This window comes from Barbatula barbatula, assembly GCF_947034865.1.
Source record: "Barbatula barbatula genome assembly, chromosome: 3".
NCBI classification, from domain to species: Eukaryota; Metazoa; Chordata; class Actinopteri; order Cypriniformes; family Nemacheilidae; genus Barbatula; species Barbatula barbatula.
In genome coordinates this window covers 5,178,391-5,247,130 of record NC_136764.1, presented here as the reverse complement: position 1 = coordinate 5,247,130, position 68,740 = coordinate 5,178,391, and the positions used below count along the sequence as shown (strand labels likewise).

The 68,740-nt window shown below is 38.8% G+C and overlaps 11 protein-coding genes across 13 annotated transcripts in view; 4 read left to right on the top strand and 7 right to left on the bottom strand.

Moving 5' to 3' along the window:
* The window catches only part of samd7 (sterile alpha motif domain containing 7), an 8,326-nt gene extending 8,183 nt beyond the window's left edge, over window positions 1–143 (bottom strand). Inside the window, exon 1 of the mRNA XM_079452099.1 lies at window positions 1–143. This exon is cut by the window's left edge and continues 484 nt beyond it. The gene's annotated coding sequence lies outside the window, so the exon portion shown is untranslated.
* A 3,295-nt stretch (window positions 144–3,438) lies between these two features.
* LOC306891968 (apolipoprotein D-like) lies at window positions 3,439–4,655 on the bottom strand (the record flags this gene model as incomplete). Its single annotated transcript, XM_079452636.1, has 4 exons — window positions 3,439–3,677; window positions 4,024–4,112; window positions 4,207–4,325; window positions 4,536–4,655. The coding sequence occupies 4 exons, from the start codon at window positions 4,653–4,655 to the stop codon at window positions 3,439–3,441; spliced, it is 567 nt and encodes a 188-aa protein (XP_079308762.1).
* Window positions 4,656–9,295: 4,640 nt separating this feature from the next.
* Window positions 9,296–10,575, bottom strand: LOC306892669 (apolipoprotein D-like). Its single transcript, XM_079453864.1, has 4 exons — window positions 10,454–10,575; window positions 10,168–10,286; window positions 9,981–10,069; window positions 9,296–9,787 (listed from the first exon to the last, which is right to left on the bottom strand). The coding sequence occupies exons 1-4, from the start codon at window positions 10,571–10,573 to the stop codon at window positions 9,546–9,548; spliced, it is 570 nt and encodes a 189-aa protein (XP_079309990.1). The 5' UTR covers window positions 10,574–10,575; the 3' UTR covers window positions 9,296–9,545.
* Window positions 10,576–12,430: 1,855 nt separating this feature from the next.
* Window positions 12,431–14,893, bottom strand: LOC306891367 (apolipoprotein D-like; the record flags this gene model as incomplete). The annotated part of the gene is made up of 4 exons (XM_079451566.1): window positions 12,431–12,669; window positions 13,673–13,761; window positions 13,893–14,011; window positions 14,774–14,893. The coding sequence occupies 4 exons, from the start codon at window positions 14,891–14,893 to the stop codon at window positions 12,431–12,433; spliced, it is 567 nt and encodes a 188-aa protein (XP_079307692.1).
* Window positions 14,894–19,272: 4,379 nt separating this feature from the next.
* Window positions 19,273–21,133, top strand: apoda.1 (apolipoprotein Da, duplicate 1). Of its 2 annotated transcripts, none has more exons than XM_079452591.1 (5): window positions 19,273–19,330; window positions 19,779–19,910; window positions 19,996–20,117; window positions 20,232–20,317; window positions 20,408–20,810. In XM_079452591.1, exons 2-5 carry the CDS (start codon window positions 19,794–19,796, stop codon window positions 20,632–20,634), a joined length of 552 nt encoding a protein of 183 aa, XP_079308717.1. In that variant the 5' UTR covers window positions 19,273–19,330; window positions 19,779–19,793; the 3' UTR covers window positions 20,635–20,810. The 2 variants fall into 2 exon arrangements, with proteins under 2 accessions (XP_079308717.1, XP_079308718.1); XM_079452592.1 differs by having other exon boundaries at window positions 19,313–19,330; window positions 19,774–19,910; window positions 20,408–21,133.
* Window positions 21,134–21,399: 266 nt separating this feature from the next.
* On the bottom strand, window positions 21,400–33,718 carry copa (COPI coat complex subunit alpha). Its single transcript, XM_079452590.1, has 29 exons — window positions 33,454–33,718; window positions 32,858–32,971; window positions 32,703–32,776; window positions 32,513–32,593; window positions 32,340–32,416; window positions 32,055–32,164; window positions 30,188–30,297; window positions 29,800–29,899; window positions 29,399–29,617; window positions 29,171–29,321; window positions 28,995–29,061; window positions 28,802–28,877; window positions 28,633–28,715; window positions 28,307–28,532; window positions 27,657–27,795; window positions 27,415–27,577; window positions 26,681–26,827; window positions 26,404–26,593; window positions 26,228–26,323; window positions 26,044–26,132; window positions 25,838–25,961; window positions 25,671–25,760; window positions 24,591–24,697; window positions 24,361–24,510; window positions 23,903–24,226; window positions 23,710–23,820; window positions 23,453–23,614; window positions 22,988–23,182; window positions 21,400–22,346 (listed from the first exon to the last, which is right to left on the bottom strand). The coding sequence occupies exons 1-29, from the start codon at window positions 33,491–33,493 to the stop codon at window positions 22,287–22,289; spliced, it is 3,675 nt and encodes a 1,224-aa protein (XP_079308716.1). The 5' UTR covers window positions 33,494–33,718; the 3' UTR covers window positions 21,400–22,286.
* Window positions 33,719–34,283: 565 nt separating this feature from the next.
* On the bottom strand, window positions 34,284–38,249 carry pex19 (peroxisomal biogenesis factor 19). The gene is made up of 8 exons (XM_079452102.1): window positions 38,149–38,249; window positions 37,692–37,783; window positions 36,542–36,704; window positions 36,359–36,444; window positions 36,103–36,273; window positions 35,859–36,017; window positions 35,724–35,768; window positions 34,284–35,649 (listed from the first exon to the last, which is right to left on the bottom strand). Exons 1-8 carry the CDS (start codon window positions 38,198–38,200, stop codon window positions 35,563–35,565), a joined length of 855 nt encoding a protein of 284 aa, XP_079308228.1. The 5' UTR covers window positions 38,201–38,249; the 3' UTR covers window positions 34,284–35,562.
* A 559-nt stretch (window positions 38,250–38,808) lies between these two features.
* Window positions 38,809–41,804, top strand: tspan37 (tetraspanin 37). The gene is made up of 7 exons (XM_079452103.1): window positions 38,809–39,154; window positions 39,292–39,483; window positions 39,592–39,666; window positions 39,751–39,849; window positions 40,175–40,327; window positions 40,579–40,662; window positions 40,734–41,804. The coding sequence occupies exons 1-7, from the start codon at window positions 39,095–39,097 to the stop codon at window positions 40,809–40,811; spliced, it is 741 nt and encodes a 246-aa protein (XP_079308229.1). The 5' UTR covers window positions 38,809–39,094; the 3' UTR covers window positions 40,812–41,804.
* A 134-nt stretch (window positions 41,805–41,938) lies between these two features.
* Window positions 41,939–50,249, top strand: elavl1a (ELAV like RNA binding protein 1a). Of its 2 annotated transcripts, none has more exons than XM_079453351.1 (7): window positions 41,939–42,065; window positions 43,594–43,791; window positions 45,423–45,600; window positions 45,954–46,057; window positions 46,844–46,997; window positions 47,074–47,302; window positions 47,433–50,249. In XM_079453351.1, the coding sequence occupies exons 2-7, from the start codon at window positions 43,756–43,758 to the stop codon at window positions 47,755–47,757; spliced, it is 1,026 nt and encodes a 341-aa protein (XP_079309477.1). In that variant the 5' UTR covers window positions 41,939–42,065; window positions 43,594–43,755; the 3' UTR covers window positions 47,758–50,249. The 2 variants fall into 2 exon arrangements, with proteins under 2 accessions (XP_079309477.1, XP_079309478.1); XM_079453352.1 differs by having other exon boundaries at window positions 41,954–42,065; window positions 43,723–43,791.
* Window positions 50,250–50,502: 253 nt separating this feature from the next.
* Window positions 50,503–56,534, bottom strand: slc1a8b (solute carrier family 1 member 8b). The gene is made up of 11 exons (XM_079453487.1): window positions 56,228–56,534; window positions 55,058–55,137; window positions 54,580–54,795; window positions 53,880–53,922; window positions 53,578–53,788; window positions 53,360–53,459; window positions 52,342–52,575; window positions 51,865–52,059; window positions 51,638–51,772; window positions 51,445–51,562; window positions 50,503–51,360 (listed from the first exon to the last, which is right to left on the bottom strand). Exons 1-11 carry the CDS (start codon window positions 56,468–56,470, stop codon window positions 51,208–51,210), a joined length of 1,728 nt encoding a protein of 575 aa, XP_079309613.1. The 5' UTR covers window positions 56,471–56,534; the 3' UTR covers window positions 50,503–51,207.
* Window positions 56,535–61,898: 5,364 nt separating this feature from the next.
* On the top strand, window positions 61,899–67,004 carry LOC306891877 (receptor expression-enhancing protein 6). The gene is made up of 5 exons (XM_079452489.1): window positions 61,899–62,630; window positions 64,591–64,684; window positions 64,782–64,920; window positions 66,292–66,460; window positions 66,627–67,004. Exons 1-5 carry the CDS (start codon window positions 62,513–62,515, stop codon window positions 66,659–66,661), a joined length of 555 nt encoding a protein of 184 aa, XP_079308615.1. The 5' UTR covers window positions 61,899–62,512; the 3' UTR covers window positions 66,662–67,004.
* Window positions 67,005–68,740: the final 1,736 nt, after the last annotated feature.

Genomic DNA, 68,740 nt, shown 5'->3' with positions numbered 1-68,740 from the left:
GCTTAAATGATATGGCGATATCCGGTGTTTTTTGTTTGCTAAACAGAAATCATTCAAAGAGCGTTCATCGATGTGATCGGGCACCGGTCATGAATGTGTTGTTGGAGGATCATGTACTCAGACTTGTTAATCTGGCAGTTTGTGCTCAACGCCCGCTTACAGTACAGTCCACAGTTCCACAGATTAATATTTTTGAACACAGAGAGGATCAGGTGAATTAGATCAGGGGTAGGTGCGCACACAATGTGTTTTCTGGAAGGAAAACTGATTCTCGGGGAGACAAACATTCTGAGATTGATGGCGAGCGTTCGTCTCCTACTGTGATAAACTGACTGAAGCTTAAATAAGCTGTTTTACTGATGATTATCAATGTGACGACATACATTACCGCCTCATCTGCTTTATTAAGATCTGTCGGAAATGAGTAAACAAATGCATGAGAATCAGGGGTGCATGCATGACGTTGTCATGTATGCAATGGTAATTTTTATAGCACTACATAAATACGCAGGTGACCAAAGTGCTTCAAAAGAATAAAAGGAAAGTGTATATCAAAACACGTTGACCAAAAGTGATGGCTCCTCAGCTCCTAATATTGAGCAAAAAGACAAACCACCGGGGATCAGGCAATATGAGGTTAATTATACAAAACAAAAATGCGTAGAAGCACATATTGACTATAATTGTATCTGTAATTAATATTTTCTTGGTAACACTTTACATTAAGGTTCCTTTAGAAAGTATTTGTTAACGTGTTCGTTAATAAGTCATTTACAAATGCATTATAAAGCAGTTATAACTGCATTAATAAAAAGGGATTCTAACGAAATACCTTCCATATAGTGAGACATTTTTAACTCACACGGTATGAATGCTTAATTAATGTAAATACTTCACATGCATCCACTTTTTTCTTAAAAGTGCACTGGGCTGTCAATACTTCGAAATATTGGATTCACGTCAGATTGTTTCTACAATAAATAATAAATTGAAGTAATTGAATCGTTAATAAAACGTTGTAAACAAGTTTACAACAACCTTTGTGCATTAGGTGTTAAAAAGCGATCAAAAGTTTGATACATTTATCTTGGTAAGCAAGAAAAACGTGCTTTGATCTGAACGCATTCTGGAGGGCGTCGTAAGACGGTCAGACCAGGTAAGCAACGTGGTTTTAAAAGTGACATAAGATATGAAATATACAATAATAAGAAAAACTAACATAACGCCCTGCAATCTCCCGTCTCAGCCTATTTTGCAAACAACAACAAGATAATAATGAACCTGCTTTCAAGTCAAATGAATAATGAATAAATACACTTATTAAGCATTTATACCATGTGAGTTAAGCCTCACTATTTGACAGGTATTTCGTTATTTCGCCGCTTTTTATTTATGCAGTTATAACTGCTTTATAATGCATTTGTAAACGACTTATTAATCATTTATGAACACATTTATAAATGCTTCATGAAGGAAAATGTAAACTTGAACTATGAGCATTCTATATTCATCATTTATTAATCTTTAGTAAAAGAAATACAAAGATAACAGTTTGATCATACAATGGTGAAACCCTCAAACAAACATGAATAAACATCGGTCTCTTTATAAAACCCTTATAAAGCACAATATATTGTCCGTATTCATTTTAGACTGTTGTTTTATCTGTATTTTAGATTTTGAATGCATAAAATTACATTTGAGCATTAACGGAAATGTCCGTTAAATAAAGGAAAATGTTTTGGTACTTTTCTGCCGGTACTTTATCCGTTTTTTACGGGATAAACAGGACAAACAGCACCACACCGCAAACTACACAGAAACTAAGCTTACAAGAACCAACAAAGGGAATGAGTTACAAACTTTGGTATCTTAACAAGTAACAGGTGTGTGGCTAATCGATAACTAAAGAGAACTATAAAGAGACCATAGAGATAAAAAGAGAATTGACTAAACAAGCGTAACAAGGATTTTAATAACACTAACAAGAAATAAAAGGACTAAACCTAACTGTGACTTGTGACTGATTTTATAATGAAGGCCTATTTGTAAATGTTTAGGTTCAAAGAACCTGCAGTGGCATATAATTTTACAACAACCAAATGAAATAATAATAAAAATACAACTAACAATAATAATGAAATAGTATGATATATTTTTGTCTTAACTGTTGCCACAAACATATGCCCAGAATGCCTCAATCCGATCCGGGTACAGTCATTTTATCAAACTGTATTGTTACACTGAATGGCATTTGAATATTATGTTTTTTCATATTTTGGTTCCCTTCATTTAAGTGATACAAGATTAGACAAATATGTTACGCTGATGTTGCTCATTTCAGCCAATAAAGTAGAAATCGCATAACCTGCTTAGACATTGAGAGAGCAGAGTATTAAGACATGAAAACCGCTAATTTAGGAATCTGTGCACGAGTAAGCGTTTTAGGAAGGATTTCTGGCCTGCTTGTTTGTTCCCTGTATTATAAAGTCACGGTGAGGCGAAGGGATAATGAAGGGTTTAACCCCAAAACCACTCTGAACAGATTCCGCCTTCAAAGTCTGAACTATGCCAAGGGATAAAAGATGAGCTGCTCTGCAAATCCTCAATTTAACTGATAAAAAAAAGTTTTTATTGATGCCCTTATGCACCTCATAATAGAGTAGTGGCCAAATGTGATGTCTGGGGTGCTTTTAATGCCTCCGCAGATTAACCCTCATAATCTGGTCTGGGGTCCTCTTCAATTAGAAAAATAAAGTGTAAAACATACCGCATGAATCACTTCTCCGGATATTTCATGACTTTAAACGTGTTTTATCATATGTTTTATGTGATGTGATGACCCCGGTGATAAATATGATCGGGACAAAAGGATTTAATTTTTTTCTGTTTGGCACCTGAGGTCAACACAAAACACTTATTTCTGAATTTAGTTGCATCTTTAATGCAAATTATTACAGTGAATTAAATTCAACCATCCAAATATGAAGTCTTTGATTAGAAAAATGGTAAAACATTTACAATTTAATTGTTTATTTATTGGACAAACTATGCATCATAAATAAAACGTTTGAATACTGTTTAATAATTCGTTCTTATTTTATGTTAAATGAGTTGAATACCACTTTCATCCAGAGCTGTACTCTGTACATGTTAACATTGTTCATCGCTTCAAATATTATTGCAATGGACTGTTTCATTGATTATATTTTTTATTGATCTTAAATCAGGGCTAAATGCATCATTATTTACATTTTGTTAAATGTTCTTTTATACAACACATAGAGTCAAGCATTAAACTAAACAGGATTAAACTATAGGTTTACATTTCAGGCAAAGAGAATGACGGCAGGTTATTCATATTCGCACGTCACAGACCAATGACTGACCAAACATGCCTCTCACATAGACATATCTCCAGCGGTTTCTACTGAACATTTAAGGCATGCTGCCGCACAGGTTTAGTCTTTGGTCGGTCTCTGTGAATCTAGCCGTATTGATGTTGTTGGATTTGAGAATGTCCAGCAGCTCAGTGATGGTCTCTTTGGGGAGGGTGCGGGTTCTGCTCAAGATCCAAGCGAACTCAACATGAACGAGCCCAAGAGCTTCAGAACAACCGTAAACCAGGGTGTAGTTGTCATAGTCGGTAGCCAGAACCCAGTAGGGAGCGCCACGACCTGAAGGAGCGCAGTGAAAGTGTAATGACGATCAAATCAAACATTCATTGAAAAACTGAAACAAACAAGAACGGAAAACCACCAAATGTCATTTATTCACCCTCATGTTGTTCCAAACCTGTATTCATGTCAAAAGAAAACACTTATAGCTCAAGGGCACTACCATTGTGGTTTTCTTTTCCTGTATGGTAGTACCAATAGTGCCCCAGAAATGTTTGCTTACAGTCATTCTTTCAAATATCATCAAATATAACATGTTTTGAACAACTTGAGGGTGAATAAATGATGAAAGAATTTCATTTAAAGCCCTTTAAGTGTGATCGCGAGATGGTTTGTGTCAACTTACCTTCAAAGAAGCTGACTTCAAGTTTAGCGGGTTCTGATGGATCTACGATCTTGGCAGTGCCCTCGATGGAGTTGACAGTTCCATTGGCACTTAAAAGAAAAAGATCATTTGCTTTTAGCTTCGTTTCATATTTTTGCATTTGTGCCTTATGACTAAATATGTAAGGAACTGAAATGCACTTACAGAAGCTCTTCATTACGAACCGAGAGAGTATCGCCGCTCAGAGTGTATGTAGCCTGAGAGCATTCTCCTAACTGAAATGCGGCTGGAATTTTCATGATCTCGTACCATCTGCCCATATACTAATGAAGAAAGAACAAGAAATTATACAGCATGAAGATGAGGAGATTAAATAGTGAGTTATATGTTTTAAAAATGTCCGTTAACTAAACAAAGGCCACTGTATGCAATCCTTAACCCTATATAATGATAATGAAAAAGACACATTCTCAAATTGTCCTCACTTCTCTACTACCATTCCTCATAAATAATAATAATAATAATAATTTCACCTCCGCAGGATCAAAGTTTTGCTGAACAGGAGGCTGTGGGCATTTTCCAGAGCCGATGGACTGAGCGTTGACTGCCAGGAAACACAGCAGAGTAAGAGACACGACGTGTAGAGTCTGCATTTTGACTTAATTTCACCTAAAAAAGACGAAACGTTAAGTGAAAGAAACAAAACTTCAGCAAATGTAATAGACAATCACACATCTCTTACCTGTTTGGTCTCTAGAGTAAAACCTTGGTTTGAAGCAATGGCAAAGTTGAATATTTATAGACTGTGAGTATCTATTTGTTATGTCACCAAACCCCACCCCCTCACAAACTTGGGGAAACTTGGGGGTCCGGGCATCTGCTCAAACAGATGTTGAAGGTTGAGTAAACACACTTTGGATGGAACAGGTGAAGATAGAAACACAGCACGTCTCGCACATGTAACCGTTGTGGTAGAGACTTAAATCAAAGGGTTAAAATAGACAAATTATATTTAATATATCGAGGCACTCATTAAATCTTCAATATCAAACCACAACATTCTTCACGCCTGTGCTTTATTTCATAGGTCGAAGAGGTGTAAGGAGTAGGCTACCTGAAAACCATACATAAGTAAAAGTACAGATACCTTGCACCGCAAATCAATCGATTACAAGTTACAAGTCACCAGTCCCAAAGTATTTGATTGAAATCATCCTGAATCTAGGCACTAGTCCTCAACACTTAAGAGACACGTCAGTGAAAAACAAGAAACAGTTGATTTTTGAGGAGAGCAATTGCATTTATTTCTTAAATCATAATAAGACTGAACACCTCAAAATTGCAACAAGTCATGGTCAACACCATAACCTATGTCTATTACAAACACTCAAGTTCAATGCCGTGTAAATGATGCTTTACTATAGCAAAAACCCCTTGCTGCAGAACAAGATAGGTGCCAGGCAAAATGTAATGTGTAATTGGATTAGTCATTACAACGTAGTGGAGTAAAGAGTACATATGTAGTCAAGTAGAGAGTAAAAGTTGCTAATATCTTTAATACTCAGTACAACTAACGTAGCCAAAAAGATACAGGAACAAATTACATTTACTCCAATACTTTACACCAAAGAGTCGTTCGTCTTAAAAGTGTTCTTATCAGAGATGGTAAGTAACGAAGTACAAATACTTCGTTACTGTACTTAAGTAGATTTTTTTGGTATCTGTACTTTACTTCACTATTTATTTTTCTGACAACTTTTTACTTTCACTTCTTACACTTTTAACCAAATATCTTTACTTTCTACTTCTTACATTTTCAAACCAGACTTGTTACTTAAATCTGTATTATTTTTTGTCATACGCGCCGTTTTTAAACAAGAAGCCTGTTGGTTTATCGGTTTTTAGGTGAGTCATTCCTAATCACCCATGGCCATATATTCGGGAGATGTTTGAAATTGTCGGTGTTAAAAATTCTTGTCATCACCAAGGTCAATGTTTTCCGTAATTATAGTCTATTTTCTATGTTTGCTATAAGTCTGTAATGTTATCATGAATTCATATTTTGCTAGCGTGTTAGTTAGATGTTGTTCAATGTTCACAAAAAATTTAGCCAGTACTTCAACTTTTACCAGAGTATTTTTAAACATGAGTATCTGTACTTCTACTTAAGTAAGGGATGTGTGTACTTTTGCCATCTCTGGTTCTTATACAACAACTTATATAGCCGCATGTGCACGGATAGCCCCTTATCAATGTGTTGGATAACATATCACGAACACCTTCAACATACAAAATAAAGCTACACGTGCGGCCACGGTCCAGTTTAAGATTCGATTTTTAGGAATTTGTATAAAAGTAGATGTTAAAACACTTTGAAACATGTTTACAACTTCTCTCAAAATGTAGCGCCATTTTGCCCCAGCACTGTGTAGTTTTTGTCATTACGTAAAGACCTGTTTCTTTATCTTGATTTTTGAAAGAAAACTTTGCTAGTTTTTCTTGGTCTCCAGAATCACATACAGTATGCTATAAAGTCATATATACAGATGTATATAGTACTGGAGTATTAAACGTTACTCAGGGATGCCCAAACTCAGCCCTCGAGGACAGGTGTCCTCCAGAGTTTAGCTTCGATCCTAATCAAACGCACCTGTCTGTAGCTTGATAGCAAGAAGGTCTAGGAGCGTGCTGAGGTCAATGGTGTTGAATGCAGCACCAAGAAGGAGATACAACCTCGGCCAGACGCCAAAAGCAGATCATTTGTAAGTCTGATCAAAGCAGTCTCGGTACTGTGATGTGCTGAAATCTTCATTGATGTCATTCCTCAGGAGGAAGGAACATAATTGAGTTGAGACTACTCTTTCCAGAACTTTAGATATGAAAGGTAGATTCGATATAGGTCTGTAGTTAACTAGTTCTCCAGGGTCGAGATTGGGTTTTTTGACAAGGGGCCTTATAACAGCCACTTTAGATGCTTTAGGCACATGTGTCAGGGATGAGTTAATAATGCTAAGAAGAGGATCTATAATTTTTCAGTAGATTTGTAGGTATAGGGTCTAGCATGCATGTTGTTGATTTAGATGATCCAATGATTTTAGATCATCTAGTTCATCGTGATCTACGGTAGAAACCCGCCTTATTCAGCGGTTTTCACTTCCGGTTGCATATTTATATTTCTTTATATTTCCGGTTGCATATTTTTATTTCTATATTGCATATTTAAGTTATTTCATGCCCCACACCTGTTCCCCTCTTGATTTGTCCCTTATTTAATGCCCCTCTGTCGTCTGTCCTGTGCTGGTTCATTGTGGTTGTTTGGCGAGTTCCTGTTTCTTGTCAGTCTAGTCTAGTCTAGTTTGGTTTTGTAGTACTTGTTAAGAGTTTTTTGTAAATCTTGTTTAAGTTTGGTTATTCTTAGTCCTGTCATGTCATGTTATTAGATTCCCCTGTTTTGTTATGTTACCCCTTCGTGCGTTTTTGTTTTGTTATGGTATTAAATGTCCTGTTAACCCCTTACCCGCTGTCTGGGTCTAGATCCTCTGTCCATGTCTCACCACCACCATGTATCTCACCACCTGTCCATGTCTCACCACCAACATGAATTTTGTTCATGTTTCATTTGTTTAACGTTAATTAAATTACCTTTGAGAGGTTCATGTATAATTTTGTGTTTGCTAATCCGGGGAACGGACACAGTCTCTATGTTATGATATTTGGGAGAAGGGATTATCGCATGTTGTGCATTTTGTGTATTCTGCGACGTGAAACGGCAAGCAGACCGTTGGTGATGCCATTCTGTCTGCCTTCTGACCTGGGCCCCAGTGAGTCAAGTTTCAGCATTAAGACTATGTGCCATATTTCTAGACAGGAGGAAAGCACCAGCCCAGACAAAACGTTGCAACGCGACTTTTAAACAGAAACGGTGGTGCGTTGAACAAGGTTCAAAGTTGATTTCGAGCTCAATTGTTTTACATTTAGGCATTTGGCAGACGCTTTTATCCAAAGTGACTCACACAGCATTATCCTATAGGTTTTACATAGGTATCTGCAATCCCCTGGGATCCAACCCACAACCTTGCGATGTTAACGCAATGCACATACCACTGAGCTAAAGGAAAGTTTTCTTTCTGCAACAGGTTGCCAAATGGTTCATTGAGGCACTACTTCTGGCACTTGACTGATCCGTTTACAATGTCTCTGCGTATACTTGATAAAATGCAGATTATTCTAAAATAAAGACGATTATGTGTTCATTTGTCTTCTTTTTTATGTGATGTGCAGTTGTGATAATGAAATTATAAATATTGGTTTAAACAACATAACACACAAAGAATTAATGCTAAAACTTTAAATGAATTTACGGTAGTAAATAACTAGCTAAATAGCTAAAAAATAACCATTTAAGTAATACTTTGGAGTTTTGACTTTTTTTACACCGTGTCTCTTTAATACCACGTGGGTTAATACATGATGTTGCGGAGTTTTCAAATTCCTTTTGTCGTTTTGCGACAATATAAACAAGTCAAAGTAATCGGCCTGAAACGTTGTAACATAGAAATAACATTATTATTCTCTTCTAAAACCTAAAGAAATCTTAACGGTCTTGTGCGGGTTCTTCCAAAGAATTTTCAGGAGGCATTCACAAAAAGTTCAACATTGGCTCTATATTGACTGCCAACTAATGCACTTATCACAGGTGCATACTAAAACAAGAACAACAACAAAATAAACGTGACAAAGTCAAACTGTAACAGACGACCCCATCCGCACACAGCGTCCGAGTCTCAGATGTTTCTCCAAGGAGCCCTCACCAGAACACCATTTTTGAACAAAAACTTCTGTTGTGGCATTCATTTATTCATTTGTAAAGGAGTCCGCAGCAAACCATTGAGCATACGAGTCACCTAAAGGCCATTGGTTGTATTGCGGTTAAAAGTTCTCTTTATTATATCATCTCATCTTGAAATGTGAAACACAACTATAGGTTATAAGTGTGGCTTACATTTTCTGTCTGTTTTTGGTGGAACAAATTGTTTTTGTAAATATATATATTTTTTAATAAATTTCAAATAGACTTAAACGGTTATAACTAATGACGTTTTTCTACTTCGTACACCACAGATATAAAATACAAAAAACAAGACCAAGATTAAGCGTCTAGACTTACACGAATTTAAATGTTGAAATCACCTCGAAGCCCCGACCCCAAAAAGGTGAATATCACTTTCATCCAGGACTGTACTAACATATCAACATTATTCAATGTTTCAAATGATATTGCCATGGACTGTTAAAGTGTTTACATTTTTTATTGATCTCAAATTGTTGCTGTAAGCATTATTATTATGTTATTTACGTAATAGATCGGCTCCAGGATTAAACTAAACCTTCATTTATTGATTGGATTAAACTAAAGGTGTACATTTCAGGCAAAGAGAATGCCTTAGTTTGTTCATACACGGCAGGTTTATTCATATTGTCACGTCACAGACCAATAACATGCCTCTCACATAGACATTTCTCCAGCCGTTTCTACTGAACATTTAAGGCATGCCGCTGCACAGGTCTGGTCTTTGGTCGGTCTCTGTGAATCTAGCCGTATTGATGTTGTTGGATTTGAGAATGTCCAGCAGCTCAGTGATGGTCTCTTTGGGAAGGGTGCGGGTTCTGCTCAAGATCCAAGCGAACTCAACATGAACGAGCCCAAGAGCTTCAGAACAAGCATAAACCAGGGTGTAGTTATCATAGTCGGTAGCCAGAACCCAGTAGGGAGAATCAGGAGCATCTGAAGGACCACAGTGAAAGTGTAATGACGATCAACTCAAACATTCTTAAAAAACTGAAATTTGTGTTCAGCAAAAAAACAACATATATCCACGTTGTGAACAACTTGATGATGATCAAATGATGACAGAATTTTCCTTTATGGGTGAACTGTTCCTTTAAGAGAGATCTCAAGATGGTTTGTGTCGACTTACCTTCAAAGAAGCTGACTTCAAGTTTAGCGGGTTCTGATGGATCTACGATCTTGGCAGTGCCGTCGATGAAGTTGACAGTTCCATCAGCACTAAAAAGAACAAAATAATTTGCTTTTGGCTTATATTTATTTATATCATTACATTTAAGCCTTTTGACTAAATATGTTAGATATTAAAATGCACTTACAGAAGCTCATCATTACGAACCAGGACAATACCGTCGCTCAGAGCGTATGTAGCCTGAGAGCATTCTCCTAACTGAAATGCGGCTGGAATTTTCATGATCTCGTACCATCTGCCCATATACTAATAAAGAAAGAACAAGAAATTATACAGCAAGAAGATGAATTAAAAAATGTCCGTTAACTAAACTAAGGCCCTGTATGTTATCCTTTAACCCTATATAATGATAATGAAATTGTCCTCACTTCTCTACTACCATTCCTCGTAAATAATAATAATAATAATTTCACCTTTGCAGGATCAAAGTTTTGCTGAACAGGAGGCTGTGGGCATTTTCCAGAGCCGATGGACTGAGCGTTGACTGCCAGGACACACAGCAGAGTAAGAGACACGACGTGTAGAGTCTGCATTTTGACTGAAATTTCACCAAAAGAATATTGAGAAACTTTTACTGAATGAAACAAAACTTCCGCAAATGTAATAGACAATCAGACATCTCTTACCTGTTTGGTCTCTGGTGTTAAACGTTGGATTGAAACAACGGCAAAGTTGGATATTTATACACACTATTTGTTATGTCACCAAACCCCACCCCCTCACAAACTTGGGGGAAACTTGGGGGTCCGGGCATCTGTTCAAACAGATGTTGAAGGTTGAGTAAACACACTTTGGATGGAACAGGTGAAGATAGAACCACAGGACGTCTCGCACATGTAACCATTGGGGTAGAGACTTAAATCAAAGGGTTAAAATAAACAAATTATATTTAATAAATCGAGGCACTCATTAAATCTTCAATATCAAACCACAACATTCTTCAATTATGCCTACGCATGAATTTCAGAATCTAAATGTATGTAATCGAAAGTATATAGCCTGTCATCATCCTTTTTTGTCGATTAATATTCATGAGGTGTAGAATTTATATCGAATGAGATCGTTGTGTGGGCGGAGCTGTCAGCCGCAGAAATAGAAACGGCCGTTGCTCGTCGCACAGCAGTTTGGGACAAAACCTCAGATTAACCTTTAATCGCATTTCGCAGCGTCGCGTTTGGTTAGGACGCGGTGTTATACAACTGTCCTTATATCGCCTCACGTGCACGGATAGCCCCTTATCAATGTGTTGGATAATATATCACAAACACCTTCGATATACAAAACACAGCTACATGTGTGGCCAGGGTCCAGTTTTAGATTTGATTTTCAAGAATTTGTTTACATGGAATTTTAATAAAAGCAGACGTTAAAACACTTTGAAACATGTATACAATAATTCTTAGAATACATTTTCCATAACCTCACTAAAAATGTTATGGACATTTTGCCCCAGCACTGGGTATTTTTTTTGTCATTATGTAAGATGTTTCTTTTTTTTTTTTAAGAAAAGCTACCAACGTTTTCTTGATATTTGGAATGACATAAAATATGCTTCAAAGTCATATATAGAAAATGAACTTTATATAGGCGAAAAGCTATAATGCTGTGTTCACACGAATTAAGCATTTGGTGCGAGTAAATTACGTGCAAAGACGCGCATGGACGCAAACTCGCGGCAGGCGGTGTGAATGACTCGAATCGTGCAGCGCGTTTGAGGTTGAACATTTTCAACTCGAGCTATGAAATTCACGCCAAGAGTAATAAAGAGCGTGGAACGCGATTGCTCGCGTTTGGTGTGACCACACTATTAGTCTCTAGTTTTCGCATTCTTTTTCAAACACAGCAAGAGTAATCCACATGTGGGACGTTTGTTACTAATATATATCTTACAAATTCATTAAACCTTGGTAAACGATATATCATCTGAAAGCTCTTAGTCATTTTCACAACAGTTTCGCGAAAAAAACATGTTGCGATAGTTATTCCAATAAATGTCATTCGCATGGACTATATAACCATTTTAATTGATATATTCTCCTCTGTCATGTCAGTCTAGGGTGCGCGTTTACGAGAGCACTTTGACCCACGGGCATTCGGTTTGAGAATATAATGTTTTAAAGTCGTTATTTTGGTTTGTTTTTCGCACATAACGTATTCTCGATGCTTCCCAAAAATCCTATTGAGCCACTTTTAGCGGATGAACCAATTTAATAATGTCTTTAGTACTTTTCTGGACATTGACAACAACAACAACAATAACCATGATGTCTATGAGGAGGCCTGAAAATCTCTTGGATGTCACTTAAAATGTATTTATTTGTTTTCCGAAGACGTCATGAGGTCTTAAAACATGTTGTCAAATAACACAATTTTGATCTTGAACTTTTCCTTTAAGGCATGCCGCTGCACAGGTCTGGTCTTTGGTCGGTCTCTGTGAACGTAGCCGTATTGATGTTGTTGGATTTGAGAATGTCCAGCAGCTCAGTGATGGTCTCTTTGGGGAGGGTGCGGGTTCTGCTCATGATCCAAGCGTACTCAGCATAGGTTTGCCCAAGAGCTTCAGAACAAGAGTAAACCAGGGTGTAGTTGTCATAGTCGGTAGCCAGAACCCAGTAGGGAGAACCACGACCTGAAGGACCACAGTGAAAGTGTAATGACGATCAAATCAAACATTCTATGAAAAACTGAAACAAACAAGTAGGGAAAACTTTATGTTTGCCCCAAAACTCTGTCATCATTTACTCGCCCTCATGTTGTTCATTTCTATGTTCTTTTGAACACAAAAGAAAACACTTATACTTTGTAAAAAAATCCAACTTGCAAAGTGCTTTCTCTACAAAGATAAATAAGTAACATGAATGCAGAATTTTTAGTCAAAGGAGTCAAATTATTGTTTTGCATATGCTGAAAAAAAGTTGTCTAACCATGTTTCTAACAAAGATTATTTTATTGACTCTCAAGTTTTGGGCCAAAGGCATTTTCACTAGTGCAAATGTAATTACTGATATCAAAAATAGCAATTGTTACTAGTAGAAATTCCATTCTTGATATCAAGATATAGTTTTCACTAGTAAAAATTTAACTGTTGATATAAAAAATGCATATCCTGAGAATGATTATAAGCTAATTCGGCTTGCCATACTGAACACAAACTGTGACGCAGATTCTCCATGTGCAATTTTAATAGACAAATACATTTGTTAATTTTAAACTATTCCCTATTTGTTTTCGGTCACCAAAAAATATTTGGTTCTGTTGTTCATTATGTAAACTTGAATATTTATGTCTTGACGACTTGTTTTTTTTAGTTAAATAGTTTGAGTTGTGTGGACTTCAGACCACATTTGTTTAGAAAACTCATAAATTTGGATTGGTTGCCTTATTATTTATTAGTTTTGTAAAAAAAAATACAATATAGCTCTGGGACACTACAGTTGTTTGCTTTTTCTGGCAGTACCTCGGTAATGTTTGGTTACCAACATTCTTTCAAATATCTTCTTTTGTGTTCAGCAGAACAACAACATATATCCATGTTTGGAACAACTTGATGGTGAATAAACGATGTCAGAATTTATATTTATTGGTGAACTGTCCCTTTAAGAGAGATCTCAATATGCTTTATGTGGACTTACCTTCATAGAAGCTGACTTCAAGTTTAGCGGGTTCTGATGGATCTACGATCTTGGCAGTGGCGTCGATGAAGCTAGGCGTTCCATTAGGACTTAAATTTCAACAGACACTTTAATTGGATACATTGACCTAAACTTTGACAAAGATTTGGCTTATATATTATATATTATTGCATTTGTGCCTTATGACTAACTAGGTTATTCAAATCAATACTCCACTTACAGAAGCTGCTCATTACGAACCAGGACAATACCGCCGCTCAGAGCGTATGTGGCCTGAGAGCATTCTCCTGACTGAAATGAGTTTGGAATTTTCGTGATCCCGTACCATCTGCCCATATACTAATGAAGAAAAACAAGACATTATGAAGATGAGGAGATAAAATAGTGATTTATATGTTTTAAAAATGTCCGTTAACTAAACTAAACTATTGCCACTGTGTGCAATCCTTTAACCCTATATAATTATTATACATGAACTTGTATAGTTTATCTTTAGACAAACACGTAGACTGTTGTTGTTCTCTATATGATTATTTGATTGCCTTTTTAATTGTTATTTTCTAAATTGATTATACCGCACTGGTTTAATATAATACTAAATTAAAGGGACAGTTCACCCAAAAAGGACGATTTTCTCATCCTTAACTCGCCCTTAAGTTGTTACAAGCCTGTATATATTTTATCGTTCTTCGGACACAAAAGAAGATATTTTAATGAATTTTAAGAATGTTTGTAACTACAGTTCTGGGGCACTATTGGCCACAGCAGGAAGAAAATCTACTATGGTAGTCACTGGCGTCCTAAAGCTGTTAAGTTACAAACATTCTTTCAAATATCTTCTTTTGTGTTCGACAGGTTTGCAACAACACGAAGGCGAGTAAATGACGACCAAACTTTTATTTTTGGGTGAACTGTTCCTTTAAAACTTTTGTGCCTTTCGTCCATAAAGTGGTTAATTGTGACTAGTTCTTTAAAGTCACATCAATGCTTCAATTTGATTGTATAATGAATGCATTAAAAAGACACATTTTCCCAAATTGTCCTCACTTCTCTACTACCATTCCTCATAAATAATAATAATAATAATAATAATAATTTCACCTTTGCAGGATCAAAGTTTTGCTGAACAGGAGGCTGTGGGCATTTTCCAGAGCCGATGGACTGAGCGTTGACTGCCAGGACACACAGCAGAGTAAGAGACACGACGTGTAGAGTCTGCATTTTGACTATATTTCACCTAAAAAAGACGAAACGTTTAGTGAATGAAACAAAACTTCAGCAAATGTAATCGACAATCACACATCTCTTACCTGTTTGGTCTCTGGTGTAAAACCTTGGTTTGAGACAACGGCAAAGTTGGATATTTATAGACTGCGACATATAATTGTTATGTCACCAAACCCCACCCCCTCACAAACTTGGGGGAAACTTGGGGGTCCGGGCATCTGCTCAAACAGATGTTGAAGGTTGAGTAAACACACTTTGGATGGAACAGGTGAAGATAGAACCACAGCACGTCTCGCACATGTAACCGTTGGGGTAGAGACTTAAATCAAAGGGTTAAAATAAACAAATTATATTTAATATATCAAGGCACTGGTTTACTTATTAAACAACATTCATCCCGCCTGTGCTCACTTATCTTAAAGCCGTTGTTATACAACAACTGTCCTTTTATGGGCCATTCTACAGAATTGGTGATGTGTTATGTATGCAGATTGTGTAACATCAAATGTACACATTTCTAGTAATTGTGCAGTTAATTTTCATATTGTAATGTCAGAAAATTTTGGAAAATTTGTCCTCTCCCAAAATTTGTTACTACCAAAACTCAAATATATAATATATATATAAATAATAATATATAATTGAATATCAATGATTATATTTACATATTAAGATTCAGTTTACTTTTTAAATATATGTTTTGCTATTTAAAAAAATCCTCTTGTAAATCAATTACACTTACAATTTTAACAATATTATTAAAGAGAATTACTAATTAAATTAAGTGTAAATGATCAGATTTGTTGTATTTTTACTGTAAAAATTTAAAAATGTATCATACCCAAGTTAAGTTTAATTAAGTTTTTATCATAACATCTTAGCTGGTAATTGTAAATACTTTATTTTTGACAAAACATCCCATGTTTCGGTCGTGACACACACATTTTCAGTAGTGATGGTACTGATGGTTGCGTTCACAATATTTAATTTGCACAGCAGACTTTCAACATGTTATGGTTATGCAAATAACTAACTGCGCAGCCAGCACATATAGCAGACACACATCTGACAGTAAATATCCAATTTAAAACCCACAGCTCACATACTAATTCACTACTAAAACAAACTTAAATACTAGTGAAGGAACTGTATGGAGTTTTGATTATTTCTCCAAATAAAAGAGTCCCTTTTTGTCACTGCCGAAACCATTTTTGTCACCACTGAAACAATGAGACCCAGTCATACATTTCAGTCGTGACTGTTTTGGTAGTGACAATTTTTGAATACGTTGAGACGCTCACAGATGCTAATGCAAGCACAGTTCTGAACACATCCCACATAAAACATCTGATGGAATAATGGCCAAAAACGTTTGCTTAGTTGCAGAAAAAAACGTCTCGGTTATGTCTGTAACCGGAGGGAACGAGACGTTGTGTCCGACCACATCCGTCGGTTCGACACAACGCCGAGACACCGACAGAAAGGGAACTGACGTCCCTTAAAGTTACACACAGATTTTCAGACTTTTAAACACATTTACTTTAAAATGATAAGAACGGTTTACTTACCTCGCTATTAGAGAGAAGGACGCTGAAATAGTTATTGTTCAAAAGAATTAAGGGTGTGATATGAAAATCCGACACACATTTTTACACATAAAGTTGAATCATTAAAAATAAAATGATTTTAACTTAACTTAACTTTAAAAGAAAATCTAAAAGATATGCAATTATTTTTTTATTGTTAAGTTCATTAAACAATTGAAAGTACCCAATAAATGATGATTATATATACAGTATATGAAGCGTTCTCATATTATTGTGGATTTTGAAAGATGATAGAAGGATTAAGATTTGAATACTTATAAATGTGTTTTTTTTTGTGTGACAGCAGTTTGCATGAATTCTGTAGAATGGCCCATGTAGCCGCACGTGCATAGATCGCCCCTTATCAACGTGTTGGATAACATACACCTACAACATGCAAATACTGCTGCACGTGAGGCCACAGTACAGGGGAGATTTTCAGGAATTTCTATACATGTTGAAACACTTCAAAACATGTTTAAAATCATTTCTATTGGACATTATTTTCCATAACTTGTCCAAAAATGTTAGGGGCATTTTGCTTAAGCACAGGGTAATGTTCAGTAATGTTTGGAAACTTTGCCAGTTTTTCTTGATATTCATAGTACTGAGTGCTTTGAAGGCAAATATACAAAATGTGCTATAAAAACCTTTGTATGTAAATATACTGCCTCCCATGTTCTTCATTGCAAGTTTACACAGGACTACACTTCCCATCATCCTCACCTGCCTCGTATCAGGCATCATCCTCACCTGCCTCGTATCAGGCATCGTCCTCACCTGCCTCGTATCAGGCATCGTCCTCACCTACCTAGTATTAGACATCATCCTCACCTGCCTCGTATCAGGCATCGTCCTCACCTGCCTCGTATCAAGCATCATCCTCACCTGCCTCGTATCAGACATCATCCTCACCTGCCTCGTATCAGACATCATCCTCACCTGCCTCGTATCAGGCATCGTCCTCACCTGCCTCGTATCAGGCATCGTCCTCACCTGCCTCGTATCAAGCATCGTCCTCACCTGCCTCGTATCAGACATCATCCTCACCTGCCTCGTATCAGACATCATCCTCACCTGCCTCGTATCAGGCATCGTCCTCACCTGCCTAGTATCAAGCATCATCCTCACCTGCCTCGTATCAGGCATCGTCCTCACCTGCCTCGTATCAAGCATCATCCTCACCTGCCTCGTATCAGACATCATCCTCACCTGCCTCGTATCAGGCATCGTCCTCACCTGCCTAGTATCAGGCATCGTCCTCACCTGCCTAGTATCAGGCATCGTCCTCACCTGCCTCGTATCAGGCATCGTCCTCACCTGCCTCGTATCAGGCATCGTCCTCACCTGCCTAGTATCAGGCATCGTCCTCACCTGCCTCGTATCAGGCATCGTCCTCACCTGCCTCGTATCAAGCATCATCCTCACCTGCCTCGTATCAGGCATCGTCCTCACCTGCCTCGTATCAGGCATCGTCCTCACCTGCCTAGTATCAGGCATCGTCCTCACCTGCCTCGTATCAGACATCATCCTCACCTGCCTAGTATCAGGCATCGTCCTCACCTGCCTCGTATCAGGCATCGTCCTCACCTGCCTAGTATCAGGCATCGTCCTCACCTGCCTCGTATCAGGCATCGTCCTCACCTGCCTCGTATCAGGCATCATCCTCACCTGCCTCGTATCAGACATCATCCTCACCTGCCTCGTATCAGGCATCGTCCTCACCTGCCTAGTATCAGGCATCGTCCTCACCTGCCTCGTATCAGACATCATCCTCACCTGCCTCGTATCAGACATCATCCTCACCTGCCTCGTATCAGGCATCGTCCTCACCTGCCTCGTATCAGGCATCGTCCTCACCTGCCTAGTATCAGGCATCGTCCTCACCTGCCTAGTATCAGGCATCGTCCTCACCTGCCTCGTATCAGACATCATCCTCACCTGCCTAGTATCAGGCATCGTCCTCACCTGCCTCGTATCAGGCATCGTCCTCACCTGCCTAGTATCAGGCATCGTCCTCACCTGCCTCGTATCAGGCATCGTCCTCACCTGCCTCGTATCAGGCATCATCCTCACCTGCCTCGTATCAGACATCATCCTCACCTGCCTCGTATCAGGCATCGTCCTCACCTGCCTAGTATCAGGCATCGTCCTCACCTGCCTCGTATCAGACATCATCCTCACCTGCCTCGTATCAGACATCATCCTCACCTGCCTCGTATCAGGCATCGTCCTCACCTGCCTCGTATCAGGCATCGTCCTCACCTGCCTAGTATCAGGCATCGTCCTCACCTGCCAGCCATCTCACTCATCACCCGGTCACTTTATAAACTCAATCTGGTTCCATCATCATTATCCTGTCTCAAACGTCATTGTATACATCGTGTGACGTCATATATTGGTTTTCTCGTGGTCTGATTATAAAGTGTGTTTTCATTTGGACTGTTCTCTGTCTGTGTTCTCCGGTCGGTGTAGTACTAAATCAACATGATCCGCATCTTGAATCAACAAGTTCTGTATCACAGAATCATTCACTGTTAGCCTTCCTCTTTAATGAAGAAGGAGCGATTCAATAGAAAGCACCTTACAGTATATATGCTTAAAACCGGACCAAACTCCTCTTTTCAGGAACTTTACAAAGCATGTTGTGTTGCAGAGATGTGAGAATAACAACGGCGCATTCCCTCGTGGTTTCAGTTAGTTTAATGACTGACTTCACGTTGGAAATAGAGCCACAAAGACTCCTTCATGACACATCACATGATCCCAGACACAAAGACCGAGTCAAATAAATGAGGCGTCTCCTGCACCTCGATCCATCACATACACTACAACACATCCAGAGGTAAGCATTCTTTTTATTGAACTGGAAAAAGACGTCAAAATGTAATATTTCAGCAGCTGGGGCGCCAGATAAAACCCCCCAAATTATGAATGTTATTTTACACCCGATGTCTGAAATATTATACACTGAGATTCTGTCAAATATATATTTTTACTGTGTGGGCTAGTTTCTATATCGCCTTAATTGTCTTATATTATATATTGTAATGAATTATGATATCAGTTTTTTCAAAATGGACCGTAACCAAATATCTATATTTTAGTGTTTTAACTTTGGACAACTCCTCACCTCACTACATCATACATTTTTACCTTTAATACTTTAAAAAGTACATGACATGTAATACTTTGTACCATTTTAAAATGTTGGGTACTGTCCTTGGTTTGGTATCCAATGGAATACGTGCAAGATTACTGGCTTATTAACCTTCACCTTTTTACCAGTAAAGGTTTTAGCAAGGAAAATGAAGCCATTCCTTGTGACTCTGTTGGCCCTCGTGCTGCCCGTCACAAATGCCCAGGTGCCCCATTGGGGTCCATGCCCAGAGCCCGCTACCCAACCTGCCTTCAACCTGAAGAAGGTAACGCGCCGCCTCCAATGACATCACAGCTCATCACTGATGTCCCCGTCTCATTTCTCTTGCTTTCCTTGCGTGTCCCATGCAGTTCACGGGGAGGTGGTTTGAGATCGCCAAACTTCCAGCTCAGTTTGAACGAGGGAGATGCATCGAGACCAACTTTACTCTCACGCTGGACGGATCTGCACGAGTCGTGAGCTCTGAGATTCTGTGAGTCCTTTGATTTCGTATAGAAGATGTTTACTGGATTACAGTCCGTTTTGAAAAATACGCATCAAATATAGTTACCAGTCCACCCATTTATAGCAACTTTGATTTTCTTAGAAAGGGAGAAGTGAAAAGAATCGAGGGAACCGCAGTGGTGGAAGACAAAAAAAATCCAGCTAAGCTTGGAATCAGTTTCTCTTATGGTAGGTGTTACTAGTGTCTTCTAAGACATCAAATTCAGCTTTCATTGAGAAGCTATATTTGTAAGTAATGTTTCATTTGTAATATTTCAGTTTTGCCGTTCACTCCATACTGGATTCTTTCCACTGACTATGAAAACTCAGCACTGGTGTATTCCTGCACCGACGTCTTGAGATTGTTTCACGTGGACTTTGCTTGGATTCTGGGCCGCACCCGATCACTGCCCGCTGCCACCATTGAACACGGCAAGGAGGTTTTTAGCAATAACAACATCGATGTGAGTCGGATGATCCTGAGCAGACAGCAGGGCTGTGACTAAAGACGTGTTTCTGTGGACTACTCGTGTAAGATCATCACGCTCTTATTAATAACAAACACCGTGTCTATTTCATGAAATGGACACAGAGTTTATTACAGTTGAGATATTAAAACGATCATGTTATTGTACAGAATTGAAAGCACACGTTTCCAATGTACTCAAATAAATGACTAAGCAAAATGACTCTCATTTCTAAGACATTTTCAGCCCACATATACTGTATCGCGAAAACAACTGTGGAACTATAATTTCAGACACATACAGTATGACAATATAGCATGACTATATCACTTCTTGTTATGAAACTTTAAAAGGATGGAAGGCTATATTCAGAAATCATGGGGTTAAATTGAAGACTTTCCATACATTTTAAGACCAAATCATCACTTCAAGTTTGAATCAGTTACACTGCAAGACTTTAAAGGGATAGTTCACCCAAAAATGTCATAATTTTCTCACCACAGGTTGTTTCAAAACTGAATAAATGTCTTTGTTCTGTTTGACGCTAAGACATTTGTTACCAATTTTCAGTTCTGGGACATCATCTACTACAATAGGACTTTTTTTCTTCGATATGAAAGGTTTCTGAGGCACATTTGACTACGGTTACATTTTTAATACTATGGTAGTGAACATTCTTCCAAATATCTCCGTGTTCATCAGAACAAAGTGATTTGTACAGGTATGACATCTTGAGTGAGTAAATGACAGAATTTTCATTTTAACTAACATATGCGGATTGTAAGATCGCACAACTAAACAAGTCTGAGCTTGCGTTGACGCTTTATAAATGCAGCAATTCAGAAGAGTGGGTACAAAGCATAAGAGAATGAATTGAGTGACTCAATGCGAGGTTTATCAGAAAGAGAAGCGCTAGTCACCATTCGACACACGGCAGCATCACGGTTATTCCCAGAGACGGCCCTCAGTCATGGTTCCAACTCCTTATCCTCCAACCATTTGCATGAAAACTTGCATTTCCCCAATGAAGTTGTTTAACAACCGGGTGTTAATGGACCTCCCACTATTCGCCGACACACTTCAGGCAAACTTTAGCATATGACCTATTTGGACAAATACGAAAGGATGCACAATTTAATACCAGTTGATTATAAATTAAGAGAACATTAAGGCCCTTAAATAGTCTTAAATGCCATTTTCCAAGACATTAAATTGTGCATCCTTTCGTATTTTGACCAAATAGGTCATATGCTAAAGTTTGCCTGAATTTAAAAGTGTGGAGACGAATAGTGGGATGTCCATTCACACCTGGTTGTTAATGCGTTTCCCCGTTAGTCAACGGTGTTGTTTATCAACTTTTCATCCTTAAAACACCCTGATATAAGCTAAAACTAGACCAAAAAATTAACACTGTAAGACACTCCTTTACTAGAAGTTTATTTTCATATTTGAAGAGAACAGGGAAAAAGTGTAGCATTATGCTTCTAATGCACTTAGCTATTTATATTAATGAAAGGTTACAGACCCTCTCGGTTAGGTGAGCATGTAGATATAGAATAATGCAAACGACAGTCACAGACAACAGTCATAAGGTCATTCTTTTAGCGCTGATCACATGTAAGGCTTAATTACTTCAAAGCATAAAACACAGAGAAGGGCATCTTGTTTCCATCTTCGCTGATGTCGTTCGTTCAGCGGAACTGCAGCGGGCTGACGCGCAACCCAATGACGTCTTTACCAATCTCAGTTACCTGGGAAACAGGAGAGACAGCCAATGAAACAGATTTACAGCAGTCACTTGACTTTGTGCCATCATCAAGACACTCTGTACAATAGAGGCCAAACTCCAACTTTAGAAAAAAAAAGAGATCTTCGCATTTTAAACAAATATATTATTATAGGAGTAGTTCACCTTCAAAATTAAAAACATTGTCATAATTGACATGCCCTTGTGTCATTTCAAACCTGCATGACTTTCTTCTGCAGAAAACAAATATAGATATTTTGAAAAATGTTGGTAACAAACCAGCACATTCACTTCTATTGCGACTAATGCAAGCGATTGTGGGGCAGTGTTCTGCACAAAAAAGAAAACCATACAGATTTGCGATGACAAGGCGGCCATTTTTAAGGTGAACTACTCCTTTAAGAATGTATTTAAAATGTTTTACGCATGTTGTAGTTGTACTTGGGAGTGTAAACTGAAGTTCCGCTTTCCGAAATTGGCAAAAATGACCTGTACTCCATTACTGCTGTAGTTGATCAAAATTGTATTTTATAACCATGCTCTTCGTATTGTAAGGGTTTCAGCTAACAAGAGGGAACACATTTGCCCTCCGGGGCATCACTTTTGTCCATAACTTTACAGACATGATGAGGTCTCTGCACTCACCTGTGTGACCCTGCACACCTCTCCTTTGTATTTGGGGCAATAGCAGGCTCCAGACAGGGGACACTTCTCTACGGGCCGCCCGCGGTACAAGGGGGTGAACGAGGCTGCGCAGATGTCAAAGGGATTGTGTGGGTCGTAGTTAAGTTGTTGAGCGTCTGTGAGGTTCTTCTCACACGCTGCAAGAATCTTTCGTGTCTGAGAGACCAAAAACACAACGTATTAATGAACGAGAACCAAGTTACAGAGCAAGCCTGCGTGCAAAACATATGCTTAACATGATTCTGCCAGGTGAAACCCTTTAATGTTGAACCAGAAATATGTCTTGGCAATACTGCCACACACAGGCTTTCATAAACACAAAGATAAATATATTTAACATAAACAGTGATACAAGGACTTCGAATGATGCAGATGAAATGTCCTCCTCGCATCTCAAACACAAATCCACACTTCTTATCTCTTCACCTGTTGTGCCACCTCTGGTTTGGGGCCGAGCTCGAGGAGACGACGAGCGAATCCCGCTGCCGTTTTGAAGTTACGGAGTTTGAAGAAAAGATTGAGAGCGGTTCTCAACACCAACACCATGTGGATGGGCTGCAGACTGCAGTGTGTGAAGTATGCGGCCATCTGACACACACACACACACCAGAAAAACAAACATATAAACTACAGTCTGTACATTTATACCCTGCATATGTTGATAAGAATGTAACTGAACGTACCTCACAGAGCCGCTTCTGCTGATCAAGAGAGTCTTTAGGAAGTTTCTTCCTCTCGGTCTCCATCGTGAGGCCGATGATGTACTCTTTACAGATGGTTATGAGCTGCTGTGCCTGTAATCATGAAGTTGTACAGATCCAGAACTGATCCAGAGCAGAGGTAAATGTACGTTTTGCAGTTTCTCCCGTCACATACCTCAGCAATCTCTTGTTTGTTGTCGACCACGAGTAGAGGGACCGAGAGTAGAATGACCCTGAAGCGTTCCACGGCTTCCTCGAAGCGCCCCGCCGTGGTCAGTTGGTAGCACTGCTGCAGACGCGAAATGAGATCAGACAGACGCAGGCCGACAGCTGGCAGGCCTCCTTTAGCCCCGCTGTCCTTCCAATTCCTCTGAGGGAAACTATGCAAGCAGGGCAGCGACGGCAGGCCCAGGTAACACGTGTGACCACGGGACAGGGTCTGCATGAAAATCTGCTTATAGGGTGCAAACTGAACCACGCCAACCTGATCGTGCAGCAACTGCAGAAAGAAGAAGATCAGTGAGTGACGGCGACGATTACGTCCATGATTTTCAGTCAAGACCATTTGTTTTTCGAACGGAAACTTTGAGATATCCAACTTAAGGTAAAATGTGAGTCCGTAGATTATTTTACCCTCATAGCGGTCTCGAACGATCCGGCTAGAATATGATCCACAGCCAGTTGAGAGTTGTTGCACCATGTCTGGGTGGGGCTTGTGCCCTTGGTGGGCAGTACAAAGAATCCTTCTCCCTCAGCTCCGCCTCCACCACCAGCAGGCACATCCTATTGGTTAACGAAGACCAAAATTAAGCTTCAAGTAACAGACATTTCCTTCTCCTTACACACAAAAGAGAGGTGCTCACCAGTTCAGGAGGGAGGTCCAGATCTTCCTCAACATCCCAGCCTTCACCTTCCTCCTTCCCGATAGCTCCCTCGTCACCTAATCCCTCCTGAGCATCCATAAATCCATCTGAGGACAAGGGTTTGAGACATAAGTCATGTAATATTGCTTAAGAAAGAGCACCTACACAAAGCGCTGAAACGATTACAAAATTTGACTGACGATGAATTGTCTAATAAATCATTAAGATTGTGACAATGAATTGTCTGTTTTTGGGCTGTGGCAATTAATTGACTAATAAATCGTTGCCGTTGTGCCGATTAATTGTCTGTTTTTGGGCTGTGGCGATTAATTGACTAATAAATCGTTGCCGTTGTGCCGATTAATTGTCTGTTTTTGGGCTGTCGCGATTAATTGACTAATAAATCGTTGCCGTTGTGCCGATTAATTGTCTGTTTTTGGGCTGTGGCGATTAATTGACTAATAAATCGTTGCCGTTGTGCCGATTAATTGTCTGTTTTTGGGCTGTGGCGATTAATTGACTAATAAATCGTTGCCGTTGTGCCGATTAATTGTCTGGTTTTGGGCTGTGGCGATTAATTGACTAAATCGTTGCCATTATGCCGATTAATTGTCTGGTTTTTTTGAAGCCACCATAAAAATGCTATCAGTCATAGAAATACTTCTAATCGTTTTTTTTCTCACTTGCAAGACTACAATACAATTTGACTTCTATGTTAATGAAGTTTTGGTAGACTGGTTTTAACAATGAGATAAGCTTTCAAATAATATTATATTGTACTGCGGGTTTTTTGTATGGTTTATGCCTTAATTTCTTAGGTGATTGTGTCGTGGTGGTATATTTTACAAGTATTACCACGCTTTAGTTACAATACACACTAAAATATGCAATATGCAGGCACTACAGCTCCCTGTTTTCTATAGAGATGTGCAATAATTGCGATGATCTGAAACCATCGTGTTGAGACTATTATTTAACAATCGTGACAGCCTTAAATCTTTATGATATTGGGGACACTAAATATGCCTTGGGTCCCTTTTTCAAAAAGCCTAATAATAAACTTGAACAGAGAAAGAAGACCTTCGTCCAAATGAAGCTCTGCATCTTCTCCCCAGCCTTCAACTCCTGAAGAATCCATATCCAGATCGGCAACCATCTGTCCTGCTTTTCCTACTCAACAAAAAAACATTCTTTAACTTCAGAACTCCTGGTAACCCACTATGAGCTATGCATCACAAATCGATCACCTTTGGCTGCAATGGCTCCCTCAAAGAAGCCCTTAGAAACGGTGAGCAGGGGCCAGTTGGTGTCCAGAGGGTTGATGGGAGGTGGTGGCTGCAGCAACTGAGCGTTGGGGTCGACCTCAGGCACCTGGACGTTGGAAGTATTCACCTCTAAATCCTTCAGACATTTATAAGTGTTTGTCTCTCAAAGTAAGAAGAGAGGAACTTACCACCTCCTTTTCCAGGTCAAAGGATTCTTTGAGGGCTTCGGCTTCTTCATCCATCCCATGAGTGGCCGCAGTCAGGTACGCCAGAGACTCTAGAAATATTCAGGATAGAGATTTCTTTACGATTACGACCATTCTTATATGATAAATCTCATATAATGTGTAATAGCAAAGTAAAGGCACATACTCTGTCCGCAGTTCTTCAGGATTCGCACACGCTCGCTGACGTCACCTAGGTAAAGAGCGCCCTGGTAGTGTCCGCTCATGTCTTTTCTAATCTCGGCTGTTACACAAACCAGAAACATTTAATTGACAGAAGAACTCATTCAAAAAACATGCTCATGCGTCTTTCTCTTCACTCGCCTATCTTCATCATCTTCCTGAGTTTGGACAGGTTTCCAGTGATGAGGTACAGAAAGGTGAGCTTGTCGAAGTTCTTGGTTCTCTGGTAGCACATCTCGACCACCTGGTGATGACCCTGGAGAAGAGCCGCCTCGCCGAGACGCTCCCAGCAACTACGTTCATCTAGAGCTTTCGCAGCTTCCAGCGCCACCTGCAGGAACGGAGACAGGGTTTCATATGAGCACTTTTGTGTATTTCCAAAAAATTATTTTTATGGTAAACTGTCACTCTTGCAAACCTCGATGTTTCCACACTCCAGTGCCAGGCTGAAGCGAGTCTTCTCGTCCTTCACAAAGTGAAGCGCGACCTCTGGGTAGCCCTTCTTCTGCAGGTAGGCAATGATGGACTGGCCCACCAGTTTAGCATTACGCACCATATGAAGAACCTGAGGAGATACGAAGTGGTTTATGGCACGAATACGTGTTTTGGTGTGTTATAAGATGTCTATGCATGTATTAGACACGTAAAATTGCAAACATTAAAGTGTCAGAACAAAAGATGCGTTCTATCTAAAAGCGAATGCTCACCTTGACCTGCCTGAAACCCTCGTGTAACCAAACCACCACAAATCTACATCAGTTTGTGGTATGATTTCACTAAGACTGCCCAAATGTAAACGCAAGTAAGGTATTGCCTTGGAACCTGATGTTCCAAATATGGTAAGAGACGTTATATTTACGTCACACGCTTGCAGTATTCGACCAATCACTAAGCACTGGTTAACTGCCCAATCATATTACACCTTGCTTTTCAGAGCGATGAGCTTTGCTAAAAGATCTGCGAGTGTCAGAGAGGCGGGGCAAAGAGGAGATACAAACATGCACGATATGTGGATATACAGCGTTTTTGAACCATAAATCAGGTATACACATTACATTACATCCAAAACCAAGGATAATATTCGTTTAAGCTGTGTCACATGACCACCATAAAGAAAACACTTGACTAGCATTGTTCAAAACAGACACTGACCTCCTCATATTTGCGATTAACCAGAGCCAGTTTGAAACGGTACTCGGTTGGGTCGATGTTGAGCACTCGTGGCCTGCACTCGCGATCCAGACAGTACACACTGTTGCCTCGAACTCTCGTCACGTAGATGGGCAGGTCAAGTGTACGAATTATACCGTGATCACTACGAGAAAAATGAAAATGTGAAAGTTAAAAGAAGAAAAGGTATAATGGCAAGATTTTGTGTTTGGCTGGAGCAGTACCCTGAGGTGAGAGCGTATTTGATGTGGTTGGAGGTGGTGTAGATGAAGACTTCATTCTCAGCCCAGGCACCGCTCTTCACTCGGATGTTCTCATGGATGTTGCACAGGCTCTCTAACTTTTTATTGCAGATCATGATAGCTGAAAAGCAGCATGTTCAGAACTATTTAAGAAAACTCACAGTATTATTCTTTCAGCAGCAAAAACCTGCCACACAGAATAAGAAAAATCTTTGATCATTTATTCACCCTCTTATCACTTTGCCCTTTTTTTTATTTGCAATGTAAATTGCAAAATCATTATATTGATTTCAATTGTCAATAATCTCTTTCATAGCTCTTTGCCGTTTAAGTGCTAAAATGTTTTCTGTATGTCGCTTTGCAACGATGCACACTGTAAAAAGCTATAAAATAAATAACAAGCAATTATATTAAGTTTATTTTCTACTGCCGTATACTGCGGATAGCCCACTCACACCAAGAATGATAACCAGGAACAATATCGTTGTCGCTATTATATTTCAAATCGATTATTTTAGCCAATGAATAGAACGCAATATTTAAATCAACAGAACATTGTTACTAATATGGTCATTATCTTCACAGTCATCGTTATTGGTATGACCAGGCCTTAACTGAAGAATTTGCAGTACCGTGTTTAGACAGCAGGGCCACGTGGTTGGCATCAGCGCTCCACACCACATATTTAACTTTGGCGATTTTGACTGTGGCGAGGGAGCGTTTCTGCTGCACGTCAAACAGCGTGACTCCATCGGCGTCCCGCAGTAACAGAGACCCCGTCCCGGCATAGAAGATCTCCTCACAGCTCGGCACCTGCACCTTCTTCACAATCTCATTCTTCAGATTCTTTATCAGCAGCTGGAGGGGTGCGAAGGTGAGAAACACTCTTGAGTTTTGCTCATCCACTCACTTGTGGATGTATTCAACACTGTGCACTTTGAATAATAATGTTACTCACTGAATGCATGCGATCGAGCACTGCAAACCGGTTCCTGGCCACCCACACCGCAGTCAGGCCGGACGAGCGTTTACCCTCAGGTGCTAAACAAACACAAGTTAAAACGTGAACAACTACACGGCTGAGAACAAATATTATGGACAAATACGACAAAAAGTGACAATGTTACCATCAGGATTCTGCGAGTCACTCTCTCTAGGGATGGAGTACAGGTCATAAGTGCTGTTTTCCAAGTTAGTGGCTCTCTAAAACAGGAAAACGAATCAATGTACAATTTATCCACCTTGTTACACACGTTCATTTGTTTTTAACATATTCTCTTTTCCACAAAATGTTTGTTTATAATATATGTGTATACTCACAGTGCACAACAACACAGCGTTTTCAGCAGGATTATAGGACATACTGAACACTGGGAATTTTGATCCGCTGTGAATGTTAAAGAAATAAGCTCAGTAAAAAATATGTTCACCAATGAACTACACTAAAAAAACAAAACAAATGCAGCACATGTACTTTGAGACAAAGGTCCGCCCACCTGCGCAGCTGCATGACTGCTGTATCTTTACTACTGTTGAAATCAAGCTGACGCAGGAATCTGTCTTTCACATAGTACAGCATGTTACCGTACACGGCATAGGCCGGACGCTCTCTCTCCAGCTTAAACACCAGCATCCCGCTGTCATGACCTGAGACAACAACAGTTTTAATGTATTTCATGCATCACCCGTACCGCTCATCCGCATAATCTCTACTAGTAACCTACCAGCAGCAAACAGATTGAGGTTGGGGTGAGCTCCCAGCACCCAGAAACGGTCATGGTCTCTGCGAAAGGTCTGGACGCCTGTTCTCTTAGACATGTCCCACACGCGGATGCTCTTGTCCTCGGAGTTTGACAGTATGAGCTCCTGGCGAGGGTGAAACACTGCACAGGACACGTTGTTGTAGTGCCCCCTACAGGTGTCCAACTCCCATGCTTTTGACTCTGAAAGACAAGACGAAATGTTTGTGTGCTTTGCATTTTTTATGCCAAGAGTATGATGTTCTTAACTTTACTAATAATTTTATAACATGACTTTCATAGTGTATACATAAGGTTTAGCGGGAGCTTGCTAGGTTTTGGAACAGGAAGTCTGGTATCCTACAATGTGAACATTTCAATCTTACCGTTCATTCTCCAGATCTTCACCTGCCGATCATCTGCTCCCGATACAATGAGTGGCATGGTGGGATGGAAAGCGGCCCAGTTTACCCCTCGATCATGCCCCTGAAAGCCGGGAACGGAAAGTTTTATTTAAGCTAGAGGTGTCACATTATAACGGTGTTTTTAAATAATACGATTATTGTCAGCACTATGATCGGTATTGTGTTAATTATACACATATCGTATTCACATTAAAATTGTATTGCCATGATAACAGTGTAGCAAAACAACCAGATTCTGGTCTGTCATCATTAAGTCCAAATCTAAATCACTTCACACGAAAGGAAAAACATGGAAACCAAAATAAGGTCTAAACATTTTTTCATCAAATTAAGTCAAGACAATTCTCACCTCCAGAACGTGCTTCACGACAGCATCCGAGACCCCAAACAGGTCGACACCAGAGATGCCACGCACCTCTGTGTCCACAGCCCCGGGGGACAGATTCTTCTTCCTCAGACCTGGAAGCAACATTTATAGTCCGACACACACAGGGGAGCCATTTACAAGTTACACAGGAACACCCACAAACCGGGGAGGGAAAAACAAGAGGAACAACATTAACAATTATACTCATTTAAAAAAATGTTTGTGAGTAACGGTTCGTGAGACACGTAAACATTTTGTTGGACTGTTAAACATAAACAGGTACAGTAGAAAACAAACACAACAAACATCCTCCAGTGCTGTCGGTCTAAACTTGAGTTATGATATTATCGTTAACTATAATCAAGGAAAAACTATATAACGACTGACAACAACGACACAAAACTTTTCAAAGAAACTAAAAAATTATAAAATAATTTGTTTATTCTAATTTTTTGGGTGAACTATTCCTTCAATCAAGAAGCTGTAAATGACTTCCGATTGGGTTGGATGATCACGATCAATGACAGAGAGATGATCGGTATAACTCAGGTCAGGACACAGAGAAGAGGAGAACAGAATGTGTGTCTGAGATCTAAGCACTTCAAATGCTGAATGAATAAAAGTCCAACAAAAGCTGCAGCTGTTGATCAATGTACATGTGGATGTTTCCAGGGGGGTGTGGGTAGGAAGTGAGCAGTGAATGAATGGACTGATGGAAGGATGGAGATGAAGGGTGTCAAAATAATCTCTTGAGGGCGCTGGATGGCTGGAATACTTCGGTTAATTTCGTGCATTTGTTAGAAAATTGAAAGATGAATTATTTTATCGTGCATTTGAGTTATGTTAATAATACTTATAAAAGATGAATTATATGAAGTGGATTTATAACATATAATTCTTTAATTTAGAGATCTGTGAGATGCTACCAATCTGGCAATGAAATGCTCACATATTGCTGTGACTTAAAAATGAATAGTGGTGAGACTATAACGGGTAGCAGGGTATGTGAGAAGTAAAATGGTCATGGGTTTAGATGTTAAGCTTAACTTGTCGAATCGCCTGGCATTCAATCATGCACAATATCAAAAGAGAGCATTAACAAACCTTTTGGTGGTCAATATTTCATAAAATTACATTCCATGTCATCATACTATCCATGCAGCTGTTTTGTATGTTGGTGTGTGTGTGTGTGAAAGAAAGGACGGCAGATTGTGCAACCTTTGTGCGTTTAGGACAGAGTATTCAGACAGTGCAGACAGGTTAAAGGTTAATGAGAAAGCTCTGAGAAAAGCAGACAAGACACTAGCATTGACATCATCATTAAAACATGCAAAATAACAAAAACACCTCTCACATCAGCATTCCATAAAAGGATGGTTGACCCGAACGTGAAAATTCATTCACCATTTAAAACATGTTTGACTCTATTTCTTATGAAGAACTCAAAAGAAGATATTTTAAAAAATGCTGACCATTGACTTCCATTGTATGTACATAAAAGGCATTTCTCAAAATATCTTCTTCTGCCCTCAACAGATGAGCGTCACATACACGTTTTGAACAATATGAGAGAAATGATGACAGAACTTTTATTTTTGGGTTCCCTTTATATATTTGCCCTTAAGAACAGTGTATTAGATATGGTATCCTCCATGTGGCAATTATAAAACTTGACAAAAATTATGTGAGAGGCATTTTTGCATGGAGCCCACAGAGTTTTGTTCTGTACACACTTTAAAGGGAGAACGAGGAAGGGTGTGCCATTAGGCAACCTCATTCTGTCTTTCTCCCTCCATTCCCAACTCCCCAGTCTTCCCAAACCACTCCAGCCTGTCCCCAACCTCCTCACCGGAAATATCCCACACGCGCACTGTCTGATCCAGGCTGGCCGACACCACCAGGTCTTCAGAGGGATGGAACTGTGCACACATCACATAGTGATTGTGCCCAGTCAGTACACTGCAGAGGAGAGAGAGCATATATAAGAACCAGCCCATATTCAAATACAATACTGCTAAGTATACTGTATATATAATAATATAACCTAATAATATTTATATACATGTTAACGCTTATTAGGCTGAGATCATAGGCCAACCAATATGAACTCAAAATGTGTAATGGAAATACTCACCAGACACAAGTTCTGGACTGCCAGTTCCAAATGCGGATGGTCTGATCATCTGAGGCGCTCAGGATCCAGGGATAATCCTAAAGAACAGAATTACAAGAGTTAGCGCTCTTGTATGACTTCAAAACATCACTACATCAAATATTAAAGTGCATTATAAAGCTGACAGAGCTTACGTGATGGAAGAAGGTGGTGCGAATGTAGTCAAGATGTCCCAAAAGAGTGAAAAGACACCGACGCAGTTTATAGTTCCAGACCTTGAATCAGAATCAGAAGTTTTTCATTCATGTCAGACATTCTCAAACAATAGACTAGCCAAATGACACCACGCTGTCCTCATCAGCACCGGGTAGAAAGGAAGCAAACCTTGATCTTGTAATCATCACCTCCTGACACAAACAGCGGCTGCTGCTTATGGAAGTCAATACCTCTGACTGGACCTGAGGTGGTGAAAATTCACAAAATCATGAACCACGGAATAAACAATCGAAGCCAAAAGAGCTGATAAGGCGGATTCTTACCATCATGCTCGTCAAACTTGTCGATGAGAGTACACATACGATAGTCCCACAGCTGGATGACACCATTGTGCAGACTGGCGAGAATCCAGGGCCGCTTGGGATGAAAACTCAGCCCTACGTGAGAAGAGATGATGAAAACACGCATTCACGAAAATGAGACAATCCCTAATAGATCGTGTACGTGGACTAGTCACGTAAATCCGTACTTTTGCCATTATCATTATCTTTTCCTTTAAATATGATCAAAAACAGTCATCATAAAAATGATAATAACTAATAATCAGTGATGTCATTGACACAACAAATGGAAAATGACAATGGAGACACTGACATTTTCAAAAGTACATATTGTTATACATGTTGCCACTGCTAGTAAACCAATAAGTTAGCTGTATGCTAGCATCGACTGACATGTTAGCACATTTCAATGGACGACGTTCGTCGCAGAAGACATTATAAATTATATTCTATTAACTTATTGAATCAGCAGTAGTTTAAAGTGGTTAATACCATATACAGACGTAACGTTAAATAAAAGAGCTCGTCTACAGAAACAGTCGATTGAAGTAAGCCAGCACAGATATTGTGATCCTCACCTTTCACTCGGGCCGACTTTGTCTCAAATTTGGTCAACATCTTCTCTCACAATAATAACGGACTGGGACTGCGTTACGTCTCAAGATATCGACAAATGAACGTCAATTCTATTCATAAAGTCATTCCCTGCTCGTAAGGGTTTTGTCGTATGTTTCTGCAGCTTCACTTCCGGAAGCTGACACGTCTACCGAATCCACTCAATCCGCGCAGTCCCTCTGAACGCGAACAATAAAGTTTGACGATTCAAATGCCAACATCTCAAGCTCCACGTCATAGATCCTTCCGGGTTTTAAAAACAATAAAACACGTTTATTGATCTCATATAAGTCAGGTATAGGTAATGAGAACCAGGGTGATAAAAAAGTAGATGTAGTTATAGCATTAATCTATGTCCTTGTTTAAGTTATTGTTATTATAGAGAGAATTTATATATATATATATATATATATATATATATATATATATATATATATATATATATATATATATATATACAATATTTGTATTATACTGCCTATTATACTACAAAAATATTTTTTTTCTTATGATGAAAGATATATGCAGAAAAAAGAAAGAAAGATATCTCAATAAATCACTTTGTAAATAAGAGATTTGTTTATTCCGGGTGGTGTCGCTATTGTTCCAGATATAATTATAGAGACACTCCTCTAAATGTTATTCAGATTTTAGCTTCAATCACTAACAGTTACTATTTTCTGTTTGAAAAATAGCCTTAAATAATAATAAAAAAACACTCCAATACGCAGTGTGGATATTTGGTGTAAAATGCTAAAATACATGACAATAAATGAAGGCAAATCTCTTATTTGAAATCTTTTACCTTTGTTTATTTGTCAATGTGGCATAAACAAACATCTAAAACAAATTTAGTTTATAACAGTTATGTCGATTTTTACAGTTAATTCTCTTAGACAGTATAGTATGACAAGACCAATGAGCCATACAGGGAACATAATAACAGGATACAGAATGTGGGTGAGCTGATTTAAGTGCTTGGGTGTTTGAGCAACCCCTGAGTGTTATAACCCTTAAATCCTTCGGTTATGCCCACACAACCTTTATATCTTCCCGTAGTCTGTATTTTGGCCACGGTATCATGTCACGCTGTCACACTGCTATGTCAACTCTGATGAACTCTAATGTCCCATACACATTCAGACCGGTTCACTCAAAAGACTCAACGACCTCTTAAAAGTAAATAGCTTTATATTCCTCTCTGCACTTTCGAAGTTTCCATGGATTAAACATCATATTTCAGCATCAGCGAAATTATTAAGGTCGACAGTAGCACAATACATCACAGAGGCACCAACGTAGGAATGACTGGGACCGAATCGTGTCTGCATGGTTATTCAAAAATGTCCACTACTGATCTACCTGATGATATGAAGACTTGAAAAAGACACAAGGAAAGTGAATTATTCTACTCGAATCACACGTGCCATCTAAAGGAATCAGAATGCTACATTGGGATGTATTACACAACAGCGTAGTAATTTGAGAATTTGGATTGCAGGGATCAATTTTGGTCACTGATAATGTCAAATCATGTAATCCTTGTAATGACACTACAGTATGAAAACAGATCGACACATTAAGAGCTACTCGGTTGTTAAAAGCAATACTGAACCTTATGGTAGCAGAATTTGCACACCTGAAAACCTTACGTTGGCTGTATTTTGAGACTTTAAAAATATATACTCTTAATTTATTGTACACTCATCCCATCCTGCTCCACTAATTTGTCTCCAATGGTTCGCAACACAAATGACACACACTTGTCAAATGTGTTCGAATGTAAATCTACGAGATTTACAAAATTCCAAAGACCCTTCCAAGCTGTCAGCCCACATGATATCAAACTTCATTTAAATGCAAATTACTTGAATTAGGTTGAAAAAATCAAAGGAAGTCTGTGGACAAGAACTATGAGGTAAAATGCATGTAGTGACCGTTCACAGTTTCAGCGCCGACACAAAATAACTCCTTTAAAAGGGGAGCATGATCAATCGTGTCCAACTCCGGTTCTCCTAATTCGTTCCAATCTGTGTCATTGTTAAACGTGTTGTGATTAGACCTCACTGAGATCACATGATTGAGCACTGCTCTGCTCCTGGGACCCCTTGTACTCCGGGAAGATGCAGAGATTCTGGGTCAAAGTTTAGGCCAGGAGGCTGGAATTGCAAGAGAAGAAACATTAGAGGTTTATAGAAAAGGGAGAGAGAGATAGATAGGGGATAGCACTCACTGCCTCTCCAGCCAGCTCTTTCGGAGGTTGACCCAAATCTTGCAGCTGATGTACATAAACAACAAAGAATTTAAATCAGATGTAATTTCGGATAATCTACTCCAACTGCTTTTCTGAAAACAGACATTCTCTTACCTTCTGCATAAGTTCCAGAATGTTTTCAAAGGTGTTCTTTCCTTCTCCATCTTTCTCAAACTGTGTGCATATTTCTCCCATTATCTTGTACTGTTGCTCATACCGCATAAACTGGTCTGGAGGGACGGACTGCCTGTTGCTCTCCAGCCATTCGGGATACTAAAGATAAATTGAGTTACATTCGTTCTTTAACTGCAGATGTACATCAATGCAGACAGTTGTGCAGATGCTGTACACATCTCACCTTCTCCGTTATCTCTTTAAGAGAAGGGTACAGAACTTCTTTGGACAAGAGATTGTGCATAATAGACTGCATAATAGGGAGAATATTGCCATCGTCTGGTCCCTCCCCATTTTCGTTCAATCCCAGGTTCTCCAAGGTCTTAACTAAGTCTTCTCCGGCCAATCCTGCAGTCTGCATTATGTTAAAAGAGATGGCTTCATTTTATCCACTCGGATTGTTTTAAATTAACAATTTAGAAGTTTCAAAGAAGGTCTACCTGCAGGTTGTCTGCATTTTTTGCCATGCCACTAAGGGTGTCTTTAAGACAGGAGGTGAATTCTTGCTGAGAAGCTACATCTGAGCCTAAATGGAAAAAATTTTTTTACAATCAAACTAACTGTGCTAACAGCAAAATAAAATAAAGACAATTTTCAAAGATCTGTATTATATGATTACTTACCGACTTTGCCTGCAGCCTCGGACAGCTTCTGAAAATGATCCAAAAGCTCAGGCTCCTCCTGAGCCAGCTCGCTCATTGCTTTTTCCCATTCCTCTCGTGCCTGATTGGCCATCTCCCCGTCAAACAGAGACTCGAAAAACTTACTGTCCTCCAGCAGAGGTGGCTGGGGATGAAATGAACCAGCATTAACCAGCAGCCGTAAGCAGCACTGAATAAAACTCACTCAAGAATCCAACATCATTGGAGGATTGTGTGTACGGCTCTCCGTGTGTTAACAACTTCTGATATGTCTACTCGTGACTCTTTCCTAATGTAACTACCCTAAATATCTGATGCTTTACATTGCAACTGTCCCCCTAAAGTAATCCACACATATCTGTAAAAGTGTGAACCAACTTGCTCTCCGTGTAGAATGTGAAGTGTAAAAGGTTAGCACAAGAGCATCACTACGGAAGAACCAAGCTACACTATCACCTTATTGAAGAGAGTAGGTATGCACGATAAATTATCGCCCAATAAATGGTCATTTTGAATGTTATCGCCGATAATAAAAATGTATGCCGATATATTATAGCCGATAAATCACTTCCTCTGGTTAAACTTCTTCAGCTGCACGCTGCTCACAGTTAAAATACAGAACAGTACTGTCTTTCTGTCGTGATCATTCACTTACTGCTATTATCAAAACATTGTTAATGTAGGTACAGTATGTAGATTCAGTATTTATGAAAGTGTACATTATAGGAACAGAAGCATATTGTTTGAATCAGACTGCTGTCTGAATGCTTTCTGTCATGAGACCTGCTAGACTTGTGGCTATTAAGAAATTGTTTCTGTGTTGCTCGGGAAAACATCTATAAATTGTTTGAAGGTTTAATAATCTGTAACTAGTGTAAAGTAGGCTTGGTACATGATTTTCAGGGGAAAAAGTAAAAGCAGCTATTCGCTTTTTGTCTTTTGTTTCGGTCTTATGAATTGTTATATTAATGTCTAGATCCGGTATATCAATGTTAAAGAATCGGCCAACATTAACGTATCGGTGCAACCCTAGAAGGGAGTTTAGCCATATTCAAGATATCTAACGTCATCCTTACTCGGGTCGTTTAAAAGTCTGTGTGAAACATATTAGACCTGATACGGTGTTTATTACCTTCTCTTCAGTTTTTGCTCCTGTATCAGGGGCAGCTTGGGCTTCAGGGGCCGCTGGTGGCACATTAGTCTTGTCAAAATCACTGAGAGCATCTGCAGGTGAGGAAACACTAAGGGTCAAGGTATGGCATATGTTATGACAGCGCTGTGTGTCACGTGACTGATTTCATCCAATCACATAGCATGAAGAAGACAGCACTTTTGGGTGTCAGATGCACGCGAAACCCGACAGGACATAACCTGCGAGTTTAGAGGACACGTTGAAGTAAAGCTCTAGTGCTATATCATATCTACAGTTATAACAATCACTGAAACAAACGTCAGGCTAGTTACCCGAGCAGCCTCTACATTACTCTGTCAACGCCATGTAAACGCTGGATAACAGAAGGCCGATATAAAAAGGACTCATCGTTGATTATTATCTGACAACATTTTCACAACACAATCTCCAACCTTACTGTCCAATAATTCATCCAGCTCTGTGTCTGGAGCATCTGCCGCCGACGCCATCTTGACTCAATGACAAGCGAATTTGTCGCAAAGCAATGACGTCAAACCTAAACTCTTTTTACGTTAGTGCCTTTTTATTTGCCCTAAAAATATTGTTTGTATGTTATCTCTTGAATATGTTATATGTTCATATACTAATGAATGTAAAATGTTTGATTATGTGGTGAATTTCTATATCCTACATGGGGAATATTATATTCATAAACAAAAGTTTGTCAAATCTGCACTTGGCTGCAATATATATTTGTGAGAATTTTTATATTTTATTTAAATCTGTATTGCTTATAAACAACCCAAAAAATGTCAAGTTGTTAAAATGTATGCAGACGTTTTTTCAGCATAATATCCCGTTTATTTACCACACAATGTATTTACGGATGCTCTTTTGTTTATTTTATGTGTTTAGAATTTGTCCATAGGAAGGAGGAGAAATACGTGTTTTTTCTTTCTTTCTTTCTTTCTTTCTTTCGTTTTCATTCTTCTTTCTCTTCCTCTTTGTGTGGTCTATTGTCCGATCTGTATACTGTCATTTTCAAACATTTGTATTAATAATAAAACGCCATTCATCAAAATGCACAAATAAATAAGCTAACGCGTTGCAATACGATTCCGTCAGTTAAAATTGATTGACTATATAAACTATACCTATACAAAATTGAGCTTCGACATACATTTAAAAGAGGTGTTTCCACATGAACTAATCTTTTTAAATCAAAAGTTGTATCTGTTAACATTAGTTAAAGCACATATGTTTCACTTCCGCATCCATCAGTTTTAGTTTCGTTTAATTAACAATACATGAAGTGCGCTTTTGCTTGCGCGTGCGGATTGATTGAAGTTGGACTGGACGAGCAATGAGTGCGTAGTTGATCTGGAGTGATTTAACAGAGAGACATGGATCATACGAAAAGAACTCTCAACATTTTCATCAAGATCGCTTGTCTAGTTTTATTGGTGAGACTATCTTCTCCTACTTGGTTTTATCAGTTAGGCTTCCTATATAGTCTGTGTCCAACAGTTCGATACTGCGGATGCTGCCAAAGGGTCAATGCTTTGTTTTAATACCTGCTGTTCTTCTCCACTTTGTCCAGCTGTTCGGGATTTGGATTTGTCTGGGTGGAGCATTCTTGCTGCTTAAATACAGATATATGGGCTTGTTTTTGAGCAGGTCCTATATAGTTCTGCCTGTTGTGTTGGCTGTTATTGGTGGAGTTCTCCTACTCATCGGTGGGAGCCTTGGCTGTGTGCTGGCACACATCGACTCCTCATGTTTACAAGCTCTGGTGAGGAATAGGATGAAAAGAGTTCAGAAAGTAGAAAAAGAACATTATTATATGTCTCGTATGTTCACGTTTAACACTGATGGTAACAGGCGTGCATTTCTTTTTCAGTTTGTGTATTTCCTTATAGTTGTGAGTTGTGCTATGAGTTCTGCTTCAGCGTTGGCTTACTTTCATACGGGCAAGGTAAAGAAATTTTTTTTTTAAATGTACCGACTTTTTTATTTTACTAGATGGTTTTACTAAGTGAGTGACGTTCATGTTTAATAGCTTGATGTAGACTTGGCTCCTCTCAAAGATGTGTTTCAAAACTACAGTGGTGATCCTAAAGATCCTGATACCCGGGCAGTGAATGCCCTACAAAGTGAGGTATTTGGACAGTTTTAGTAAACACACACACACACACACACACACACACACACACACACACACACACACACACACACACACACACACACACACACACACACACACACACACACACACACACACACACACACACACACACACACACACACACACACACACACACACACACACACACACACACACACACACACACACACACACACACACACATAACACACACACACACACACACACACACACACACACACACACACACACACACACACACACATAATGTATGTATGGATTCCATATGTGTTTGGCACATTACACATTTTTGTTACAGCTGCAATGTTGCGGTGTTACAAACTATACAGACTGGCTGGAAACACCCTGGTTTAATCACAGTGGGAAATATGAGGTTCCTCATAGCTGCTGCAATAACACCTTTCACAACTGCACTGGGACTGAATACTTACCCAAACTTCTCTATAATAAGGTTCATGCACTGCATCACATTTGAGTTAACCTTTTCACTGTTTCCATAGCTTAATTTACTTATTTCAATAAGTTTGTTCTGGATTTTATAGTAATTGTTAATAGTTTTAGTTAGGAAAATGCTTCTTTATACAAAAAATTGGTCTAGAGGACAAGTGTTCAGTATCTGAGAATATAATTATTATTTTTTTATGAGGCCTACAGACATTTTCATACAGTGTCAACAAGTTTTTTGTTGTTGTTTTACTCTAGGGATGTCAGACTGAATTTGAGGATAAATTACACCTGGTCCTGAATGTCATTATGATTTCATCATTGGGGGTCATCTTAACTCTTGTAAGTTCTTTTAATGAGTTGATCATTTACCACATTTACCGTACACTGACATCCGATGATTTCTTCTGCAGATATTTTCTGCAATAAGTATGGGACATCTAATGAAACATCACGCCCCACAGGAATATCAAATCCTCGACCAACACTAAATTATTGAGATAAAATGCAAATGCAGCTTCTTCAAAATGCTTCATCATTCTTAGTTGTATTGTACCAATATTGTACTGTGCGTATGCGCCGGTACATGTGTGTGTGTACAGGTTTTATATTTGTGAAGGCCAAATGTCCTTAGTTATACAGTGAATTATCATTACAACCGACTTTTACTGGTCCTCACTAAATAAAAAGCCTCATAGTTCGGTCAAATGTTGTTATATTTGTGTGATAGAATATGTCACAAGCCTAATATAAAATCAACGGAAGTCTATGGAATGCCATACAAATGTTTGCGTGTACAATTTATTTTGTTGGTTCAACATCAAATTTGAGTTCTGTATACATCGCATCGCATTGTTCTATAAAATTATGTATTCACGAATCACGCACAGCTAAAGCATTAACTTTACATTTACATTTAGCAGACGCTTTTATCCAAAGAGTTATAAGAGTTCGGGGAGCAATAAGCGATATTTTTATTACTTTAATGCAGTGTTTCTCAAAGTGTGGGGTGGGCCCCACTGGAAACATGACAAGTGGGGTGTGACAAATGGGTTGACATTTAGTCATATTTGTCTCTATTAATTACTTTATTATTGACCATACACTCACAAGACAACGACATTTAAATGTACGCCTTACTTTTTTTGGCTATTGGGGACAGGTGGGGCTCGGACCCCTACCTCCAAAGTGGGGAATCGCATAAAAAGTTTGAGGAACACTGCTTTAATGTATATAATATACTATACGAATACCATGTGTTTATATAACAAGTTAAACTATTCATGTATTGTGTTATACCTTTTTTGTGTTTTTCTTATTTTCCCTTGTAAAGCTTCTTTGGAACAATGCAAATTGTGAAAAGCGCTATATAAATAAAATGTTATTGAATTGAATTAATATATATATATATATACAGAATGCATATATAAATAGAACTTTATTTACTTTGCACGACAAAATAATAAACGGTCACAGTTATACCACACCAATTGTCTAATTTTATTACACAACTACCGCGAGAGTGAGGCGATAGCTGTTCTTTTGATTTACTCTCGCGGTATTTCGTTCTCGCGTGCCAGTCGGTCTGCGCAGCGCTGCGCGAAGTGGGCGGAACGACACTTCCGCTTTCTCTGTTCCCTCGCGGCGTGTGCGTGTTCTGTATCACGAGAGCGTAGCAGCGCCACGTTCTGCAGACAACCCGTTCGCGTCCATTATATCGCACTATCGGAGCTACGTTCAATCTAGTGAGTATTGTTTTTTTCCCACGACTATTAAACGACACGTCTGCGCGTGTTTATCGGGACTCCAGATGTCCGCTTTGCGCCGCGGGCCTCGCATTATTTAGTTTAGGCCGCTCTACGCAGCCTGCTCGAGTTTGAACTCAGTCGCGGGGGATTTCCAGGGCGAGTCGTCGTGAAAATAAGGGGACGGTGTTAGGGGCGAGGCCTCGTGTTGTGGGTGATTCTAAGGGCAGATCTGAAATAAAAATGTGTTTTTTATGCGCATGCTGTGTCATGCACACGGTTGTTGATCGGTAGCTAAGCTACGAAGCAGAAATTCAGACAGTAATGACCGGAAGAGTCGCGACCTGCTCCGCGAGGGAGTTGTGCATTTCACGCCCCCTCCCATGCAAATGCTTTTCATGCATTTTATTCTTATTTAAGATGTTGTGTAAATGCAGTTATTTTGGCTCGGGTCAATGTAGTCTGCATAGCTGTTTCTGAAAAGCTTATATCCAGTTCGTTCAATGCATTCCTGTTTTTCCCATTTCTATGGTTGTTTATTTTAAAAGTCTTGTCATGTGTGTTTGTGACCTCAATATAAAGGAATAGTTCACCCCAAAGTGAAAAGCATCTTGTAATTGTCTTTTACCGGGCCGAATACCGGTTTCAAGGTATACCGAGGTTTAAACGCCTTAAGAACCAATAAAGATACCGTTATTATACCGTTTTTCTAAGGTATGAGCTGTGTTTACAGAAAAAAAATAAAATCATGTAATTGCTGCTCTAATATACGACTAATAATATAGTAATTGTCAGGCTTTATTTTTACCCGACACACATGGTCTATATTTACATCACATTAAGTCATTTAGCAGACGCTTTTAACCAAAGCGACTTACAAAGAGTTCGGGGAGCAATAAGCGATGTCAAAAAAGAGCAATTATACAGGTCTATCATTTGGTTTGAAATTAAATGTATTGCGTCTAGTTGAAATTTTATTTTTTGTATACGCAGACATTTGGAAATAACACATTCTCGTGTCGCAATAGCAATACCGTGATATTATAGACCATTTCAAAAGATGCGCGTCCAGAATAACTTCCAGTCTCATTACAGAAAAACGAAAATACATTTGAATTGAATCAAATACAACCAACAGAATAAGACCTAATCAAAGTAATATGTTTAAGACAAAATATAACAATGAAACTGGAAGTGCTTCTGGACCAGTGTTTGCAACTTGCGAAGTGGTCTAGGTGGGACGGAAAAAGTTTGGCAGCCCCTGATTTTGAATCTCATTGGTACTCATAAGTCTTGTGGTTAGGTGTAAGTAATACACATCTGGGAGGGCATAAGGATGACAAAATCATGAGTTAATCAGCATTTATGGGTGAACTATTCCTTTAACGACATGTTTTAATGTATATATTTTTTTTACATGTTTTGTGTTTTTGTTGAAGACAGAAGAGCCTCAAAGTGAGATGCTAAAAATACACAATGAAATGACACCAGTCTTAAAGTTTCAACGGTTGTTATATTTTTTCTACAGGTCGTATCAGAAGGCGGCTCACCTTTTTGCTTTCTTATTTTGCTTTCTTTCTTTGACCCCCAACCTGCCTTTGCTCTTTCCACCACCCCCCTATTTTCTCAGCGTGTATTTTTATTATTTTGTTTTTAGTATCTTCAGAGTCGGAATCTTTGACGGCTCTTCATGGCAGTCAGAAGGGGACACATTAGATACTTAAAAGTGAGTAGAAGTTGTGTCCATCGGGGACTGAATGTGGATTTGAAGTCATCTCGTAAGAGAGCAATTATTAGTTTAATGGTGATAAGTTGAGGTAGTCTAACAAAATGCGACCAACAAAACATTTATAACCGAATCAAAATGTTAAGCTAGTGCATTTATGCTTGAATTATGTATGGAAGATTAAAAAATAAAATCAATTCAGATTGAAACGGTACGTGCTTCTGGACCAGTGTTTGCATCTTGCGAAGTGGTCTATAGGGATTAGGGATGTTAACAATAATTAAATGCTAAAAAGATTTTATGTTCTTAATGATTAATTCAATTTTGAGGATCGATTTAATATTATTCTTAAATATTTACATTGCTCATAGTGAGAGTTTCAGTTCTGAATTCACTATATCAAACAGCTTGAGGGTTGGGTTGTAAGAGTGTCTGTAATAATAATGTTTGTTTCATCTGTGACGGTTGATGCAATAAGACCTGTCTTTCAGCATGAATAGTCCACTGTCCACTATCAGAATGACCACAGAGATCAGTTTCTTATACACCTTCACCTAAAATGGCACAGGGGTGTTAAGCCTTACGGGCATTTGTTTTTGCATTTTTATTGGTTCTTGCAGTTTCACCTCCGTTCCATTAGAGGCAGTGTTGTTCACAAGTGATAAATAAAAGTATAGCAGTGCCCTAATTGGCCCTTTTCACAATGACGTCATTCAACTTTCGCCTGCTGCAAAGCAGTGAATCATAACTTCCGTTTTGCTGTCGCACTAGAATTTAACAACGCTGACTGATAATACGAGTGGTCAAGGCGTCGGTAATATTATTATTGTGTTCAGTATCAGGCATGTTTATATTTCGTAACGTTATTGACTGACAGAACACTTATTCGAGTACTTATCCTAGCACCTTCGCTAACGGAAAAACAAAACACCTTCATAATCAAACTGTTCAATGAAGAGTTTGTATCCTTTATCTAGCTTTTGATCTTGTCCCTAGCGACTTGCCGTAGTTGTGGCAGCTGTGCAAGGGACTTGGTAAACTCCATAAGGCGCTAGCGGAAGTAACAATACACTGCTTCGCGGCGGAACGGAAGATGCGTGACGTCATGTGAAAAGGGCCTATATAAGTGATTTTTCACTCACCCCCATGTCGTTTCAAAACATGTATGACTTTCTTTCTTCTGCAGAACACAAACGATTACAGTTTGAAGAACGTTGGTAACCAAACAGCGACGCCACCCATTGACTTCTATTGTATGGAGTCTATGGCACAAAACCAATGCGAGTGAGTCCCCCAGTTGTTTGGTTACCAACATTCTTCAGAATATCTTCTTTTGTGTTGTGCGGAAGAAAAAAAGTCAGAAAGGTTTGACAAGAGGACGAGTAAATCATGACAGAATTTTATTTTTGGGGTGAACTGTCCCTTTGAGGCCCCTTCACACTAAGCGCAGTAATAATATAAGCATCAACACCAATGGACAAAAATGTTACGTTTATTCGAAGCTCGGCACTAAGCCCTTTAAATCAGGAATGGATGTTGATGTTCTTTGATATTATAGCTAAAATGAATACGATTCTGGGTGTAGGTGTAATAATTCAGAATTTATTTTGTAACAATGTTTCTTATTTTAGGAGCTGAATGACATGTCGAACGGTTACGAAGATCACATGGCCGATGAGCCAAAGGACGCCAATACGAACCTTATCGTGAATTACCTGCCTCAGAGTATGAGCCAGGATGAGCTGCGCAGTCTCTTCAGCAGCATCGGGGAGGTGGAATCTGCCAAACTTATTCGTGACAAAGTAGCAGGCGAGTGTTCAGCCGCCCTTAGCAAACTGCTCTCAGAACAACTTATTAATGAAATGTGAAGGCTCGGCCTGTCTTTTTTTCCTCTGGATTTGGAGGCATTACAAAAGCGCTTTATTTTGCGTACAGCTAAAAATCTGTAAAAAAAATTACACAACGCGGAGGCTTTGTTGGGATTCATCAAATTGAAAATGTATTTGTCTAATGTAACCTTTATGTCAGCGTTGACGGAGAAGCTCAGTCAATGGACGTTGTTTTGTGGCATTACATTTGATACTAGGATGATTTTTCTTTGTATTTGGAACATTGCATTTTTTTGTTTTGTTTTGTTTTATTGTTTTCCTTTTTTTTTCTAGGCCACAGTTTAGGGTACGGATTTGTTAACTATCTTAACCCTAGTGATGCAGAAAGAGCAATCAGTACTCTCAATGGACTGAGACTACAGTCTAAAACTATCAAGGTAATGTGACAAAAGGTGCTCCTGTGTACAGTTCAATTGTGTCATTGCTTCCGACCTCTGTTTCGTCCGGGGTAGCGAGAACCCGACGGGAAGAACGATGAAAAGATTTTTTGAGTTGAATAGAATCGTTCCGGGAGATCGGATGAGAGTCTGGTTGTGGCCTTTAAATCAGACGTCATTTAAAGATTTATATGAATTCGTTGAAGTAAAAAAATATGTTGACTTAAAGGTCCAATGTGTATTTTTTGGAGGATCTATTGACAGGAATGCAATATACTGTACGTTACTATGTCTTCAGAGACCTTACATAATGAAGTGATATGTTTTTATGACCTTAGAATGAGCTGCTTCTATCTACATACAGGTCTCCTTGCATGGAATTAACCATGTTGTTTGTACAGTAGCACGAAACGGACGAACTGCTCTACAGAGCGCGTTTCGTAAATACGTTAACTCCTTCAACAAAGACGCGAAAACATGACAATGACACCGTCGTGCTTTGAAAGGAAGTGGCAATTCGCAACCTCACCGCTAGTTTTAGCTTAATTTCATACACTGGACCTTTAAAGCCGTTTTTATTTTGGGTTTTTAAGTGCTTACAAGATACCACAACTTTATTTCAATGTAAGAAAAGGAAGTTGAATATTTTAACATTTATTTTTTGAATGCCCATTTCTGTGCTAGAGCACTAGAAGTAGCTTTACCCTTTAAATGCCTTGTTTTTTCTCCAAGTGAAGTGTTTCGTCTCCATCTAACCATTTATCATAACTTCTTTTTTTCTGTCAGGTGTCGTATGCCCGGCCGAGCTCCGACACTATAAAGGATGCCAACCTCTACATCAGCGGACTGCCTAAAACAATGACGCAGAAGGATGTCGAAGACATGTTCGCACGATACGGCAGAATTATCAACTCCCGCATTCTTGTCGATCAGGCCACAGGTCGGTAGATAAAATGTTGCGCGTGGTTTGCTCTGTACGCTGGCATGCATTAAGATTATTTTTGCTGGCTCTGCAGGGCTTTCTCGTGGTGTGGCTTTCATTCGATTCGACAAGAGAGCCGAGGCAGAGGAGGCCATCAATGACTTGAACGGGCAGAAGCCGCCGGGCTCTACAGAGCCCATCACCGTCAAATTCGCTGCCAACCCCAACCAGGCTAAAAACACACCGATCATTTCTCAGATTTCTTACCACTCACAGTCTCGACGTTTCGGGGGTCCCGTCCATCACCAGGCCCAGAGATTCAGGTATGAATAAAGTTGTGCGTTTATGGCATTTCTCGGTTACTGTGTAGCTCTCAGTTTCACAGGCATACACGTCTAAGAAACGATTTGTGATATTCTGAGGATGGTCTCATGTGTGACTTCTCATCTTCAGGTTCTCGCCCATGAATGTGGACCACATGGGTGGCATGTCTGGTGGTAACATGGCAGGAAGCTCCTCGTCAGGCTGGTGTATTTTTATCTACAACCTGGGCCAGGATGCAGACGAGGGCATCCTGTGGCAGATGTTCGGCCCCTTCGGAGCCGTCACGAACGTCAAAGTCATCCGCGACTTCAACACCAACAAGTGCAAAGGATTCGGGTTTGTTACCATGCCAAACTATGAAGAGGCAGCCATGGCTATCGCCAGCCTCAACGGCTATCGCCTCGGGGACAAGATTCTACAAGTGTCGTTCAAAACAAGCAAGTCGCACAAGTAGAAAGCAGGGTTGCGAGGCAAATGAAGGAGAAGCATGTTTTCTGCAAAGCCAGAATTGACATGGAGTTGAAACGAGAAACTTTTCATTTTAGTGTAATCTTTGCGTACGTTCACGTTTCTCTGTCTCTGTTTTTTATATTGAAGCTGTTGGACGCTTCAATGCAAGTGTTTTTAGGCGTTCTGGTTCTCCCAATATTCCACCAGATTTGCATTTGATGAAATAATTTGTGTTTGTTAGCCTGATACTGTTGCTGTGTGCCATATATGTGGTCAAACACTTCATTCACCAGGTGCTGGCTTTAAGACCCCGATTTGTCCGTTTCGCTTGTCTCTTCAGTGTTTACAATGCCTTAATTTGACACATTGCCCCTCGTTGCTCTCAATAATGTAGCACTTTTTTGGTTGGCAGAAATATCTCCGGTCTTCACATGTTCATACAGATGTTGAAATCTGAGTTTTAAATCCAGCATCCTGAGCATCCTCCAGAGAAATAAGCAAGCAAGCTTGAGTGCGTGCGTGCGAAATTGAAATAGTTTGTTCAGGACTTCATCTTAAAAAGGCTAAGATGTTTTGTAAGGGACCCTCTTAAAAGATCGATATCTAAGTAGGACCAAAGACATGGATGGAAGGTTTAGTTTCCCCATCAGAGGTGCGGGCTGCACATCCCTAAGCATATCCAAAAAAATATTTGGACATTTAAACACTAGGTACTGAGTATTTGTGTAAAACATGTAATCACATTTGAGCATCAGCATCTTATGGTTAAAGTTTTTGTTTTGTTTTGATTGTTTGTTTTCTTTTTTCTAGGTTAAACATTATGTTTTGGTTGTTATTTTGAAAGTAGATATCCAGTACTAATCCATATGCTTTTTAAGACTTTAAGCCTTGCGGCTTTTTGTGTTTTGTTCTTTTTCTTTGCTTTTGTGTTTCCTTTTGTTTGATTTGTTTGCCATGGCATTTACAATCATTAAATTTTATTTTGTTTTGCCGAACTTTATGTTTTGTTTCATTTTTTCTTCATTTACCTTTTAGTTTCTTTTAGTCAGTTGCCTCAAGACCATTTTAATATTTACAGGTGAATTCAAGGTAGACCAGCTTGTACCTCCCTGTCCTTATTTAATTACCACATTGATTTTATTTAAGTGTGTTTTAGGCATTGGACCAAATTGTGATGCACATAATACACGTGTAATGGATCAAGATTGTGTTCCATTGGCAAAGTGCCTCTTACTTAGCGGTCCATACATAACTTTTATTTTACGCATTCGTTGTTTCTTTGACAGGTGATGATGTTGATAGAATCAAGTCCACAGACTCTCAAAATGTGTTGGGTTTCCCATATGGTCTTCCAAACAGCGCCACATGAAAGCCCACATACCCAAGTCATGAATCAGGTTTCCAAGATTGCATTTGTAACATAGGTTTAAGTCTAAGACTGGTATACAAAAAATAGTCTAACCCTTGAGTCATCTCAAACCTGTTTGACTTTCATCTAACGCAGAACACAAACGAAGATATTTTGAAGAACGTTGTTAACCGGCACCCATTCACTTGCATTTGTTTTGTGTCCACTCTATACAATAGAAGTGAATGGGTGCTGGCACTGTTTGGTTACCGACCTTCTTCAAAATATCTCCTTTTATGTCACTTTAGGTGAGGTGTTATCGGTGACTGCCCATAGTGATCATTTCTATTTGTACATTAGAGTTTTCAGGTTTGTAATAAGCAAACAGGTACTAATGTTGGATGAAGCGGCATCACCTGTTGCTCTTCGGTTCTCATGTGAACCTGTAAGCAGCTTTATAATCCGAAGCTTCGGCTTCTGGTCTCGTACCACTTTTAGCTCTCTGTTAGTATGAAACGTTTAGCATTCTCATCATGTGGTTGGTTTGCCATATTATGTGCAATATTGTAAAATAAGTAGTGATAAGCTATTGAAATGCAGTAGCCTTTTCTTGTACATCTTTGTGGTGATGTGATGTTTTAAGGTTAAATTGTAACAATTTGCAGGTTGTATTTGTTAACATTAGCAAATGCATTAGCTAACAATGAGCAATTTAGTTTTTCAGCATCTCGTTTATGTCGGTAAATGCCAATACAATTATTCATTTTAGCTGTGTTGCATCAGCTGGCATGAGCTTAGATGAATAATGCTGCCTTCATGGCTAGTTCATGTTGACCGAGGTTTTATCTAATTGTTAACAAATGCAATCCCATTGTAAATGTTACCGGTTAAATTGGGCACGTGTAAGATATCAGATCAGATTTATTGGGTGGTTGCTCATTTCATCAAGCCTTAATTTATGTAGAAAATACCGGAGGAGTTGTGAATGGGAGCGTTATTTATTTAGGCTGTTGTATATGTGTTGACATTGAGTGTTTCCTCATTTTTTAAATTAACTTTTATGTTGATTCTACAGCAACGACATGTGTTACGAACTGCTGTCTAACGTGTAGATGTGAAATAAAATATCAGGATCTTTGCAATTCTGGAAAATTGTGTCTTGGTATTAGTTGCCAACTATAGTAAAAAGAGTAAATCTCTTTCAATGGTGTGTTTGAGTCAAATGGTTAAAGCATTTGAATGTTAGCCATAATATATACTTATATATATATATATATACACATATTACTATGATATATTCTGCTTCCGATTATGATCGTGGATCTCTCAACGCAAGGTTAAAGAGTATAAAATAGTAGCTCGCAGCTTCTTTTAGTATGAATCTTACACAATGACACGGTTAAATCATTTTCAAGTTTTATTAAGAAAATAAACATTTTATAAATGTCCAAACATGGCCATCTAATCGAAGTGATGCGAGGGCTTTGTGTGTTCTGAAACGTCTATTTGATTTCGAAGTAATACCGTCTATTTTTTGTTCATCGACATTATCATCCACAGTTTGAGCCCTGGCTTTCTAACACGGAAACTAGTTGAACTTGAACTTTTATCCATTGGTATATTATGTTGTCATTAACTGTGCTTTTTTTATTGCATTTTAAGGCAAATCTAGAACATGCATGTATAAAAAACAATCTGAACATGAAGTTTTTTCTTTAACAACACTCTTAACAACAAAGTTTCATTGCAGTTCATAACATTTACAAGGTGCCTAATTCGTATGAATTCATACGCTCTTATCTGTACGCTTTAATGTGAACCCCCAGTGAATTTTAACGGCTTTATAGGTGAGGCTTTATTGTTGCTTTTTACTAATAACTGCATTTTTCTACAATTCACAACGAATTACAAATCCCTGTGATATCAGGCCGAAAAGCCCTGCATTGAACCATCAGCCCATTCTTCAGCTCCACCAAAGGCGAGTGTTGAAGTAATACATGTCTGATGTATAAAGACAGAATGGCACGAGAGTGTACCAAAAACAAGAAAAGAAGAAAGGTTTTTGTGAACTCAAGGCAGCTTCTGTTTCTTCTTGGTATCGCGACGTTAGACTTGGTAGAGGTTGTAACTGGGCGACGTTCTCTCGGTCACCTGATCTCCGATGACCTCTAAGATGTAGTCCCTGTTGGCCAGCAGCGGTGTCTCAGATGTGGGAATACTCTGCACGCTTTGGTTTCCAAAGGATACTACGGTATCCCTCTGTAAAATAAAGCCATCAAACATTACATCAATACATCACTAGCACTAGACTCGTGTTGCTCGTGGAAATGAATGACACCTTACCCTTTCCGAGTTGTTTGATGATGGGATGTTTTTCTGAAAGTCTTTTCTGCACACGTGAGCCATGATCCCCGCCGCTAAAGCATCTCCAAGCACGTTGATCATCGTTCGAAATCTGTCTCTGATCAAAGAAAGAAGCAGGTAAATGAGACTTTTTCTCGATACGATGTTTGCCATGTAAAGGTGCTTTGCTTACAGGATCCAGTCAATGGCCACAATGAGTGAGATGTCATCCGGAGGCAAACCGACTGAGGTTAAGACGATAACCATGGTAACAAGACCGGCCTGTGGGATTCCCGCCGCTCCTATGCTGGCAGCAGTAGCCGTGATGCTGAGGAAAGACAGTAAGTCTACTTCAGTACATCTCCCGCCATGCATAAATCTTCATGTCATTGTGTTTCCGCCTTAATGGAAATACGTCACCTGATAGTGACGAGTTGTCCAAAATCCAGCTCGTACTCATTGACCTGTGCGATGAAGATGGCAGCCACTGCCTCGTACAACGCCGTGCCGTCCATATTAATAGTGGCACCGACGGGAAGCACGAATCGAGCTATTTTACGATCCACGCGGCAGTTCTCCAGCAAACACTTCATTGTAATGGGCAGAGTAGCTGAACTGGAGAAGAAAGGAATATTACGATAATAATTTTGTATTACACTTACCAACACACTTCATGTCATAATGCAAACAAAAGCATTGCGGCTAACAAAGCCGTCAAAAGCATGCCAAAGTTATAGGTTGCAATTTGAAATGCATGCATTCTGTTCGATGCTCTCACAAATAAAGGGTTTTGTGATCCTTTTAGGCCGAATTTTTTTTTTCAAAATGATTCAGTAGACCCATTTGCTAAAGTAGCTCATTGAGTATTAACGTCTTTTGGAGAAATTACTTCTTTACCTGGATGAAGTTGCCCAAGCAATAACCAGAGCCTGCAGTAGCCCACGGATGTAGCTGAAGGGGTTTTTCCCGGTGAATAGGAAGAAGAACATCGGTAGTAAAATCACACCATGGACGAACAGTCCGGCCAAAACAGTGATGAAGTACATGCCCAGCTTTTCGGCGAGCACCGCCGGATCATGCATATCCAGAATCTTCCCAGCAACCAGAAACACAATTCCAAATGGAAAGTACCTGCACAAGATGAGTAAAGGAGGCTCGATTGATTTGATTCTGTCATTTTTCAATAATCATTTTACATCTGGAATTTGCCAAGGACAGATGGTGTAAGGTATTGTATGTTTTAGTGAGATGTCTGATGGGTTGTGGGTTACTAAATCGATTTTACGGTTTACCTTTAACTACGGCATGTTTCTCTTTTAAAAGAAATACAATGGATTATATGGATTTAATAGAAATTGTACTGGTTTTAATGGAAACTTTGGTAATGTGTTGGGTTATGTTAGTGAGAGGTTATCTGGTGGATGTGAACCTATAGAACACCAATAAAATCTAATCAAACCCACAACAGATTTTTTTATGGTTTAATTGTAAACAAAAATAACAATATATGGGATTATACTAGAAAATATAATGCAATATATTAAATACATTTGCATACATACAGTGAGTGCTTATATTTGCATAGCAAATGCTTCTGTATTACTCAATATGTTGTCTTGTATTAACATGTATTACTATATTATCATGTTAAATGATTTACATTTATGCATTTGGCAGACGCTTTTGTCCAAAGCATTATCCTATACATTTTACATAGGTATCTGCAATCCCCTGGGATCGATTTCATATAAAGACTGTTAATATACTGCAAAATATATTTGCTTTGCAAAAGGTTCATATATGATTAAAACGAATATACTGTAATTTCAGTTTTTTATGTTATTTATATATTATTTTAAGACATTTCTGTCTTTGTACCTGATGGTTTAATGCATCAGTTTCCCAGTTTACTTACCACATAGCGGCATTGATGATCTTCATCACACACTCGTTGATACACAGACACAAGTTCACAAGCGGTGTACCTCGAGATCCCATTCTACCAAGCAGAAGACCTGCAAAAAAAACGATGGGAAACTTAACTCTTACATAAGAGTTCACCCGGTCAAATAGCAAGATTTCCATCAAACCGACACTAAAAGTTGGCTGGTCTAAACCGATAAGTGTACGCACCCATAGTGGCCGAGAAAATGACGATTCCCAGAACGTTCATCCCATTGCTTTTCCCTGGAACGATCTTGTACTGGATCTCAGGTGGAGGAGTCAGTTCCAGAAACACAGGGTGACCCATCTTTGGGTTATCATGGTCTGGCATAATGTACACAAAGTTGGCCTGTGATGATTTTGCACTGTTTTTGAAATTAGGCACGAGCTCTGTTTTATACTGAAACACAAGCAGACCCGGACAAGGTTTGATCAAAATATATGTAACAACACAAATGAGTAGTTTCGATTTTTGATCTGTGTTCACTAACCTGCTGAAATGTGGCCTCGATCAGATTGGATGGGATCATGTTCCTGTTGGAAACGGACATAATCTCTTATACATAGTCACAGATTTACAACCGTTCTGTCTGCTTGCACGACTTGTCATCGCGGTACAAAACTGTTGTATAGTTTGTTTTCAGAAGTGTCTATAAAAGCAAGCCTGATCTTGAGGAGAAGACGCTGACGGCAAACGCTATTATAAATAAAGCTTTATTCTACAGGTGGCTCATTGTGAAAAATCCCATTAAATCTGCTCTAGAGCTCAAGTAAAGCAGTGGCATTCACATCCTCTTGGACGACTCTCTAAATAGGCCTAAATCCAATCCATCTGTCCAGCGTCAGGATCCAAGCTTAAGACTCATGTTGTAAGTGGTTATGTAAGTTGAACCCTTTTCTTTAAGCATTGTTTACATTTTTCCTTTAGGATTGTTCAACTGAATAGTTTCAAATCAGTGTTTGCTGTCAAAAAATATGCAATGTCCTCCAAAAATACCTTTATAAATAATAGCGTATAGATGATAACACACATGAAGTGCTTTACTATCTATAGTGGATATTAGTCTAAAATTGCAAGTCTGTGAACTTGGTTGCCATTTTAACATGCACAATTTTGTGTAACAAAAGCATCCTTTCCTAAGGCTTTTATTTTGCAAAAGAGTCAAGTGTTGATATTTTCAGTAGGGTTACCTGATCAAATCAAGCAGGGCATCGGCTGATGTCATCACCGGCCCTCCTGCAGCTTTATGGCCTTCTTTCTCAGTACCGGTGCCAGGATGAATGATCAGCACAAGAATAATTCCCACTATAACAGCGACGAAGGTCGTCCACAGGTAATACGTGATGGTCAGAAGACCCAGACGTCCACTGGCCTTGATGTCCATAGCAGACAAGCCAGACATTAAACTGTTAAAGTGTACAAAGTGTTAGAGTTTGAGTTGTTGTTAGAATAATACTTAGTCCTCTAAGCTTTTTACATGTGTTTTAAAACATTCAAATCATTAAAGAGATACTGTCTGTCATCATTTCGCTTCTTTTTTTTACAGTTTTGAAAGAGGCTTGTAACATAACAGCTTCACAATTCCTCGACCCAAATACAGGTCATACGCCTGAGTGAAACAGAAATGGACCGAGATGACACGGTTTATGAGTCTATGTCTGTATTTACCTGGATGTGATGAGAGGAAGAATCAACATTTTCAGCATTCTCATTAAAAGTTCTCCAGGAAAAGAAAAATAGATTTTTGCCTGCAAGAAAGAAGACAGACAGAGTTTCGATGATCTTTCTAATCGACGGTTTTAACATCATGAACCCTTTCACCGTGAATCACTGTTACAGTAATGTCTTTAGAGACTTAGGTCAGCTGACTTTCGAGTAATATGTTTCTTCCTTATCTGATCGTAGAAGCTAGAAACGGAGATAACACATATGTAATATACATACATGTTCATCTGTATAACTTAACAGACATAAAATGTTACATATTTAATGTGTTTTCTTATGTATGTAACTTATGATAGGTACCATAAGTGTAGATAGAAAACGTACACTAACCCTCTTCTCTCAACAGGTAGTGGTCTTGCTTTTGTTGAAACTAGTAATTTGTATTAGCACCTTTTGTATTTTTTCTCTTTTATGACATATCGCTTATTGCTCCCTAAACTATTTGGAAGTCGCTTTGGATAAAAGCATCTGCTAAATGACTATCTTATTTTTGAAGGGGTTGTATAAAGATAATTCTCACATCCTCTTGTGCTTATTAAAGCAAGCCCTGGCGTCACTCGGGACATGGATATCTATTCTGGACGTCTATATTTTAAATTCTTATGGTTGGGAAATATTCAAAGAAATTTGATGTTTGGCTTCAAGAGCAAAACGCCAGGGCAACTTGCAAGAACAGGCACGTTATTAATCTTTTATTTATTTAATGTAACCCACAATTTTGACCTGTGAAGACAAAAAATTGTTAAGAATCTTAAAATTGAAGTCTGAGTCTACCTTAGAATTTAAAAGAAAAACTACATGTTGTCAATCATCCCTTTAGTTTGATTATGTTCTAGTCGGATGAACTTTTTCAAGAACCTATTGAATATTGCACATCTTAGACGTCTATTGTAATGCAATTGCTATTGTGATGATTTCTTTACACTTTTATAGCTGCAGTGACTGTATTTTTCTGAAATTGCTCTGATATGAATGAACCCTTTCTGTTTTAGTGATAAAGCTAAACATTATATATTTTGTGCAGTTAAAAGTCTCCATCGTTTAACACGAGGTCAGCCCACTACCGACATACTTGTGCCTCAAAAAGGCGACAACAGATTAAAAGGCACAAACCTGTGTTGACAAGTTCAAGCTTCTCAATGTGAACCCCACCGCACAGCCCGAGACCACCGCTAACACGGACAATGTGAGCAGACCGTTCCTTTTACAGTAGTCCTTGACCCAGTCACGAACCTTCTGAGATATGGAGTTCTTGATAAGATTTTTGAAATATTCAACCATGTTTCTCCAGGGGCTCGCAGGAGGGGAATGGCCTTGGGAAGATGCCGGCCTTGAGCTGCTCTGACTCTCATCCATGTTATGTGATGTGTGTGGGAGAGCCTTTCTGTGTAACCCTTTTCTAACAACAGATTAAACCATCAAGTATAGCTCCCAACCACTGCCTTCGTAACAGCGCGGCCTGAGGGGATTAACGGGAATAAAGGTATTAAATGCACCTTCATCGGAGCCTGGAGACAACTCACTGTGGAAAGGTGTGGGTAAGGTGTATGTATAGCTACCATTAATTCTTGAATGAGAGACCAAGGTCAGGCTTGGGTTCATTTGAAAACATGTAGCGTTTCTAAAAGTTTGAAAAGGACACGTTTATTCATAGTGGTTCATACTTATTTTGGTTTTCGTTGCCTACGGTCCTAATTATTTGAGAGACAGTGGGGCCATTAAATGTATATGAAAATGTATTCGATGATCATAATTCTATCACATAAATATGTTAAATGCACAGAAGTCGCTTTTTCCCACAGCACTGTTAACGCACATGAAAACGGATGTTCTCTATGCATCGCTTTTTATGGCTGCACTACCCAGAACACACAGGGTGGAGGCTATTCAGAGACGAGGGCCAATGCCTTTATAAATCTGAACGTCATGTCTTAATGGGATTTCTGCCTGTACGCTCCACAGTCTTTTCCGACAGTGGCGAGTACAGCAGGTATTGATTTAATTACTGGACAGCATTGCAAACACTTGAGGAAATGAAGGTGTACGTCTCGATTCCGAAAGATAAAACTAAACTAAAACAATCAAATGCTAATGACCTGTTGCATTATGAAGCGATGTTGTTTGATGTTGATTAAAAAATCTTGCTTTTTTACTCTGGGTTGTTGTTTCTGGCTAGGGGACACAATACACTCAAACATCAAATCAAGTTCAAGCCAAATCGGCATGCTGGCATTCCAGTGCTCTTGATCGGAGTACTAAACATCAGACTTATAATTGGTAGTTGACCTGCCGGTGCACCATGTGAAATCGGAGTGGCCTTGAGTGGCTTATATGTTTTGCTTAAAGTCAATGTTTTCTTGTACAGCTGCTTTGTAACAATGAAAATTATAAAAAGCTCCATATAAATAAAAAGCTGACTAAACCATTTACTGAGGACGGATATATTGACTGACTTTACCAGCCACCTGAATCGTAAATGTAATATATAGATATAGACTAGTAAAGTAATGGCATTGTTAATGGCAGTGCTAGGTTAAAAGATAAGGTTGGCAATCCTTCAGAGTTCTGCGAAAAGAGGATTAAGTCTTTAGCGCATCCTCCTCCGCCGGCACAACATGACATTGTTACCCATTGTCATTTGGCTTAATTAAAATCAGGCAAGATTTAGTTGTTAAGAGCTACTGTCCTGGTTAGGAACACTGCTGAAAGTGCTGGAAGATGGTGAAATCTCATCCAACCTCCCCATGGACTCCCATAGTATTTATTTCCCCTACTATGGCAGTAAATGGTGGGTGAGACCTGACATCCTTCCAAAATGATTCCTGTATGTTCAGCAGAACGAAGATATTTCTGCAGGTTAGGAACAATTTGAGGGTGAGTAAAAGATGATAGCATTTTCATTTTCCCTTTAAAGTATTAGCAGTCAGATCAGTCTTATTAAACGAAGACACAATGTGCAGGAGGTGCTCCTGAAGTGATGGGCAAAATGAAATGTTTAGGTGTTTAAAATATTACAAATTAAATATATTGTATATAAATATCACGGGCCGCTTCTGAACACTTTGATAAGATAGCCAAAGAGAACAAAACTGAATATTTGATATATTGGGAATAAAGAATGTTAAGCTGATGTCACACCCTATATGTTGCATGTTGCGGTGGCGCCGCCATCTTGGGAGGATACACCACTCCTATTATTGTTTTGATAGGTATCATTACTTGTTTTGTTTGATATTAAGAGAAATCGAAAGTTAAAGAACCAGGGTCTATTTCTGAATGAATCTGCGTAATGCTATTGCCGTTCTGAATACAGCAAGACCGACTTACCATTTTTATATTTCCTATAATCAAACAAGAAAAACAAAACACTGCATTGAACACACTGGCAGCCGTCCTTCCAAGATGCCGCAACATTCAACAATTTTAGCTATTTTTAAACTATTTAAAACTTTAAATGTCAAAACAATTCCAACTTATTTGATAAATTGCAGCAACATACCACTGGCCAAAATAGTTCAAATACCTTGTAAAGACCAGACATTTAAAGGCAGCAAAAAAGTTTTGCATTAAACATAAATGTTCACTTTCCTTATCACAGTTACAATTGGCACTTAAACCCTATTTGCGTTTCAATAGCTATTTGTCATTAATATAGCATGAATAGCATACATTCTGCTAAAGCTGTGTATTTTTTATTTTAATATTTGACTCTGATTTGCTTTCGTAGATGTTTATTAAATTAGGTACACACAGGTGCAGATGGACATGGATCCCCATGTGAACTAAAACCCATTAAAACTACAAATTTTTATCTGTGCCATTTAAGAATCAATTATACATTCCACAAAAATGCTTTCATTATGTTGGCAAGAATTGAAACTTATACCAAATATTTATACATTTAATAAAAAAAAAAATGTAAATGTGTAGTATTTATTTTTTGATGATGCTATTTTCTCCATTTTAGTCTATGGACCAAATGTCTACTTCTGCTGTATTAAACAAAACATACACCTTGTTTTTACAGTTTGTGTGTTGGTACAGATGACTGGTTTACTTTCTGTTTCCTGAAAGATGTATGTGTGTTTTCATTATTTTTCATTTTGTTTTGTTTTTGTACAGAGAAAAGTTGAGCTTGATTTTGATGTAGAAGTTCTGAAGCCCATCGGTAGTTTTCACCATAACGAAACAATAGACTGTATATGACACTTACATTTAGCAGACGCTTTTATCCAAAGTGACTTACAAAGAGTTCGGGGAGCAATAAGCGATATTATGTGGCATTGTGCAAATAAACTTAAAGGGGTCAAACTCTAAAAATGAAAGAATGTTTGCTAGTTATGATCTGGATAGGTTCTGGTTAAAAAATAAAAAAGAATATATCATATTGTTATGACATTTTTTGGACATGAACATTTTTGTCTATTTTGAACCTAAATGCGAGCAATGCATACAAATATTTGTAATGCATAGATGGTCCATGCTTACGAGAGCAGATCATAACATCTATTAAATCCTAACTGTTATGCAACAGCTGTTAAATAGCACACATGCAGTATTGTTAATGAGAGCAATGCAGTCAGTTGTTATAAATCAACTGATGGCCTATGGGACAAAACAGCAGAACAAAGGAGACTGCGAGATAGAGGAACAGTGCCCTCCCCTGGCCCATTCATAACATGCCAAATGGGTTTGGAATGGAGAACTACTAACCAGGGTTGAGTTTCCCAAAAGCATTGTTAGCCAACAATGGTCGCAAGTTCCGTCGTTTCAGCATAGTTCAACGATTCAAGTGTTTCCCAAAAACCTTGCTCCGATACCCAATAGCAAGCAGCATCGCAAAGTTGTGTGGTTGGAACTACAGGGGCACGTTTAAGCTCTAACCGGTGCAAAACGTTTTGCAAGAACACGCTTCCTGGAAACGGTGGTCAACGGGGTTTGAGATGCGTTTTCTCTTGTTTGGTGGGTGTGTCAAGAATTTCAGCCCAATCAGCAGCGACATGTATATAACCAATGCGGTATTAAAGAGACGGCTCCCACAATGGGTCCATGTAAAGTCCTTTACAAACGTGTCCACTGCAGCTCGGTATACGCATCAATTAAATATATTCAAAGACATGTATTAAACACATATTTATACCCATTTCATCAGGGTCAGAAAATGATTCAAAAGAATACAAAGAATGGCCTTCTTAGCTGCCATAGTTCAACTCTTGCGTCATCACAACAGGGTGTTCAATCAATAGCACCACGGCTTCCCTTAAAAAAAACTTTTGTGACGTTTTGTTGGAGCTGAACGCAGCCCAGGTCTAGAGCTGTGGTTAGAAGCATAGTTCACGTAGACTTACAAACATCATGGTTTTGAGCAACATACAGTATATCCATCATATATCCATCATCGAGCAACATGCAGTATATCCATCATATATCCATCATCGAGCAACATGCAGTATATCCATCATATATCCAGCAACATGCAGTATATCCATCATTCTAAATATACAAATTCAATTTGACATCTTTTAGTTTGTCAAGAAAATAGAATCATCGTTTTCTTAAAAGTGCGCATGTGCCTGGACCTACGTGCTCTAGGACCCAGGGCGGAGTTACGTAGGAGGAAACTTATGGATGGGGGCCCTAAGCAAACCTTTGTGAGGCCCCTTGTCATTGTTCAATTTAGATAAACATATGCTGTATGTAAACTTTAAGAATATTATGAATGAACGAACACACTTATATGAATAAAAATCACATTACACAAATGATTATTTACCTTATGTAACACGTGGCCGTGGAACAATCTAGCTGTCAAAAAAACACTATAACATGCAAATGCTGTGTGCTTTTACCAACCAAATGAGCGATTAACAAAACTAAAACATGATAAATATAGTTTACTCAAAAAATGATACGAAAAACAGATAACTCTCTAAGTGTGATGACACAAAGATGACATGTACCAAAAAGACGAAATACAGTGAATTGCAGGGGTTTGCATTATAGCTGAGATTCACACGAAGACTACAGTTGGTTTTGTAAGTCATTCCCCGTAAATGTTAACGAGCTTTAAATAATGGAATATTTTGTGTATGAACCCATACAAATGTGAAATACACATCATTTTTCACATATGATTTGACAGATAATTTAACTGAATATCACAAATCTAAAAGGTGTGCATTATAGCTGACACCCACATGAACACCGTACATCTTATGACTGCAAGTCATTCCGTTTAAATGCTATTGAAGTTAGAAACGTGTACATAAATGTGAAGCCTATGTAACTTTTAAGAAGGTCCCTAAAGTCAGACTATCAAACGTCCAACCAGTGTATATACTGAGTTAGTTAACCTTAACTTGTATAGTTTGGCAATGACTTTGAAATAATACAAAAACGCCTTCTCGTTCTTTTTCTTGTGTTGTTGGCAGTTTTTTTCCACTAAAGACGGATATACTTCATTGTTTTAAAGCCACGGCCTGCCATATGTAAAGACGCATCATCACTGCATGATGTCCGAAACCTAGTAAAGTAATTAAATACATTAACTATTAAAAAGGACATTTCCGAAGGATTAATCTAAAGTATAATCCGCAATGTATAGAAATAGCATCTTGTTTGCATTATAGTGTTTGTGATACTCAAGGGGGACAACTGGTGGCGCAGAGGCGCTACGCAACCTGCGCAGTCTGCGTAAAGGAAGGATCGGCTCTGCTCATTGGTGTGACATATCTGTGATGGGCGGAGCAAGCACAGGAAGTTGACCAAAAAGAAAACATCATTAGATTTGTCAATAAGGTAATTAAATGGTCACGGTCACGGTTGTTTTTATTTTATCACGTCACTATTTAGGTGATTTGGCACAGTACTTAAAGTTGTACTTCGGTTGCCTACTTCATTTGTGCCACGAGATGTTGTTCCAGTGTTGACCAATCACAATGCAATGGGAGGACTGGATCTGGCTCCAACCTGGCCCCCCGGACCCCCCAGAATCCTCCGGGGTTCTGCAGTGAAGAGGAGCTTGCGTTCACCCACAAAACATTTATTTATAGACCACCTGCGTTTTGCCTAAATACAAATAAACTACAATAGAAAAAGTCTTAATGACGAAAATGAATTCGCATATTAAATCATATCATAGAATGAACAACATTTAAAAAAATGTGTCCTTATGACAATCACCTGTTAGTCGTCATTGGTCGTCACGAGTTTGTGCGCAACTCCGCCTCCGCCAGTATTGATTCTTCTGTGCGTGCGCGCGCGTGTGTGAGAGAGAGAGAGAGAGAGAGTTCACACTAAGACTTTCTTATGTGTTGCTTTAGTCTTAAAAGTTTACATCCCTGGTCCTAGTTTTTCTTTAGCATTTTTAGGACGTTAAACAAGAAAGTAAGCTGCGCCATGTTAAACACTCTGACGGAGCGCTACGGCGCGTTTTTAAACCAGAAGAACGTGGTGACCGATTTCCTTCTGGTTTTAGAGGAAAAGACCGGAGTCCAGAAACAGTACATCGCCTCAGGTGTGTATATTTATAAGTTTGACGATGAGCTTTCATTATTTATCCAGAGGCGCGTTTGGAGATTACCAAGTGTACCCTAAACGTTGCGCGCTATCTGGCGTCATGTATGGATAGCGTGCGCCTTCTGTGTCCATTACCGAGTTTTTCTTTAACTTTTCTTTTCTTTGAGGTTTTCTGAAGTCGTTGTGACAGTATTGGAGGCTGGTGAATTTCGCAAATGAGTGCAAAGGGCTTTTTACTGATAAGATGATAAGTTTAACTGCTGTGTTTGCTTTGGGTTTGGGTGACAAGACTGCGCGCACACATCTATCACTCATTTCCCTCCCCGTTTCATTCTCATCTGTTTATCTCCGAGCCCTCAAACAAATGATGGGTGTGCTGTCGATGAATGCTGGGCAATATACCAAAAATGTGATATCTTTTTGAATGTTGACAGTAGACCTACTCCATCACAATAGTTATGTTTATGTCACAGAATAATTTCTAAAGGATTTGAACCTTCAAAAGGCTCAATGCAACAAAACGGCAGATAAGGTGACGCTTTGATCATTTCTGCCCATGTAGATAACGCTTCAGGTGATGGAAGAGATGGTCGTGATTCCTCCGATCTTTGTCCCTTACATTTTGGTATTTTGTTTAATATCTGTTGTCTGTAAACCTAAGCATCCCCATATTACGGATGTACCATGTCTCTTTCCAAGTGTGTTTTGCTTACCGCTTTGATAACTACGAATGAACATTTTTGACTCTTTATCCATATTTGACCCAACCATGGGTTTATACAACCATATGTTAGAGTGTACGTTTTGCCACACGCGACACATTCATCGTAATCTACCAATATTTAAGAATGCTCATGATTTTATTTCTCGAGCACTTATATCTCCTGGCCCTGCTGTCAGGTTTGCTATACCAAGTGACATGACCGGTTACCTGAAATGTCTCTAGAGTTTGCATGTGTGGCTTGTATTTCTTGTAATATCTATCTGGACCTAGTTTCTATTTCTACCAGCAGCTGGTCCCAAGGGTTATTTTTAAACATGCATGTCCTCAAGTGTCTCTGCTGTTTTTTCAGTGGCCAAACTGTATATCCTAACTAGACTGTATACCGTGTAATATATATATATATATATATATATCCATAAATATAATGTTTATCACATGTAGAGTTGCTGTATTGCGAAAACACATGAGGGTATGTGTAGGATCTGCTACTTTTCTGGAGAACGATTTGTGAAATGAAATGATTGTCTGTTAAACGCTTAAACGCCTTTAAGTGTGATATGATCTTATTGTATTGATACTACAAAGGACATAATTTGTAATTCATTGGTAAGGTGCTTTGAATAAAAGCATTTGATCTTAACTGGTAGAGCGGTTAGCAAGCTACAGTCAAGATTCAGTTCCAACCGAATGAACAGGCATTACTCATAAAGTGCATCTTCCAAATGCAAAACATATGTAGATGGATGCCTATGTACCATGTCTCTGTTCTGAACTGTGTTTATGGTGATGCATGGTACAAATAACACTTGCAGGATTATTACTAACCAAGAGCCCTTGGTATTAAGAAACGTTCCTAACATAAATGCCAATTCTTCTGTTGATTTTCTTATGCAAATGAAACGGCTCTATTTTGTCAGCCACGCAATCCCCTTTTTGTGTTTATGAACGTGTGTTGGGGGATCACCAAACCCAACCAACACATGCAACTGTCATGAGGAATTTCGCACGCTTGTGGAACATAGTAAACATATTTCTATACAAATGTAGATTATTCGTATACAATAAAGCTACATTCACCTTTGCGGCTCAGTATTGTCAGACCTTTTCTTGTGTTTCAGCAGGCTTTGTTTGTTTTCGTTCTGTCCTCTTTAGTGTCAACATCACATCCCACTGTGTCATCAGTGCATGAAATCCTCCATTTAAAGTGGATCACGTGTCCGTGTTTGTTCTGCAGGTGTCGTGTCCGTTGTGGCGCTCTATCTGGTGTTCGGATATGGTGCCTCTCTCCTCTGCAACTTGATTGGTTTCGCGTATCCAGCATATGCCTCGTATGTACACACAACATGTCTGTTGAGTCTATTGAATGAGGATTCATGGACGCACATATGAATGCAATGCATTTCTCACGTGATGTTCTGATTTCAGCATCAAAGCCATAGAGAGCAACAATAAGGAGGATGACACAAAATGGTTAACCTATTGGGTGGTTTATGGACTCTTCAGTGTGGCTGAATTCTTCTCTGATATCTTCCTATTTTGGTGTCCTTTCTACTATGCAGGAAAGGTGAGTTGATGGGAATTATTCCAAAGTCTTACTGCGTGTTTTTTGGAGATTTGTATGTATATTGGCTGGCTGTAAAGAAGCTTTATATTGTACCGGTATGTAGGTCATTGCTGAGAGGTTTTTCATCGAGTATATTTAGCACGCATGACTAGCCACCAACCTGACCAACAGCCTAATTTCAATTCTCTTATAAATGTGTCTGTTTTAGACAATTTAAAACCAATTGCGATAACCAAGTTTAAAAAGTACATATACATTCATGCTTTTTACCGTTATTATGCGTAAAGATTTTAAGCCTTGTGTGGTGTTTGACTCTATGGGGTCTGTTGTTGTTTTTAAACCTCAGTATACTTTTTGAGGATAAACGTGTTTTATCGTAGAAAATCCATAGCACCTTATTTCATAAATGTGTTTAAAGAGAGATAAATGACAAATATTAACCACACGCTGGTCATGTGCTGGTTAAAACTGGTCAAACCAGCATCAAAATATACCTAACCCAGCATATACTGTTTATTCAACAGGTGATGTTGATGTTGGTTGTAATTGGGATGAAGTAAATGTGTGAAATATTTTAACATACAGTTTTATGGCTTTTACACATATTTTTTAATACATCTGTCTGTGGTTTCACAAAACGTAAACATCGACTAAGCAACAAACTTGATGACCATACAAGGGTTTACGATTGTTGACTTTAGAAGGCTATAGAAGTCGTATTGGATAAAAAATGCTCGGATATGTTTTAAAAGTGTTCATTTGTGAGTTTGTGTCAAGGCCAAAGGATTGTTAAAGCCCAACCGACACATTTTTTTGTTTGCAGAACCCGTAAGCCAGTTTGCATTTAGTTTTTTAGATGGGTTTTTGGCCAAAAATAAGATATGTAGGAACAACACGACCTCTAAATATATCCACGTTTTATTTCATGATATATAAGATACCAGTTATAACCGCTCGGGATTTTTTAAAGCTTCGTCGTGTCTTAAAAATGGCGGATGCTAACAAGTTGCTATAAGCGACTACACAATCATAATCACGCATAACAATCTCACATATAATTCAACATAGACACACATTTCTAAAAAAGGGGATTGGGAATTAATTGACGAAGTAATAATTTACCAGGGAACACGTTTTAAATAAAGTTTGAAAGAGTTGTCGGAGGCTTGGTGGTGGAAACGGTGGTGTACTGAAGGTTTATTTAATTTACCAAATGTTTTATGTACTGATATAATTGTTATGTGTCATTAAATATGTTGGGGCAAGTTTACGGAAAGTGGCATGTGCCCGTCGAACAAGTTTTTGACGGAAACTACCGATAACAGGAAGTTGCAATCTGATATTCTGCATCTTTATTTCTCTTAATTCCAGTGTGTGTTCCTGTTGTGGTGTATGGTTCCAGTTTCATGGAATGGCTCTCAGATCATATACACACGCCTGGTGCGACCTTTCTTCCTCAAACATGAACGAGTGTTCGACAATGTTGTCAGTGACTTGAGCGGCAAAGCCAAAAGCGCAGCGGAAACTGTGGCAAAAGAGGGTAAAACTATTTCCTGTCATTTCACCACCAGCAGTCTGTATATCAGTGTTTGTCTCGTGCGTAACACCTGAATGTTTCATTTCATTTTGCATTGATGTAAGCTAAACAATATGTGGACATTGGTTGCAGTTCACACGGTTAAATACAACGTTTCTTTTCCCGACAGGATTAGCAATGCTGAACACTGAAAAGGACAAATGATTTGGGGAAGGGAACGGGAGAATCACTTTTATCAGGAGCCCTCTGTTTACATTTGCCTCTTTATTTTGGTCTGGTGTTTTGTTCAAGTCACTAAAATAACTAAATTATTAACGTTTACTGCATCTGAGCCGGGCAGCACAATCGCCACAAGTTCTCGAATTGCTCAAATGGTCTTATTTACCTTCACATTTGTGTTTTGTATTCGTCCTATAATTTATTTTAACACTTTGACCAATGATAGAAATAGTTGAGTCGCTGACTTTTAATAAGCAAAACTGGACTTTAAAGAATAAAACTGGAAAGAAAAGTGCCTGAATATTAAAGATCTTGCTTGTCTTCATAATCTCGCGTTTTCTCGTCTTTTAGTTTCCAGAATGACCAAGATAGTAGATAACTGCATGTCACTGGTTCATTTAGTTCATTTAAGTCAGTCTTGTGTTTATGGCCAACACAAAAGATATTTTGAACAGCACTGGATCCCATTCACTTCTATTGTATGGACACAAAACCAATGCAAGTAATGGGGAGCCAGTTCACAACATTCTTCAAAATATCTTCTTTTGCTTTCGGATCAAGAAAGTCAAAAAGATTTGAAATGATAAAAAGGTGAGCAAATGATGACAGAGTATTTATTTTGGGTGAACTATCACTTTAACGTAGAAAAACACAAAGTGTTATAAATCGCAACCTTAACATTTATTCGTACGCTGTGATAAATGCAACAGGTTTAACAAACTTGCTTATTTTTTGTCTACTTGCATTACTCATGTTCATTCTGTCAATCAATGTCAAATACATTTCCCTGCACTTTTCCTAATAAGAGTATGAATTGTTAAATGTAAATATTGGACACAGAGCTGCTGTGTGTGCTGAGTATCTTCACACGGCTTTGCATAAACCCTTCAATGACCGGTTTTAGCCCTGCTTTGAATAACTTTATTAGCGGTATAATAATGAATAGAGTTAGCACCGGTTTCACAGATGAGGCTTAAGGCTATAGTCCAAGACTAAAATGAACGTGTGACCGTCTTAACTGAACATAACTTGCCCAGAAATATCTTTAACTATACCAGAGCCATTGTTTTGTCTCGAGATGCACACCAGTAATGTGTTCTTCTAAGGTATTTTTAATAAAAAAGATACATAGCTTAATTCGACCAAAGCATAGTCCTGGCTTAAGCTAAGCCGTGTCTGTGAAACCGGCCACATGGTTTAAAATTTCGTTTTGGCTATCAAGATGTTGCGCAACAGACCTGATAATCTGAGTTTTACAGAAACATGAAGCCATTTCACTTGTGTAAACACGCTGAGCAAACCCGCGCCACCACTGAAGTTAACATATCTATGTTAAACTGGATGCAGTTATCAGAATATCTGTGTACTTTTGGCCTTATTTAACTGCACCCATCCACGTCTGTCAAAGGCACTAGTAGCTATCAGTGACTTATGTCAATGACACATTACTGCGAGCAAAGCAAAACCTGAAATCATTACACCCCACAAAGTCGTATGCGTCATGTCTGGTATGAAACTCTGCGTTATGAATGATGATCATGTTTACCTCCTCAGTGGTAAGGGCATTGCGTTAACAACGCTAGGTTATGGGTTCGATCCCAGGGGATGGCAGATACCTATGTATAAATGTATAGGATTATGGATAAAAGCGTCTGCCAAATGCCTAAATGTAAATGTACAAAATGCAGCAGGTGTTTGATACAGTACTGATTCTCACAGGGAGAGGGAGACAAACGGAGCTTGTTTTGTGCTTTCATACTATCAGTTTATCAAAAGATAATAATTTACTCACCTTGTACTGTATTTGAAGACATGCATGAAACATTTCTGTCCTGTAATATGCATGTCTGAAAATAAGAGAATATTATAACAAGAGTGGATGAACAGCTCTGAAGCCAAATGTTGATATCACTCTGGATGACATGGGTGTTTTTTCTCCACAGCAGTTTCTTTGAGGTCTATGAGGAAAGTGTCAAAACAACACTTGAAAAACGACTTTTGTAAGGTTATTTTCCGTTATAAAACATTGTGATTTTAACCGATTTAGGGTTTATTTTCTACTGA

Coding starts and splice junctions, on each gene's coding strand:
- LOC306892669 (XM_079453864.1), bottom strand. CDS start 10,573: ATGCAGACTCTACACGTCGTGTCTCTTACTCTGCTGTGTGTCCTGGCA. Junction 10,070..10,167: donor GTTCGTAATGATGAGCTTCT/GTAAGTGCATTT, acceptor TGTTCTTTTTAG/TGCTGATGGAACTGTCAACT. Junction 9,788..9,980: donor TGAAGTCAGCTTCTTTGAAG/GTAAGTCGACAC, acceptor GTGGTCCTTCAG/ATGCTCCTGATTCTCCCTAC.
- apoda.1 (XM_079452592.1), top strand. CDS start 19,794: ATGAAGCCATTCCTTGTGACTCTGTTGGCCCTCGTGCTGCCCGTCACA. Junction 20,118..20,231: donor GTCGTGAGCTCTGAGATTCT/GTGAGTCCTTTG, acceptor TGATTTTCTTAG/AAAGGGAGAAGTGAAAAGAA. Junction 20,318..20,407: donor TGGAATCAGTTTCTCTTATG/GTAGGTGTTACT, acceptor GTAATATTTCAG/TTTTGCCGTTCACTCCATAC.
- copa (XM_079452590.1), bottom strand. CDS start 33,493: ATGTTGACCAAATTTGAGACAAAGTCGGCCCGAGTGAAAG. Junction 29,322..29,398: donor CCTCAATCTGTTTGCTGCTG/GTAGGTTACTAG, acceptor TTGTTGTCTCAG/GTCATGACAGCGGGATGCTG. Junction 25,962..26,043: donor TTGACCTGGAAAAGGAGGTG/GTAAGTTCCTCT, acceptor TCCAACGTCCAG/GTGCCTGAGGTCGACCCCAA.
- pex19 (XM_079452102.1), bottom strand. CDS start 38,200: ATGGCGTCGGCGGCAGATGCTCCAGACACAGAGCTGGATGAATTATTG. Junction 36,274..36,358: donor AAAATGCAGACAACCTGCAG/GTAGACCTTCTT, acceptor AACATAATGCAG/ACTGCAGGATTGGCCGGAGA. Junction 35,769..35,858: donor TTCTGGAACTTATGCAGAAG/GTAAGAGAATGT, acceptor TATGTACATCAG/CTGCAAGATTTGGGTCAACC.
- tspan37 (XM_079452103.1), top strand. CDS start 39,095: ATGGATCATACGAAAAGAACTCTCAACATTTTCATCAAGATCGCTTGT. Junction 39,484..39,591: donor CCTCATGTTTACAAGCTCTG/GTGAGGAATAGG, acceptor TTTCTTTTTCAG/TTTGTGTATTTCCTTATAGT. Junction 40,328..40,578: donor CCAAACTTCTCTATAATAAG/GTTCATGCACTG, acceptor GTTTTACTCTAG/GGATGTCAGACTGAATTTGA.
- elavl1a (XM_079453351.1), top strand. CDS start 43,756: ATGGCAGTCAGAAGGGGACACATTAGATACTTAAAA. Junction 43,792..45,422: donor GACACATTAGATACTTAAAA/GTGAGTAGAAGT, acceptor TTCTTATTTTAG/GAGCTGAATGACATGTCGAA. Junction 46,058..46,843: donor TACAGTCTAAAACTATCAAG/GTAATGTGACAA, acceptor TTTTTCTGTCAG/GTGTCGTATGCCCGGCCGAG.
- slc1a8b (XM_079453487.1), bottom strand. CDS start 56,470: ATGGATGAGAGTCAGAGCAGCTCAAGGCCGGCATCTTCCCAAGGCCAT. Junction 54,796..55,057: donor CTTCCTCTCATCACATCCAG/GTAAATACAGAC, acceptor ACACTTTAACAG/TTTAATGTCTGGCTTGTCTG. Junction 51,563..51,637: donor GTGGCCATTGACTGGATCCT/GTAAGCAAAGCA, acceptor TTCTTTGATCAG/AGACAGATTTCGAACGATGA.
- LOC306891877 (XM_079452489.1), top strand. CDS start 62,513: ATGTTAAACACTCTGACGGAGCGCTACGGCGCGTTTTTAAACCAGAAG. Junction 62,631..64,590: donor GAAACAGTACATCGCCTCAG/GTGTGTATATTT, acceptor TTTGTTCTGCAG/GTGTCGTGTCCGTTGTGGCG. Junction 64,685..64,781: donor GCGTATCCAGCATATGCCTC/GTATGTACACAC, acceptor TTCTGATTTCAG/CATCAAAGCCATAGAGAGCA.